This window comes from Microtus oregoni, unplaced genomic scaffold, assembly GCF_018167655.1.
Source record: "Microtus oregoni isolate MIOR12 unplaced genomic scaffold, Mior012 000042F_ref0000377, whole genome shotgun sequence".
Taxonomy (NCBI): domain Eukaryota; kingdom Metazoa; phylum Chordata; class Mammalia; order Rodentia; family Cricetidae; genus Microtus; species Microtus oregoni.
In genome coordinates this window covers 15,798,462-15,870,184 of record NW_024543209.1, presented here as the reverse complement: position 1 = coordinate 15,870,184, position 71,723 = coordinate 15,798,462, and the positions used below count along the sequence as shown (strand labels likewise).

Here is a 71,723-nt window from a genome sequence, read left to right as displayed (position 1 = left end):
TAAATGCCATATACTATAGGTCTTTGAAAGGTTTGAAGATTATTTAACTGAAATGTATCTCTATATCTCTAGAAAACCTAACTAACATGAGTATAAGCTTAACTATTATAGATGGCTATCTATTAACCTGTATTTCTTAATTATGCATTACATTTTTAAGTAGCTGTACAAACACAATACCTTAACCAAGAGCAGAAATATGCATAGAACAAAACTGACCTTAAAGATGCATAACCCCTTTAAATGTAAATAAACATTTATAAACAATCATTTAGGGAATTTGGGCATAGTTTTTTTTTTTAAACTGTTTTTTGTTTTTTGTTGGGCAAAGTAATTTGGGAGTCTACAAAAACCTTTTGTGGGGTCTTAGTCTATCAAACCACATTAGTTAGTCAGGAAAGAATCCACAGGTTCTCATCCTCTGTGGAAACAAAAGAAGAATCTCTTTTTTGAAGCAACATATCCTTAGACCCAAATTTTGAAATCAAGATACCTTAAAACTGTATCTTGACAGCCTGTACAATGAAATGTCTCTCTGTACTTTATTCATTTACAATCAAAAAGTTTAAATAAAACATAATAATAAATATAATCTGGACTCTCTTTGTATATTTTATCCTTATGTGGCTTTTTTTACTCATTTTATCTATGACTGTCTGTACTCTGTCTTTTTAAAAACTTTGTTTTATTTTTTAAACCGTTTATTTTTTATAACTATTTTTTCTTTCAAGCCTACATATGCCTAGTAAAATCATTGTTTTTGTTATTATTCATTTTAATATTCTGGTATTTATAAAACTTAATGAATATTAAAAATTAAAACACCAAAATCAGAAGTCAATAGTTCTTTAAAAGATCCCCTTGTCGGGTAGTGGTCCTGCACACCTTTAATCCCAGCACTCGGGAGGCAGATGCAGGAGGATCTCTATGAATTCGAGGCCAGCCTGGTTGACAAGAGCTAGTTCCAGGACAGCTAGGGCTGTTACACAGAGAAGCTCTGTGTTGAAAAAACAAAAACAACAAAAAATACACTTGTGAAGAGAAACAGTGACTTGTTGCACAAATAAAAGTCAATGAAAGCACTGTCCTGATGTCCTACTGCCAGACTACCGTGTCCCTGCTATTGACTCCAAACTCAGAATCCCCCAGAAGTAAGTGCTCTTCCGTGGGATAAAAAGAAAACAGTAAACATTACTACTTTTCAGGTGTTGTTAGTGGAAAACCTTAGCCATACACACTATTTCTTGGCAGATCCATCAATTTGTGACTTTATACTGCCACATTAACTATAGCTCTTATCAAACAAGCTGGGATCAAAACATTGATTTAGTATACATATTCCAAAATCATTTGGAGAAACTGCTGCTACATCACATTGTATTAGTCATGGATATCACATACAAAAATAAATTATATGATGGTAGACATGGCATATGTCCATTTGTTTAGATAAGTTTTACTTTGGAACCTTCACATGTTGAGAATACCCAATACACCTATCATATTTATTGTTTTAACTTAACCAGGGTGTCATCCAATTTGGTTGTCATTTTTCATACTCCTGAGACTGTCTGGGCTTTGTGGCTTCTGCTACTACCCAGAACCAGGAGAAGATGGCATTGTATAGCTATAGTACAAGAAAAGACGAAGACTCACAATTTGAGATCATTTTCGATCTAATATCCATTGCTGTGGTGTTATGATGGGAAAACCAACAAATGAAACCCAGTGTCACCATTGGCTCCTTCGCCCTCTCACCTCCTACTTCCAGCTAGTCTCCATACCTAGTGAATTTCCTGCCTTATCCTCTTCAGCCCCTTGTTTTCTCCCACCCCTAATGGCTATCTTGACTGAAGGCCTCATGACTCTTCTTCATTTGACTTTCTGTACTGATTTTCTCACTGATTACACTCCCTTCAGGACCAATATACTCTCTTGGTCTCAAGGTGTTTATCCTATAACCAAAGTCTTTGCAAAGTTTCTGGAACTGAGTTTGGGAGCACCGAGGACATGTCCAGGCCTCCCGTCTATCCATTTCCTTCCTCCATGCTTGGTCCTCAGACTTAGGCCCCAAAGCACAGTCTCTCTTGCTAGCAGGCTTTTGTAGAGATGTCTCTCATTTTGGAACTGTCCTTTTCTCAGGCTTCCTTACCTAGTTAGTGACTGGCACTCATGGGCTGTAACCTGGATTGGTGGCTCTTAGGCAGACAGGCCTGGGTATGAATGCCACCTTGATCATTTCCTTGGCTTCCTAGAACATAATGTTCCTATTCATTAGTAGGAGAAAATAATAGCAACCATATGACATTGTTAGGAACTAAAATGGTAACATAAAGGGTCTTGTAGTTTAAAGTACAACACTATGAAACCTTGAAGATACAGAGAGGAAAACACCATGCTGTATCATGTCTTACCCCAAAGGCCTTGCTTTACCTTAATTGTCTTGATACAAGCTTTGACTCTGAATTCGATCTTAAATGTGAGCAAACTCAGGTACTAGTTTAGGATTTCAACACATGAATTCAAAGGGACACATCAGCTCAACATAACACTCCTCAACTCTGGTTCCTGCTGGGCTCCAACCTATCCATTCTAACCCATCCATTCTTTCTCTGAAATGGACTTGGACAATCAGCAACCACTGCTCATGGCTACCAGTCTCTGAAGCCTTTGACTGCTTAGGTTCTTTCAAGCCTGGCCCACCAGTCATTAAGTGAATCCTCTCTAAAGTTCCGCAGCCTCTCTGGGTGGGTTCACTTTCCTGCCTGGATGTTGCCTTGCCAGTTTTACCCCAATACTTAGTGATACAGCTGATGCCTTCCCTATGTCCCTTGTGGTGCTAAAAGCTCTTTAGAAGTAAAAACCATGATGCTTACCTTTATATCTTTGTATCTGCTGTATGTAGGTAATCAATATTTGTGGACCAATTTCTCCACTGACTAAGGCACTGCTCTTCATGCTAGCCTGGCACTCTAAGCTCACTGACAAAACTACAGAAGATAAGCTTAGAGTCGGCAGACTCTACAGTGAGTCAGACAAGGACCCTTTAATTGCAATAAAACTAGAAGAGGGAGGGTTTCCAAGGAGGGGCCAGTGATGGAGTGAAAATTTAGGACAACAAACATTTCTATTTCTCCTTACTTTGTGTGGTCTGAAAAATTTCACTTCACACTTCATTAGTCAGCTGGTTTAGACTAGAATGTGATGATCGGTGAAGGCCTTCTAGCTCTACAATTTGATTTCTGTTCATGACTGCAAAGGCGAATTTCCTGATGTAGCTTATTGTTCCTAATCAGGTCCTAAAGCCGGGTTTTCCTTTATAAATGTAGGATAAAAGGTTTCTCTCCCAAAGGTTGAGCACTATCAACTTGTGCCTGTATAATAAGTTGCCTTTGCTGCCTAAATTTGTGGCCTCTCTAAAGTCCAAAGGTTTTTCTTAGCAGTGTACCTGTGAGAGCCCCATGGAAGGCAAATGGGTGAGGATGGGACCCCACAAAATCAGCTTTGACTTCCAAGGATGAGCACATTCTATACAGTCCTTACTCTTCCAGGTATGATGCCTGCCTCCCTTCGTTATGTTCCCCTTTGGAAAACATCATTTATTAATGAAGATCTCCAGAACACAGCATGAGGATGTGCCAATCTTACAGCTCTTACCGTCGGTCACCAAAGTTATTGAACTTGAAACCCATATGGGAGAGTATGTTGGAAAATTTCCTGCATAGAAAAAATAAACGGGGTCATGGAGGCAGTTTTAAAGCTTGGCAAACTCAAGATATATCAGCCTGTATAGAAATTAATTGTGTACATGTTCTTCTTTCGATAGACTTATCACTGGATGTGTACTAAACACGGAAGACGTTTTGTTTTCATTTTTGTGTCTCCAGATTTGGACACAAAGCCCAGAACACGGCAGGTTCTTGCTAAATATTGGTTGAATGAATATAAAAGACTCTCAGTGCTTGAGATGGGCACCGTGCCTGGGGTATTGGACACCAAGTCATTGAGTGAGCTGTGGGCAGCAGGCAGCAAAGGGATTTCGGTAAATATGATTAATTGAGGCTTTTATGCGCTAACCCACCACACTGTGGCCCTCCGAAAGGCTGTAGGAGAGTGTTATTCTTCTTTAAAGTGTTCTTTTAAGCACCATAATCTCCATTTGACAAACTCTCTCCTGGGCTCTCTCATTCTGATTCTGTGAGGGTTTCTAAAGAAAACACTCATAAGGAAGCAGACACGAATGTTGGCTTACTGTGACAGAGATCAAAATACACTTCTCTCCATCAACAAATACTGATTCCAACTTTCCCTAGCAGCCAGTACTTCCTTTCCAGAAAGCAGAAGAGCTCTCGGCATGAGTCCCAGGCCAGTGTTGCCCGTGCTGTGCAGTGATTGTGGGCCGTCATTCTCTCCCCACGTTATACAGGTGAGATTTTCGTAAATGAAAAGGAAAGTGCTTAAATGATAGTTTTGTTTCTCATTTGAAGGTAATCCCCATTTCACCAAAACATACCACAGATTTAAGGGAACCAGCTGTCCTGTATTGCTCAGGACCAAAGGGGTTCCTGGTACACTGGGATTTCAGTTTGAAAATGAGGAAAAATGTTTGACAAACCAGAACAAATAAGTAACCTCACATGTCACAAATCAAAGAGCCAAATTATTTCTTCTTTGCCCCTGATAAACCAAACATCAAGAAATGTTATTAAGTTTAAGATAATAGAGGGCAATCTTGCAAACAAAACCACTTTTATGTACACATAAATATAAATGTATAACACATATTATATATATCTTTGAAGGAATACAAAAAGAGTGGTAAGGGATTATTACTCTACTTAGCAGAACTACTAAATTTAATAGCTGATTAGATTGTTAGAGGAGGCTGTTAGTTAGTTCCCAGCTGCTTGGCCCCAAAATAATCTCACAGAAACTTTATTAATTAAATCACTGCTTGGCCCATTAGCTCTAGCTTCTTATTGGCTAACTCTTACATATTAATTTAACCCATTTCTATTAATCTGTGTATTGCCACGTGTCAGAGGCTTACTGGATAAAGTTTTGTCTGGCTCCGGTGGGGCTCCATGGTTTCTCTCTGACTCTGCCCTCTTTCTTCCCAGCATTCAGCTTAGTTTTTCCTGCCTAGCTCTGTTCCCCTATAGCTTTGCTATAGGCGCAAAGCAGTTCTCATTTATCAATGGTATTCAAGCATACAGAGGGAAATCCCACATCACTAGATGGCAGATGTCCTGTATAAAACTCTAGCTCTGTCCACCACTTCACTAAGCAGTTGCTTCTGTTGCTCTATGGTGCTCAGATACACAACTGTAGACTTTGAAATCAGCACCACTACTGGCCCTCAAGTGCCAGAGATGCTATCAATCAAGGGAAAAACTGAACTTCCTTTTGTAGCAAGAAGCAATGGCCTTCCACGGTATGAAAAAAATTCCAGCAATACCGAGAGCCTGCGACTGTTCGCTTAGCAGTTAAACACTGCAAAATGACAAGAGTTCATCTCACGTTATGCTTATTTGTAAAAGCATTGTAATGGGGAAGGTGGCAGCATACCACCTAAGTTATGTACCAGTCATCATCCTGCCACCCACTCTATACCTACATCCCTACCTGCATCTTTCCCTGTCATTGGACTGCCCTTCAACCCCTTGAAAAGTGTGATGGGGAACTGATACTTCAAAGTCACAGATTTGCGTCTGGGGAGACAGAGATCTCACATCACCTTGGAGACAGAATGTACCTTCATTTGAGAAAAATCACCATCAGAGACCCATTAGTAACATACAAGAAGAAAGAAATATTCTCTTGCATTTTGTAGTGAAGCAAAAGAGGAGTCGAGGCTATGATTAAACTAAATATAAATATTCTAGTCTGTTCAGTGACACAAGATAAGCAAGCCAAATGGGGCACTCTGCCATAGTCTTCTCAGGTCCTCACAGAGGTATAAGAAAAATCAATAATAATCTTGTGTGACTCACATAAACCTCGGGCCTCACTTGCTTCATTTTACCGCTGTGCAACAGCTTTTCATGTGCCTGTTGGTGTCTGGAGAAAGGTTATGAAGGTATAACAAAGCTATTAAAAACCCAGGGCAACTAGTACTTTATTGATGGGAAGCCCTTTTCAAGAAATCACAAATTACTGGCACTGGGTGGCCGCTGTGGGTGAGGTTGTGGCTTTTTGGCCCCATCCTTGAAGACGGGCAGTGCTCTGTAAGAAAGTAAATCTAAGTGTAGTATAGTGGATAATGGATTGTTGGCCCACCATCAACCTGAGATGTGTTCAGTGTGCAATGAGCTTATCAAACTTATAGGACATGGGCAATGACTAACTAGTCAAAACAATGATAACTATTAACAAAGGTAAAACCCAAGATAGAATGTCCAATAACAACAGTGTTATTTCATGCTAAATGGACTTCCCCATCACAGTGAGTGAAATTTCTCTTGGGACATTCCATTCTCTCAGGAAAGCCCCTCCTCCTTCTGGTCCTATCTAGGCTATGTGTATGTGTCTTTACTTCCAATTCGATTTTGGTTTCACATAGAAAAAATAATTTTTTTTTTGTGAACAAAACAAAGCTCAAGCCCTTCTTTTGGGAGGAGTTCCAAAATTACATCCAGTAGACCAGTGCAAGATAGCTAAAGCCACCAGAATCACTGCCCGGAACCACTCTGACTCAAGACGCCCCTTGCTGCTTGCACTTCTAAGCTAGCCTCTACTCTTCTGGGCATGGGGAGAAGCAGAAGTGAGTCTCAGAGAGCAGGTGCAGTAAGTGCCAACGGATGGAGGTCTATGACCAGGGACACTTAGGGGATATCCTACACTCCCCCACACTGCAGCTTTTAGGGTCAGTTTGAAGAGGGTTTGATGAAGATCTAGAGACTGTGCCTAGTGTACTGGAGAGAGGCAGAGTTAGTTGGTAAGCCTCCTGGGTGTGTCTTGAGCCCAAGTGAATTGAAGTGCTATCAGGGGGGTGGGTGGGTAGCAAAGCAAGACTCAAGTTTGATCTTACGTCGGTACTGTTCTGTCAAATACCAAGATAAAGTCAAATATTCTACAGGGGCTAAGAAGACACCAGTGGTTCAGATATTGCTAGTTGTTTGGATATAGAGTTACCAATCGTAAAAAGGTTTTGTTTATGCATTATACATTTTAAAGGAACACGTTCATTGTTGCTGAACCTTTCTTGGCAGGCATAGAGAAAGAAGGACTTGAGTCAAACCATTTTCTGCAAAGAAAATAACCACAAGCAATATCCATGATGAAAGTGAGTAGGCCAGGCAAAGTTTCTTATGCAAGGCTCAGACAACAGACTATCAAGGACTGGAACTCCAGAAAGCCCAGGGATGATCTGATACATCAGCACTGCACCAGGTGGAGCCCAGCAGTGTGGAAAGCACCCTTACAAGATTAGGACTCTCTTCCCAGTCAGTAGGCCTCCTCCTCTATCTTCTCTGCCTTTCTACCCCATTTCCCTGCCCTCCCTATCCTTACCCCTCCTCCCCTTTTCTCTGTTAGAGTCACATTGTATCTGTTTTTCAAAAGGGAAGTCAATAGGAGTTTGGTTACTCTTGGAACATAGAGTGAGCCATCACTGTATGGCTTTAGGGACATTGATACTTGCTCTAGGAAGAAAAGAAAAAGAGAGTTGAGTGCATACATACATCCTCCCAGCACTTGGGAGGCAGAGGCAGGAAAATTGTGAATCTGAAGAGAGCCTTGGCTATAGAGAAACTTGTGGGCTAGCTTGGGCTACAAAGCAAGACCATACCTCTGACAAAAAACCAATAAATAAATAAATAAATAAATAAATAAAGCATAGAAAGGAAGAAGAAAGGGAGGGTGGGGAGCGAAAGGAGGAAGACAGGTAGCTTCAGGGTTGACCGAGTGTCTGGTGTATAAATACATGAAGGATTAGTGGAATTTATGCCTGCGACAATTTAACAGCATCCTGGCTCCGCTTCTTTCCTTACCTAATAGAAATTTCCCCAGAGTGGAGGTCTGACCAAGAAAGGCCCCCTTAGGTTCATATGTTTGTATAGTTGGTCCCAAGTTGGTGGAATTGTTCAGGAAGGAGGTGTGGCCTTTTTAAAGGAGGTATGTCACTAGGGGTAGGCTTTGGGGTTTAAAAAGACCACGCCTTCCCAGTTAGCCTGCTCTGCCTTGTCCTTGAGGATGCAAGCTTTCAGCTGCTGCTCCCACGCCATGCCTTCTTGCCTGCTGCCTCACTCCCAGCCTACCTTGATCTCCATAGACGCTAACCTGGAACCATGAGCCCCAAATTAAACACTTTCTTTTATAAGCTGTGTTAGTCATGGTGCCTTATGACAGCAAAAGAAACATATCTAAGACAGAGATTTAACAACATCCTGGCTGGGCATGCTCCTTTCCTTACCTAACATAAATCTTCTTGGATTAGGAACTATTTTGTGTGCCTGGTGCCAAGTTCATCAACAACTTTTCATGGGAATGGCAGTATAACTCAGTGTAAGAATAAGTTTGAGGCCCTGGCTTCAGTCATTAACACCAAAACAAATAAATAAGTAAACAAACCACTGGCCTCTGCCTTTAAGAAATGATAGTTTTGGCAGTGGCTGGTTGTGCTAACAGTGCCAGGCATGTAGTCATGACTTGTGTGTCCACCCACTGTTAGGAAGCAGTCTTCTGTCATTTCAGGACATTGTTCTATAATCTGCTCACAATTTCATTCCTTCTAGGTCTTGCCAGTATTCCTGGACTCTACAGGTCAACAGCCTTTCTTAACGCTCAGATAAAAGCCTGGCAGCATCTCCACAGATCCCAAGCCCTGCTCACCGTTCCACCCGGTCACTGGGGAACCAGGTCTCTTGCCTCTCTCCTCTGAATCACACTACACCTACATGAAGTTCTGAGATCTGAGCTCTGTAAGCCTCTTGTTCGAAAGAAGGAAGCTGCACTGAGTAGGCTGCCTGGGAACAGGTGACATTCTGAAGGATGAGGTCATCCTCTACGGAGGCCAATTCTGTGGCTAGTCTGTCATGTAAGCTCAGAGGCCTAAGTAATCAGCTGAGCATCTTTCCTCTGGACAGAGCTACAGAAACAGAGAAAGCAATCTGTGCTTTTTCTTATGGAGTTCTGGGCTCTGCCTTGTTTCTGCATTCCACACTAGCTGGTGTCTGCCTTTCTGTTTCTTTTAGTGCTTTGGCCAAGGCATATTGCACAACTATTCACTCGAGTAGAGGTTCCTCTGAATTCTCTGAAATTATCATTAACATGCATAATGACCTGACTTGTTCTCTTGAAGTTCTGCTTGTGGACTTTTATATGTCACGACAAGTGTTATTGCAATCCACATGCAAATATGGGCTGGTGACATTTATTGTGTCATGAATACTCATCCGTGATGTTGGCAATGCTGCGGGCGGGGGAATGGAAGGAAGAAAGGTTATAAATGGAATCCTTTATTGGGGTGGAAATATACTTTGTTTCTGGCCTTTAAAACTTTTATGAGTGTGTGAAAACACAAGTGAACAAGCACATTGTATATTGGATATGAAATACACTAGGTTTGTTTACATTTTTACCTCCTTTTCATAATGAGAAGCTACAGAGAGGAAAACTCATCGAACTGCAAGAGTTGGAGACCAGATCTTAATCATGTTGTGACGTTAATCATCTTTTCCTCCTCTTCTCAAAAGTGAAATTTGAGAATTTGAGATGAATTCTGGTCATGTGAGTATTCTAGAAAGAGCCATCTCCTACTTTCATTCTAGAACCTAAGGTCATCTCCCTCCATCATAACATGATTAGGATCTGTTTTTCAACTCTTTGTAGTTTTTCATTATGAAAAGGAGGGAAAACCTAAACAAACCTAGTGTACTTCATATCCATTGTAGAATGTGCTTGTTCGCTTGTGTTCTAGAAAGAGCCAAGGCAAATGCAGGCAAGAGTACTAACTCTGTCAGGAGACAGATGTGAGGAACTGTGAGCTCATGATTTAAGCTGTGATAGTAATATTAATAATAACAGAAGCATAGGCACACAAAGAAGCATTACAAATGTATAGCAGAAGAAAAAACCCACATTTTTGCATTTGTCATTTATGTGTGTGTACCAACTGACAAGCTAATTATGCTTTGAGAAACTGGCTTTTTCCACGGGAATCAATGACCTAAGGACAGTGAGGAAGATTAAGCAATTTGCCAATCACCTTCATAAACTCATAGCCCAGTGAACCCATTTTAAAGAGGAAAACACTAAGAAAGCGCATCATCTTGCCCAAGATGTTCCTAAGGATTAGGGCTAGAAGCTGATCATGTGACTCCCCTAGGAGAGTCCATTAACCATGCTGACCCTAAGCAGCAGGAGTGATGATGTCATGGCAGGATGGTGCAGAGGGAAGAGGGCAGGCTGCCCGGGTGGCAGGAGGAAGAAGACCCGAGGGTGACAGGACAGGAACAGGCCCATAACAGGGAGCAGAAGCAGGTCACAGGCTCATCCTGCGGGCAAAGACAATACAAGTGCACACGAGGCAGGGAATGCCTTTCATTGCCCAGAACAAGGGTGTCAAAGGGGAGAAACGACAGTAGACAGAGTCAATGAGCTCTTCCCACGATTTTTTTTTAGCATTCTTTAAAAACTTTTAAAATATTTTTCACATATGTTTCTTTCTATTTGTGCATGAGAGAGCACATGCCTTGTGTGTCTATGCATGTGAACACTCACAGGTGTTGCTAGAGGCCAACTTACAGAACTTGGTTCTGTCTTTTCACCGTGTGGTTCCCAGGGTTTGAACTCGGATGATCTGGCTTGGTAGCAAGAGCCTTTACCAGCTGGGCCAACTCAACGGCATCTTTTTTTTTTTTTCTGATTTTTTTGTTTGTTTTTAGAACCTCCCCACTGGTTTCTCAGCCAAGAATTCATTAATTGATTTAACAACTGTTTAGTCTATTTTGTGCTAGTTGCTTTCCCAGGTCCTATGGCTAAGTAGTGAATAAGACAGAAACACCCTTTAAGGAGGTTGCTCTCTTATGGGATAGATCAATATTAAGAAATCAAGTATAATTTCTGATCCTAAGTGCTATGAAAAAAAATAAAATGCAGTAATGTTATAGCTACTTGGAGTATCCCTTATAAATATGGTGGCTTAATAGAAAGAAGGGTCTTTAAGATGGCCTTTATTCTGAGACCTCAAAGAAAGCTATGCAAAGACTTGGGGATTGAGATGTCAGGAGCACAGGACCCTGGGAAAGATCTAGCATAGGGAGCCTAAGAATGAGCAGGGCAGCCTCTGAGGCTGATTCCAAGTGGGCGGAGGGGCAAATGATACAGAGCCAGCAGAATCAGACCTATCGCATCAGTAGGCATGTCTTCATTCAACAAGTAGTTTCTATGAATCTATTGAGTGCAGGGCATTGTCGAGAGCACAAAATGAAAACGAGAAACCTCTAGCTCAGAGGTTCTCTCCCTTCCTAACGCTGCAACCCTTTAATACAGGTCCTCATGTTGTGGTGCCCCCAATCATAAAACGATTTTCCTCACTACCTCATAACTGTAATTTTGCGAGTTATGAATCGTAACATAAATGTCTGTGTTTTCTGATGGCTTTAAACAACCCCTGTGAAAAGGCCATTTGACCCCCAGGTTCTAGATGAAGGATTTTTGTGCTTGTAAAAGGAAATTTAAAATTTAGGATGGGTGATAGATGGTCCTCAAATAATTTTATTACACGTTAGAATGCAACCTACCCTAGACACAGGTATATGGGGTGGGGGGGCTTTCTGGGAGCAGTGATCTCAATATACTGTCCTGGTGGAGACCCTCGACCAGTTAGTGCCTCTAGTTGCCTTCCTCTCCTCCATCTGGGTTATACCTCCGCAGAGGTGAGTCACCTAGCCCACCTTTCCCAGAGCACGCGCCTTCTCGGTCTGGGTTGGGTGGGGGCAGGGCCACAGGAATCCCCACCAGCCTAAAACTGTCGGCTCAGAAAACCCAGACAGGGGAGCCCCTGAGTCCAGGCTCCGTTTAGCACCTGATTCACCCAGGGAGTCAAGGCACCGCATGCTGCCGGTAATAGGCATCAGGGAGCCCCAGGGGGAAACGCCTTTGGGGACGTGGGGACCCCCCCTACCGTAGCTACCGCCTCCACACACATCCATCCCCGTCGCCCCCCCCCCATCCCACGCGCGCGTGCGCGAACTGCGGGTTTAGGTGCGCGTGCGCGCTGGGCGTCCGGCCGCGGGGGCGAGGACCGGTCTCTCCGACCAGCAGGGCAGCCATGCGGTGTCTCCGGCGGAGCGCGCTGCGAGCGCCGCCCTGGCGCCGCCTCCCGCCGCCCCGCCCGTCCGGCCGGCCGCGCGCCGTCTCCTCCCGCGAGCGCGGAGCGGCGAGCGCGGCACGGCCATGGGGAGTGGGATGAGCCAGGTAACGTCCGGGCCCGGCCGCCCCTTCCCTCTGCGGCTTGAGCAGCCAGGCCCGGCTCTGCACCGTCTGCCCTTTGAGAGCCGGGCCCCGTGCTGGATGTGGTCTGACCCCCCCACCCCCCTCCCTTGAGACAGGGCCCCTTGACGCCTGCCACCCACAGCCTTGGCGAATCAGGCCAGATGGGCGGTTTCTGTAATTTCCTCTTCTCTTCCCCAGATTTGTGTGCGCGTGCACAGAAAAGCCGCTCTGGTGGGGAAGTTCACGGAAATCCTAGAACTGACCTGGCTTTCAGTGTCTGGAGTACTTGACCCCAGGTTGTGGGGCTTCCGTAGGGCAACCTGTTGGCTGGCTGTTGTGCGCACTGGGCCTTTTAGAAAATCTTTCCTTGACCCTGTTGCAGCGCAAACCCTCTGAGAGGGTGTCTTCACCCCCACCCTCCAGGCTGAGGATGATCTGACGGAGACAGCCCTTTGGGGTCTGTTTGTGCCAACCTCAAGATTAGGAACTTGCTGGTTTAAAGGGAAATCTTACTATGAGTGTAGGTGCCCGGGACTAAGACAAGCGCATCTGTATAAGGATTTTAAATATTCCTGGGTTTGGTGAGCTTCTGGCCTTGTGTTCTACCTCCAACCCCCACCTAGTCTCCATGTTTATGGGCACTAATGGTGTGGATTGCTTTCTCCCTTCTCTTCCCTTCCTCTTCCCCCTTTCCCTTTTGTCTCTGCTATGGGATGAGGGACACTGCAGTGGTTTAGTTTCCATGAGAATGAATGTTGAGGCAGGGATCCAAGACAGGGAACTGAATGAACATGCCCTTGGTGGAATCTTCCACGCTCCTTGACTTCCCACAGTCTCCGCGCTTTTGCGTGTTGTAGACACCGAGGTATTTTGGTGGCTAGGATTTAGTTCACTTAAAATTTCTTTTGCCAGTGATCGAATTTGAAACAAGCTCCCCCTCTTGGATATATGCTTGCATTATGTTCCCAGGATCCCGCAGCACTGAGCCTTCCGCTTTTAAAATCAGACCAGCAGAGACATCAGTCTGGGCTTGAGGGCTCTGTTTGTTTTCACACTAACCGTGGCTGTGCCTCAGCTTTCCTTTGGTATTTCTAGTTTGTTCCAGTGTTCACTGCTCCTTTCTGCATTTGGTTTCTAGTATTTTATACTATAATTGAAAGAATAGATTTAAATGTACAAACGATCTCCTAAGGAATATTAATTTCACTTTCTCAATAAAAGTGGTAATATTCATATCCACATTGTGCTGTTTACCTTCCAAAGGAATGGATTCCTTGGCTATTTTATTATCATAACTGTCTTGTGCAGAAACAATTTCCAGTGTAGAGATGGAAAATGATAAATGCACAGAGAGATTTAGATGCTCCAGTGGTCCAGCACAGACTGACTGTGTACTGTATATGGGCCAGGTGTAGTGCTTTTGGGGACAGAGGGAGGAAGCCAGTGCAAATGACAGAGAAGTCCTTCCCAGGCCTTCTCAGGGTGGGCCACCGCTTGTCCAGTAGAAATATAACATGCACCAGATATATCATTTAAAATTCTCTAATAAAATTTCTTTGAAACGTAAAGCAAATGGTGATCACCTTAAGAACATCATTATTAAACTGAGTATATTTAAAGCATTTTAACGTGTAATCTATAAGTAAAATTATTCTTCCAATACATTTTTTCCTGCCGTGCCTTAAATTCTCACTAGGTAATTGCTGCACTTGAAATGCTCAGGTCGCTGGCTAATGACCACTGCGTGACACAGATTGCCGTGTCTCTGTTCCTGGCTGTGACTGTGTAGTGGAGCGGGGAGGGGTAGCTCCCAAGGTGGAGGAATAAAGGCTCTAAAGATAATTTCCAGAGTGTGGGGAAAGTAGGTGTCAATGTAAACAATACCTTCAGCCCGGTAAAAGATCCCTGCTAGAGTAAAAATACTTAATCTGAAATAGAGAGAATTACCCAAATTACAAGGCAAGGCAGTGACGGAGTAAATTGTTGGATGCTGGTGACCAAGATCTTTTTCTTCCGTGTATTGCTGTCTGACTTTAGACAGGGTTCCCTTGTTTCCCTAGCTGGGGAGAGAAGAAAAGAACAGTTTGTTTACAGAATCAGGAGAAGGTGCTAACAGTGGAGATGTGATTCTAAGAACATAAGTAAAATGATGATGCCTTGGAATTTGAGTGTTGCTTAGAGGGTGTTTACGTGAGGTTCTTGGGGCAGAGTTCTTCATCACATACAAATTGGTCTTCTTTGGCAAAGAATTACGGACTAAACAGTGCACACTCCACTCTGACCCTTTGGGCTAGCAGTTTTTACCCTCTGCCCTCACAGTAGATCTTTGTCTCGGTTTCCTCGCTGTTACTCAGAGGATGCAAGGGACATGGCCCGTGTCTTCTGTCCAGTTACAGATGGGAGAAAAGAGCAACAGAGGGCAGGCAGTGGGGCCATTCTTTTTGAGTTCATCTCATGTGCCTGTACTTTACACGCTCTAAGGAAGCTGCTTGCCTCTTGGTGCAGATTGGGAACGGAGATTTGGAGAGTCTAGATAAGACAATACATTGTGATGCAAGAGGTGGTGGGACTGGATTTGGATCCTGGTTCCCATGGATTAGAGGAGAAGAGAGTTCTCTTTCCTTTGACCAAGGCTGCCAGTAAATCCTAAAATCTCTTTAAAAAAAAGGTCAGAAAAGAAGACTGCCATAGATTAAGATTCATTGCAAAACAATGTCACTCTCTTCCTTCATGTTTGACTTTGATAAAGGAGGTGTTAAAGGCAAGCAGCTCCAGCTGCCTTTTTTTCTGACTTTTTTACTAAGTCCCCATAGATGTTCTGAGCCAGCCAGGCTTGCAGTCTGTGCTGCCTGGGACTTTTAGCAGTGCTTTGTTGCCGTGGAGTAACTTGCTTGTTCTTCAGCAGCTGGGTGACATGGTGCTGCTCATTCCGTGCCTGTCTTTCACATGAGGCACACAAAGCATAAGGAACCAGGGGCAGGAGAGATGACTCACTACACAGGCATGAGGATCCAGGTTTGATTCTCAGCACTTGTCCAAAAGCCAGGCATGGTAGCACGTGCTTAGAACCCCAGCCCTGGGAAGGGGGAAACAGCAGGATCTCTGGGGCTTGATGCTCAGCCCACCTCGCTAAGTTGTGCTCACAAATACACATACATGTTCACAGAAGGAACTGGCCGAGTTACTCACCTGATGAGTGGCAGAGCCTGCACTCAGAACTGGTTGGTCAGGCTCACAGCCACAGAGCAGAGGGCCTCATGGCATGACTGAGGGACCAGCTTACTAAATGTTTCTGGTAATAGTGGGACTAACTAAGCACACTGTTGTATGTACATGTCTTTTTTCCGTGAAGTCTCTGAAAGGCAGTTGACTCAGTTTTCTCAAGGGTTTGGACCAACATGTTTTTAAGAGGCAGGATCTATAAATAGACCTCTGTCCTCACTGTCTCTTCTTAGTTTTAAATACTGCAGTACATCATTAAAAACAAAATAAAACCAAAATGCTGCTCTCTTTATTAAGTTTGATACCACAGAGAGCGGCCCCACATGTTTCTGTGTTCTCCTTTAGCTTGATCAGCCTAAGATAACGACAGGTGGGCAGAAGCTGTGCCATTGTAGGTCAGGAAGTGAAGACCCCCAGGCTCTGGCATCTTGTCCTCTAGGACCTGCCAGTATTGTTTAGCTCCTTAGCTTTCACCGGACTGATCTGGTGGCCTCTTCCTCCTCCTGCGCCTTGCCTGGTGAGCGAGGATATTGTCTTGACATTTCGTGGGAAGCCTGCTATGGCTTCTGTTGGTATTTTGCACGAGAAGTCCTCTTGGCAGGAATGTCAAAAAGCCTGACTTTCTCTTCCTGGATTCATAAATACTTTGAAAGCCCTTCAGTGGTTAGCACAACCCAGTCTCCATTTCCTCTAAAACGGGTAGAACAATGCCTCTCCAGTCACAATTCACATTCTTGGGAGAAGCAAAAGAGAATTTTAGGTGACGTTTTTACAAACTGTAAACGCGAGCCCTGTAGTTAGTGTTCTTGGGTTTGTCTGCTGCTGAGCACAGGGATGTATCAGACTTGGATATGACTAATGTCTTCTCCGTGAGAAGATAGGAGTGAAGAAAGATTGCCGTTCCAAGGAGATATGTGTCCCCAAGTAGAGCAGGGTCGCTCACCCACCACCTAGTTTACACTGGACTTGGTATTTGTGTGCTCTGCAAGAATCACAGTGACCTAAATGGCTTGTCAGGCCTCTACCAGTGGGTGGCATTTGCATCTTCCACTACACTGGGACAGCCCCCAAATCTTGATGTATCTCCCGGGGTCAAACTTGTTCCCAGTTGTCAACCTCAGGCCTAGTGTTCTTTGTGTTAGGTCCCCTGAGGCTCATTTGACCTGGGACTGGAAGTTATCAGGAGTGGACCTAACTCTGCAGGAAGTACTGTTTCAGTATGGGAAGGGACCAGAAGTCTCACATCTCTGTCCTGCTAAACACTGTTTCCACTGTCACCAGGTACCTTGGCTGTTGTTCATGCATCCACCATTTAAATTGTACAATACACACCTGCTGCTGCCAAGCCCCAGTGCTAGTCCCTGTAGTAGGGTAAAAATTACTGAACCCAGAAGACGCTCCCCTTGGTATTGGTTCTGTCATAGAGGAGTCCAGTTTAGAAGGTTAACATATCTGGGGCCGGTGGTTGGGCATGGCACCCTAACAGTATGCCTTTCTTCTTCCCCTGAAGCTTGTCTTCACTCATTTTCTCCCAGTCTGTTGTACTGGGCATTGATCTTGGGTCCTCACATATACTAGGCAGGTGCTCTACCACTGAGCTGCATCTCCAACCCTTTTTGATTTATTTTGACTCAGGACCTTGCTATGCCCAGGCTGGCCTTGAACTTGTGATCCTCCTGCTCTAGCCTCCCAGGTAGCTGGAATCATAGGCATGTACTAACATGCCTGCTCTTTTCTGCTTTACATTACATTTTCATTTCACGTTTCACAGAACAGATGCTTAAGGTAGTGTTGTAAGAATACATAGGGCACACTTAGTTATGGTTTTTTTTATTGCTGCATAAATCTATGACCAAAGGACATTGAGAAGTCTGTGATATTTCACTCTTCATGGAATTCACCAGAGTTTTTTAGATGTCCTTGGATTTGAAACCCAGAAGTCCTTTTGACCCTGGAAGAATCCAGAAGCCATACCTACTCGAAATACAGCTTTTGAGCCAGCTGCTTGATCAGAAGTTTCTCTCTTACATCTTTTGGATGGGGTTTTCAGATTCTGTGGCATCCTAAAATACCAAGAAATGTTTAAAAATAAATTCCAAGCATTTCCTGCTTCAGAAGCAGAATTCATTTGGATAGAAGTATGTTTTGAGGCAAAGTATTTGAGACTTTTGCACCTCTCTGAGGCTAGTGTTAGAGCGGAATAATGTGTGGGCATGAAGGAGATTGACCAAGAGAAACTTGGAACCCCTGGGGTCATGTGATCCCAAAGTGCTTCTGCCATTTAGGGTTCTGCTTTTGTGACATTGTATGTTGTCTGGTGACGGACAAGCATTTTTCTGACCAGGGGCTTCCAGAGAGTCCATTCCTCTGGGGTTGGTATTGTTGCCTCATGCGATCCGGTGCTACCTGGTGGAAAGGGCTGTGCTCCGCATTGGTTTGAACATGGTTTGTGCCCACACAAACGTTTGTTGAATCCCGAGTCTCAGTGCAGAGAGGTGGAAGGTCCTTTAGGAGGCATCTGAGACCCAAGGCAGCACTCTCCTCAGGGAACTGATGTTTTCTTCCCAGGAATGGGCTAGCTGTTGTAATTCGGTCTCTCTTCCGCATGCCCCAGATTGCCTTCCCACCTCAAGCTCCAGAAGCTGAGCAAAGTGCCGGGGCCATGCTCTGGCGTCCAGAACACTGAGGCAAATAAACACCGTCCCTCTGTAAACTACTCAGTCTTCAGTGTTCTGCTGGAGCAGTGGACCTAGAGCAGACACCTGCCTGATTCTTCAACATCAGTCCCGAAAGTAACGGAATAAAAGTCCGAGTACTGAGTACTATGGTAGAGAAAATAGACAAGACAGACGGGGAGGGTGTGGTAAGGGGTTTGTGACCAGAAGAGACCTCTCTGTAAGGAATCCCTGGGCAAATGGTAGGGAAGGCGGCCCATCCTAGACGTAGTGATGACTCTAAGGGCAGAGATGATCAGGACCAATTCTCTACTTATTCTTCTGGGGAAGTCAAACATCCCCAAGTCACATGACTTTTTTCTGACCTATCTTTGCTGCCGACTAGGTAATGTCTGTTCTTACTCCCTGTTTGTGTTCACCATGGTTTCTTGTGTTGTCCCAAAGAACGCTGCTCTGCAGGCTCCTCTTCAAACCATCCTTTTGCTGGAAATTCATTCCAGCTGATTGACTTCCTTGTCTCTTTCTACGTGCCCAAAGGTTACCAACCATAACAGTCTCAGCCAAGTAGGTGAGTCTGCCATATTGAGTGTCATGTTTAAATTACAAAGCTGTCTGCATGAGAAGTTTTCCCAAGTACTTCTAATCTATCCGAAACCAGCCTTCCTTGATTTTGTTTTATCATTCTGTGTGGAAGAGAGCCAGAATCCAACTACAGAAATGGGTGGGTACAGCCCACGGAAGTCTAGCTCACTGTCCTGTCTAGAAAATAAAGTCAAAAGATGGCTGACACAATTCTGTTCTTTCCTTACAGTTTTCAAAATGCCTGTAAATCCCCATCTTCCATTATTTTCAATGAGCAGCTTCTTTATCCACACTTTCTGATGCCCTGTTCTAGCCGCTCTCTGGGCTCCCGAGCTTCTTCTTTATCCACACTTTCTGATGCCCTGTTCTAGCCGCTCTCTGGGCTCCCGGGCTTCTTCTTTATCCACACTTTCTGATGCCCTGTTCTAGCCGCTCTCTGGGCTCCAGAGCTTCTTCTTTATCCACACTTTCTGATGCCCTGTTCTAGCCACTCTCTGGGCTCTCGAGCTTCTTCCATGCTGGCCAAGCCCTGCAGATGCTGCTGTCACTGGAAGCTACCCAGGCAAGGGAAAGCCTTTGAGCACTGGCTAAGCCTGCTTTAGGCTTTGCCAACTATGACCTTTATGCCCCCTCTTTCTTTGATTTGCTTCTTTCTACCCTATTGATGTTTATTTGCTTGTTTATCATTAAAGAAGTACTTCTTTATCTACCTATGACAGAAACAATCAGATTTAGGAAAAATGTAGTCAGCCCTTGGTATCTGTGGTTCCACATCCATAGATTAAATCAACCTTGGATTTTTTTTTAGATCCTCTATTTTTATTGTTTATTGTTTAAGGTTGATAGTTTTCCTTTCAATATTTTAAAAGTTAAATTATAATTACATCAGTTTCCCCCTTCATTTCTTCCCTCCCTCCAACTCCTCTTATTCCACCCCCCCCCCTTATACTGTGTCAAAATCATGGCCTCTTTTTCTTTAGTTTTTATTGTTATGTGAGTCTGTATGCATTTGTGTATGTGCACACATACACCTAAATATGTAAGTACAACCTGCTCAGTCCACCTAATATTATACACACACACATATATAGACACATATAAATGAATGATTTCATGGAAATTGAACAAAAAATTTCAAAATTCCAAATTTGTATTTGTACCAGCCTCTTTATGGCCTGTTTAACTCCACATAGCTTCCAGCAAGAAATGTAAATCTTGTAGCCTGACAGAAAGACCTATCAGGATCAAGCTCCTCTGTGTCCTAATCCATATTGATGGATACCCTCCCAGTCTCATCCACGTCCCAGAAGGTGACTGTGGTGTTCCGTTAATACAGCTTCAAGGGCATGAACGCTGGGTCCACTAATGAATCATAGCCTACCGTTTTAAAGATCCTTGCTATTTTCATAGCATTCATTCCAGTACTGTGTAGTAGGCCTGTGATGGTTGCTTCTTTCCTGAGGATGTATAGCTTTCTTTTCAGTGTTGATTGTAAACGTCTCCACTTCTGTATGGTTGAATTATGATAGTCCACAGCTATTTGTTGGTCCAGTATCACAGGATGTGTAACAAAAAGCACATTCTTTAGTATTTGGTGTCATATTCTAATAAAGACCAGAGACCCTGAGGAATGGGCCATGAAGGTGGAAAGGCTCCAGGTAGCCAAAAGCTGCCAGGGACTCTCAGCTTGGTCCAGCTCCAGGGTGAACACGCATTATTATATTGTTTTACGACAGGAATGCTATGGTACCTGTTCTGCCCTGCTTCATAAAAATAGGGACCTTGAGAGGCTGACACTGAGGAGGCAGGGGACAGGAGGACTGTGTGGCTATAGCATTTGCATGTGTGCAGAACCAGCAAGCCAAGGGTAATTGGAAATTGCAGCAAGGAGGTCACTGGACATACTTTTATTTTCCGGAGCATTTTTGTAATTGGAGTTCACTGTCTTTGCAAAAGACTGACGAGGATTTGCTGGGTACTTTGAAAGTCATTGGGTGTTTGTGAAAAGTACCTTCTCTATGTAGCATCTCAGCCCTTTGAAGCCTTCATGGGGGCATGGGAAGTTTTCCAGTGCCACAGAGAAGCCGGCCTGCTACGGCATTACTGAATGGGCTCACAGAACACTGTGGCACTGTTAGTGGCACTTGGCAGTGAGCACTGTGTACAAAGATCTTGAGCATTGAGCGCGTGTTTGCCAAGGCAGTGAGGGAGGTGCAACGGGGAGAAGGTAGTGCTGTTTCTGAGTCATCCCAGCCCTAAGCTCAGAGAGCCAAAGGGAGCTGAAGTTACAGTCTGTTCTCAGGGAGGTGTGGGAACTGGGTTTGGTAGGTGAGGGGCCTCAGGTCTGGCTGGGAAACTTTGTGAGAGCCTCACCTTTTTAGGCAGCAACACTGTCCGCTTGGCATCCTGTGACACTCATGTCTGTGTCTCTTCCAGATCCTGCCTGGCCTGTTCATTGGCAACTTCAAAGGTGAGTGATTGCTTTGTGTTTTATTGTTGTTTTGTTTTATGGTGGCAAATACACATATATCACAGAGAATAGCACTGCAGCCATCTCCATGTACAGGTCAGAAAGCTCTGAGTTTTTCACATGGTCATGTAGCGACCACAACCATTTATTTCCAGAACTTTCCCTTTTCCCAGATTGATGGAGGAAGGTCATTGGCTAATAAAGGCACTGCCCTGGCCCATTTTATTGGTTAGAGGATAGGTGGGAGGAGTAAACAGAACAGAACGCTGGGAGGAAGAGGAAGTGAGGTCAGCCGCCACAGCTCTCCTCTCAGGAGCAGACACCAGAGAGAGACGCCATGCCCCGCTCCCGGCATGAAGCTCCGACCCAGGATGGACTAGGCTAGAATCTTCCCGGTAAGACCGGTTCTCACAGATTATTAGAGATGGGTTGATCGGGATGTGAGAATTAGCCTGTAAGTGCTAGAGCTAAAGGGCCAAGCAGTGCTTAAAAGAATACAGTGTCTGTGTAATTATTTTGGGGCATAAGCTAGCCGAGCAGGCGGCCGGGGTGCTGGGAACACAGCTCCACCGCCCTTATTACTTCACCAGATTGAAAATCTGAACCCCCTAGCCCTTCAGAGCTCAGTGGGTTGGGCATATGTTACTCTGGTTTGAGACACCTGACACTTGCCTGGTGATACCTTTCTGAAGGCGCCCAGGAAGATCTGATTTCAGACTTACATGCTTGTAAAGTTAGTGAGCTACTGTGCACGCGTGCACAGCCAGCCCACTGCCACCGTGGCTGTGGTTGTGAGTTTCCGTTTAGAATGCCCAGTGATTTGAGGTCAGTAAGTCCCAAAGGTCCACTGTCATCATGCAGCAAAGCTGATGAAGGATTTCATGCATGCTCATGCCTGTGCTGAGCTTCGTGAGAGAGAGTGATCCAGAGTAGGGCAACTGCGCTGGCGTCTTCTGAGGCAGCAGTGGAAAGGAGGTGCGGCAGGAGCAGCAAGCACCGGCCAAGCCTTGCTTCCTTCTCTTTAGGGACCTGCAGCCCACTGGGTCATGCGTGGTAGAGTGGTCCTCTTTATACAAGTCTTACCACCAAACCACGATTTAAGTGGTTATTTGTTCTAAAATGTATTTCATGGCTAATGAGACGTTTTAAGTTGATTATGGTCATAGTCGCACAACTCTGAATGTATTAAGAACCGCTGGCGTGTGTGTGATCTACGGTGTGGGGGTCATGCTCTACCGTAGCCAAAGGCTGAGGCGCTGCTGGGTATTACACCACGATAAAACAAAATAACAGTTTAAAGTAGTTCATTAAGTACACTGTCCCTCAGTAGGGGCTGGCTTTAGGACCCTCACAGAAACCAAAAACTAAAGTCAAGTCCTTTATTTAAAGTAATACAGCACCCTCCTAGAACCCCAGTTGTTGAGATGGGGACTAACCAGCCACAGGCCAGTCAGGATCCTCAAGGCCCTGGCTGATAGGAAGAAATCCATGCCCTACCTGATGCAGTTCTGCTGAAGGAGAGTCCTCAAGACCCTGGCTGGTGGGAAAACATCCATGGGCCCCATTATGGTAAGCAGCTATGTAGTGGAGAAAGAGAAGAGGGGGGGGGGGATGGTTCATGTGCTGTGGGAAGAGGCAGAAAGGAAGAAATGAAGATGGTGAGGGGTAAGCTGATGTTGGAGGTCATGGTGAAGGCCATGAGGAGTAGGCTGATGGGGAGGTCTGCTTGCCACCCAGGGCCATGGTGATATCCAGACCAGGCTGCTACCAAGGGCCATATCCAAAGCAACCAGGGTCAGTGCTGACGTTCATGGCTCCTGTTGTCATCAAGAGCCATGCTTATTCCAAGGGTCTGTGCTGCAACCTGGGGCTGTGTTAGGGTCCAGGGACCACACTGCTTCTGGGGCTATGACAATCTAGATGGCCTTTGCTGCTGCCTGGGGCCATGGTGGCAATCAGACCCAGGCTGCTTGTAAGGACTGTGCCTATATGTCTGTGATCCTACTGCAGGCAAGGTCTGTGTTGAACACTGTAGTCCATGTTGCCACCAAAGGCCACATGAATGTTGGGGTCTAAGCCCCAACATGTGGCCTTGTTTGTGTCCGGGGCCACGTTGGAGTGGCTGGGGCTACCACTGGGAACTAGGATGTGAACCAGGATGTACTGCTGCCTGGAACATGTCAGGGTATGTTGTTCAGCTTCAGCTGGGGTCTGTGTTGAAGTCTGTGACCCAGGTAGCCACTAGAGCTCACACGGAGGCCCAGGATCTTAGCCACAGCCTGTGGTTTTGTTGGACTGGGGATCATGGTGCAGCCAGGGACCATACAGATCTGGGTGGCCTGTTGTGCTGCCATCAGGGACCATGGCATCATCCAGGCCCAGGCCATTAGCCGGACAACTGTTGGATCATTGTAATTAAATCTGTTTCTTAAAAAAAGAAAGCTAAATTAAAAGAAGAATAAAACCCCCAATGTCTCATCTGTATGAAAGCCATCTCTACCTAACACAGGACAGATGCTGTGTGAGACTTGTACTCTGTTGTTTAGGGAACAATGACAAGAACAAATGTCTGTCTATGTTCAGTCCAAATGCAAGTTTTTCAGAATCTTTGATCCAATTTTGGTTGAACCTGTGGATACATTTCTTGTGACTACAGGGAAGCAGATTTGTACGAGGCCAAGCAATGATTGCAAAAATGTAAATCTTGTTGAAGTGGGAGATGCTCATGTTAAGTGGAACAGCCAGGCTCAGAAGGACAAGTGTATCCTCTCAGGTGGAAGTAGAGGAAAGTGGAGCGGGATTAGTGAAAGGACAGGAGATGAAGCACAGGACATGAGTGGAGAGTGGACTGGAATTTGAAGCCCAGGGTGGTTGAATCAATGAGGAGAATCTTTAGATTAAAAACAAATATTTTAATATTATATTTAAAGACTTTTCCTGACATTGACAAATATTTAGAAGATTGTTGCTTGGTTTTTGCTCTGTCCCAGGGCTTGTTGGGAATGTAAATGACCTAGTTTGACTGTAGACCTGGAACTAGTCTTTCCAGTGTGACGCCTAGAGAGATCGTGCATGACAAACCCTTAGATGCACACGCAGGGCACTCGAGAGAGGAGACATTCCCTCTTTTTTCCACATCTTAGTAAGTGTGTTTACTGCTTACCCCACATATTCATTTCTAGCTGTACATATTTGTACAAACTGTGTTTCTAGTGTACTTAAATTTGGTGCCTGAATTTTCCCCTTGCCCAAAGTATTTTCCCATGTCACCCGATATTCTTGAGGAACAGTTTCATCGAGTACTTGCTTTCTGGTTCTTTTTCTCTTGTATCCCTTTGAAGAGCTTGGCGAAGGCCCAAGACTCAGAAGAGTGGGCCTTCTTCTCCTTGCTGAACTGTTTTGTAGATTACACAAGATTTCTAACTCAGAATATACCCCCAAATTAGTCTTTCTCCTATAGTTGGAAGCATGAGAAAGTGTCCCAGTTCCTTATGAAGATGACATAATAGCCAGTTGGTAACTCTGTGTAGAATTTCTGGAAAACCTTCTGGAGTTTTGTTTATTTGCTTTATAGATAGAGATATTGTAAACCATAGTGGATGTGATGTGGATAGAGATATTGTAAACCATAGTCCTATCTCAAACTTTACCACTGTCAGGGTAAGAACTGTTCAGTGTGCTCCTCTGTCTCCTACAACAAGTGTGTCCTTGGATTTTACTTTCAACTTAAGTAATGATTACAAGGTGACTTTTTCAAATATGTTTATTATATGTATCTCATGTAAAAACATACTAGTGCATTATATTATAACATCTTGCATTTCCTCCTTTTAACAGGCTCCCGATTACAATGGTTTTTTTTTTTTAATTTGAGTTCTACACTTGAGCTCTGAAGTTGTATTAGTCAGAAATAATTTACGGCAAAATACATAAAAGCAGTAGTCCTAAATTTACCAATCTACAGTATTCTGGATATGGTCAGTGATGAAGGATCAAGAAAAAAAATCTGTAAATCATATGCTGTTTTCTGCCTGTGATGAACTCACAGAAACTATTAAAATGTTCTTCTTTTATTTTTGATGGCAGATGCAAGAGATGCAGACCAATTGAGCAGGAACAAAGTGACGCACATTCTTTCTGTGCACGACAGTGCCAGGCCCATGATGGAGGTAAGAATTTGTGTTTGTGTGTCTCTGTGTGTCTGTATGTGTGTGTGTGCCTTAGTGTCTCTGTGTGTGTGTGTGTGTCAGTGTGTATATGCTCTGTAGAAGTGTATATGACATTAGTGAAAGCAGCCATATTTTGACGCCAGTATGCACCTGTGGTCACTGGCTGGATTACTTTGTACTCAAGTTGAATTTATTCCTGTGTCCACTTTGGACATCGTGTGGCCTGATGGAGAAGGCATCCTTATTATGCCCCTGCTGTATTGCTTGCTTGCCTTCTTTTCCAAATGCCAGAAACTAAACTGATGTTCCATTCCCTTTGACTATGGTGGGTATTTAAAACATAATATATGGTGGTTTATACATATGCTCCCAGCACTCAGGAAAGAAGATGGCTTTGAGTTCAAGGCCAAGGCTATACAGTGAATTCTAGCCTGGCTTAGGCTGTAGAGTAAGACACTATGTCAAAAAATAAAATAAAATTCAGGTTGAGGGTGTCTTGGTGGTAGTGTAGCTGAGCACTTACGAAGATGTAGGCTCCATCACTGGAACTGCAGGAAAAAACGCTAAGTCAGTAAGACCTATTGCTGATTTCAAAATTATTTGTCTTAGGAGGATGCTAAGGAATTCAAGTTGCTCATTTCCTGGTGTTTTCCACAAGAGTTCTAATACCATCTGTGTTCAGGAGGAAAGGACAAAGGAAGGCAAAGCATCCCTGTGATTTTTCCCAGGCGTGTTCTGAACAGGCACAGTCAGTGGAGAGCTGTCGTTTTAGATTCATTAGTAAACAGGGTGTGTCTTCTTGTACACTAATTCCAAAAACATCTTCAATTTTACCCTGACAGACGGTTTGAGCTGTTGCTCAGGACCAAATCTATTTCTGTTTCTACTGTGGCACAGCCCAGGTTAACCTCCTTTTAGAAAACAATGCCTGTGTGGTTGTGATACATGGTTTCTTCTATTTTAGGGTGGGGTGTTGGGAAGGGAGGGGTACTTGTTCTGAAAGAAAGAATCCTGGTTTTAGCTGTTTTTATTGAAAGTCATATCATGCAAGAATAGGTAGTGTTTATTTATGTATTTTCCTCGGCCTTTGGAGCGTCCAGGTTTTAGCTAGAGCAAACCAATCTAACCTAGGTAGATGAAAATGGAGGCTGAGGAGTGGCTCCTAAGTGTGACTGCAGCAGCCGCCTCCTCCACTCCATCTTCCTGGTGGGAAGCTCACACTTCCCTCTGCCGTTCCCCGGGGTGTTTGCTGGGCCCTGCCTTAGCTTCAGTGGGAATGACAACCCTTTTTTTCCCCAAGTCCGGCAGTTACTTTGAAAACAATTATTCCATTTTTAAATCTGTTAATGATAGTTTGTGTTTAAAATATAAACAAGTTAAACTGCAAAGTGGTCATGGCTGACTTCCTCTTAAATCACAAGATGAGGCTTGAGGTTTCCTTTATTTTAATAAATTGCACAGCCGTCCTTCCCACCCTCAGCCACTAGGTCTGCCTTCTATTGTCTACTCATTTTAATGGAACACATTGTCATATGAACAATGCTCCTAATCTTCTAACTTCTTTCTACATACAAGGTCTCGAAGTGTTAGAAGCCCAGCCTTTCTGTCAAAACCCCCTTCTACACACAGAAACTCTGGCTGTGCTGGAAAGTAAAACAGGTGGGGTTGTAACCCAGGTATAAAGAAGGCACGGTATGCATGAAACGTCAGAGCTCTGGGCAGACCATGGGCCTCCATTCTTAACACACTGCATGTCCATTGGATTCTGTGTATTTTGTCTATAGGGACAGATTTTGCCTCTACAAAGAGAGGAGGGAAATGAAGAGAGGGAAGTCAGTGTGCTCCTTTGTTAGTGTTTATTGTTTCCCCAAAGCATCATCATCTTACACCCACAGTTTACCATCTATGCTTTCAGGATCTCCAGAATATTCTGTCATAGCCGCTGGATACTATCACTACCTCAGCTTGCTAACAAGAGCTCCTGTGGTAGTTCACGTTTACTAAAGGTTACACCTCCCTTGTACAGCATAACATGGTTTAACATTGTGCATGTTATTGCGGTCTTTGTTTATGTCATGGGTGACCCCTTCATCAGTTCTATTAAAGCTGTTTGATAGCCTCTGTAGCTGCATGTGTGGAAGCTATGTGGCGTGATGTATACACTAAGTTACTGAAATTCCAAAGGTTAGGGTACTCGTTTAGTCATCTTCTCTCTGAAATTCCAAGGTCAGCTCCAGAATTTATGGCCTAACCAATCTGGAGAAGAGGCTGGGAAGTTATTGGGCTGTGGTCTTCCACAACTCTTGGTTCTGATGGCCCTGATCCTTGAAGGTGGGATTGTGTACAAGGCTACAGAAGTGCACTGAGCAGATCCTCTGCTTAGCAGGGAGCTGTACCTGAGGGTAGAGGATGGGGTAAGAAAAGAAAGAGCCAAAACTGCATTTTCTGAGAACTTCAAAACCAGACATGTGTATGAGATGTCTCTAGCTTACTCTGGACAGCCTTTCTCTGGAGTGGATAGGTAATAAGGAGATGGCTGCTTCCCCAAATCAAGAAATTTTAGTCCCATAATATCCAGGCAGGACTTCCAGAAGCATGGCTACCTTAGAGCCATATATGGGGCTCTACAGTGCAGATACTTCTTGGGTCATCTCAATAAATACCTCAAGGCTTTTCAAGTATTAAAGTTATTATCAGCAAGGACTTTAGAGTCTTCAGACCAGCTTATTGCAAGAGAAGCCATGTGAGAGCATGTGGGCCCATCACTGAACATGCTTCAAGCATTGATGAGGGGATCTGAGAATTCTCTGAGGGTGAACTTCTATGGGAATGGAGTATAATGCTTTGGGGAAACAAGCTAAGGAAATTTAGTACGCCATAGACTCCTGTGAAAGTCCTGGCGACGTTGAGAAGATAAACATTCACAAGCTGCAATGTAGACACATATTTTCATTGTCTCTGAGCAAGGATCTTGTGTGTATACCTGTTGATGGGACACGTGACCTGCTCCAGTCTTGTGTAACTGTATTATCAGAGTGACCAAAGAGTACTCGAGCATCCGCCTCACTGAGGCCGGAGAGACCTGCCAGCTGAGACTGCCTTTGTACAGCTTGAGCCTCTCCACACTAGAATCTGCTGTAGGTAGAAGGGGAGGCTCTGCAGGTCTAGTACATATTGGACATTCATCCTCTCTGAAGGTAGCAGTCTTCTTCCTGTCACAGCTCGTGGCTAGTACAGTGTCCTATACTGCATCCACCACAGGTCAGATGAAAACCTGCTTACTCATTCTACATTACAAATCTTATTTTTCAACCAAATAAAGAGCTCATGCTTTGTTAGATTTTAGCTTGACTGCGTACAACTTGCCATTATTTGATTAGTTTTGGAGAACGTTCCCAAAAGTATCTAACACTCATACCAAAGTGCCTAGAGGGAAAGATGGGAAACCACTGATCTCAGGCCTCCAAAGTGACTGAGCCATTGTCTTTGGTCAGTGGAAGAAGTGTTCCCAATGAGTCAAGGTTTCTGTGGCCTCTGGTGCATGGAATAAGATAGTCCAGGAAAAGAGGTCTGGGACTCCAGTTATGGCCCTCAGAGAGTTTCTGAGATGATCTTCCAGAATGACGACACTTTGCTTGCTTGCTTATTGAAACTCAAGAACAACCGCAGTGCAGGCAAGCTACCGGTCTCAGGAACTGCCTGGAGGAGGAGAGTGGAAGAGAGAGGGAAAAAGCCATGCTGCCACTCTGGAATGGAAATCAGACAAATGTACAGTTTTAGAGAAGGGAGCCTAGTGTCAGGGAACACTTTGAACACACAGAAGGAAGGCAAGGAGAACTTGGCCTTCTTAAGTCATTCAAGAAGATGCACAGAGCTGCACAGCTATGGCCCTGTAAGCTGCTGTACTATGGACACAGGTTCTGGAAAGGGAACGTATCTCATCAGAGGACTGATTCTTCTGTCTGTTTTTAAGGTGAATCTGCCTTTCTAAGAATGGTCCCATGGACAGGAAACTGGCCAGGACCAACTGGACTGTTAGGTCTCTACCCAGGCCAGAGATTCTGTTTGCTTTAACAAAAGTTTTCCCTTAATGGGCCTTCATTGCTGCTTTAACACCTCCGCATCTCCTGTCTCTGAAGAGGTAACTCTAAAACCATTTAGGAACCAGGTCAGGCTCATAACAGAATGAAAACCCTCAAAAACCTCACAAAGGGCCCGAGGAGATGGCTCGCTCAGCAAAGTGCTCGCTTTGCAAGCATGAAGACTTGAATTTGGATCCCCCAGTATCTGCCTAAAAAACATCAGGTCCAGCAGTGTATGCACTGGAAAGGCAGAGACAAAAGGATACCTGGAACTTGTTATCAGCCAATTTAGCTGAACCCATGGACTCCAGGTTCCAGGCAACCCTGTCTCAGAAATAAGGTGAAGGGTTATTAAGACATCTAACTTTGATCTCTGGACTCTACTTACACACACGTACATGCACAAACCTGGACGAACATTTCACACACAAATTAAAAATAGAGCAGCACATAGAGTAACTCCAGCTCCCTCTGGGCTTCTAAAGAGCTTAATTCCCTTTCTGTTCCTACGGCCCCTACCCCTGTGTATTGCTGGAAATCATGCTAGGCAGGTGCTGTAACACTGAGCCACACCCTAGCCCAGCCCTGCCTTTTGTGTGACAGTTCCCAGCAGAACTGGGTTTCCACCAATGCTCTTTCCTGACTCCTTGTTGTAAATGTAAACAGCCCTAAGGCATCAAGGCCCCATGCCTACTTTAGATAGTTTGGTGAGAAGTTAGTCTTTCTGTCTTAGGCCAGAGATTTTTTTTCCCAGCATGTTCCCCGTGGCAGTCCTTTGCTGCCATGGCCAATGTTTTTAATGGCAGTGTTTAGAGATATTTCCACTTTAGGGAAGGGGTGTACCAATTGAGCTCTCACTAGCAGTGTGCAAATGTGCCTGCTTCCCAGTACCAGCACACTTTTATTTTTTAAGCATGAATTAATTGTCCAAACTAATGGATTTCATTATGATATTTCCATGCCTGATTGTAATATACTTTGATAATATTTACTACCCTCTTTTACCCTCCTTTGCATTTAGCAAAATTTCTGTTTTATTTTATTTTTTGGTCAAAGTCTTATTCCTTTCCAAGACAGCTCTTCCCCGTGGAGGCTGGGAGTCAATGGCATATTTGCTACTTTAGCATCTGGTGTGTGCAAGGACAGGGACAGACACTGAAGACACTGAAAGTGTGCTCACCACCCCCATTTGCCTGGGCAGAACCTTTATTCCATAGGCAAGATTATATTCTGATTATTTTATAAGTATTCACAGTTATTGCAGCCTAGTGAAAGAAGAGCTGTGACTCATGGTAGGTTCAAGTCAAGCAGGAACAGCAGACCTGAAGACCTGAGGGTGAGTTCTGTTTTCCACCCATAAATCTGGAGTTGTTTTACTGAGCATGCATTGAATGGCCGTAAGCAATGACTAGGAATTTATTTAATCTTCTTATGGTGTTATGGCCAGAAAAAACTGGTAGAGAGAACCAGAATGTAAGCCCCTCTGCGTGGCCCAGACACTTCACTGTGATTTTGTGAACCTTCAAGACTTCCAAGCCTAGAAAATAGACTTACTTTTTATGATATAACTTATCGGGGTGACTCCACCTGTCAGCAAAGGGGCCCTGGCCAGGGTTAGACTCTGAGGTCTTCTCATTATAAAGGCAAGGGTCTTTCTCCTGGACATAATCATTTAGGACTATGATTTGGTGTCAATCACTGAAGTACATGTTACTAATGCATTTATAGAGAGAAACGATCAACACATAGATTAATTTCAAATAAAAACCCTCTAGATCTGTAGTTACAGTATTTAGGGTATAAAAATTCTTCATCTGATTCTATGCTTGGGCTGTGGCTGGGAACTGTTTGCATTTATTAAGTGTTTCCTTGATGGATTGCAGGGATAGTAAGTGCTTGAAAGTTGATACAATGCTTGCAAAAGGACTTGAGTTTTATCTCCTGAACTGATGTTAAAACCAGGCATGGTGGTTTCTGTGTGTCATTCCAACACTGGGGAGGCAGACAGATCCCTGGAGCGCACTGGGCGGCTAGCCTAGTCTTATTGGCAAGCTCCAGGCTAAAGAGACACCTTGTTTTAAAAAATGGTAGACATCACCTGAAGAACAGCACCTGAGATCGTTCTTCTACCTCCACTTACATGCTCACACATGTGCAACAGCATATACACAAATACATGCAAACACGCACACACACACACACGCACATACACACACACACACACACACACACACACACACACACACACGAATGGAAGTGTTTCCTTATTTGAGAGACTAGCATTAGCTTGGTGTTTTCAGAACCTAAAGATTGCTTCAGCATTGAGGAGAGGTTAACAATGGTAATTTTTTTTCCAATTAGAAGCTCAATAATGTTCGAGGGTGCTGAGGAAGTAATATTGAGCAATGAAAGGTTTCTCCCTTCCCCTGAGAAAAGAAACAGCAACCTGTCTTTCTGATGTAAAAATTCAGAGTTTGTTTCATTTTTCGTTCTATGTATTTGCCAGCACCTGCAGGAAACAACTACTTTTCACTATTAATAGAAATGTTTTACCAGTGTTCTCGTTCCTTCACACAACTTCTTCATATCAAAGAATTTAATTTTGCATTGATGAACTCGATAGAGGAACAAAATTTATATATTTGTGTGTTACATGTTTAGCAGGTAGATTTTATTAGCTGGAATTTGGTTTGAATGTTTTTGTTTTTAAGCTTGAGTTTTGTATTTTGAACCCTTTTAGTATATATGTTAGGTAGTAACCATCATGTTTTCATAGATAGGCATTTGTGCATTCATTCATTCATTCTGCAATCGGTTCTCACTGTGAATCCCAGTCTGGTTTACATTCCCTATTCTGTCTCAGTCTCCTAAGAAGTTTTGTTGGCTTCTGAAATATGAAGCAAGGCAGAACCAATGTTAAATGTTGTTTAAAGTTTAAGGGAAAATGCTCCTATTCATCCCTTCTTGCCAGTGTGGTTCAGAATGATAACGCATGAATGTAGGGAATACTGATGCAGTCCAGCCCCTTTCTCCAGCTTCGGTAATCACTGCTGCATATGCTTATCTCCCTGGACAAGAGAATGAGACCACACGGTACTCCTCTGTCTTCATCTTGTCTTCTTTCCTTCAAAATCCCATCCTAAGCTTCTTTCCATTTCTGTAGTGTCTACACTTTGTGTTCTTAGTTGGGACATGAAATTTGTCCATCTGTGACAACATTTGTTTGATGCTCAAAGTCTTTTTGGTCCACGTAACAGTCTTGAACCAGCAGGTAGGCGGCTGCCTTTGGTTCCAGTGGTGTGCAGCTTAATCTGCACGCAGGGATGTAGATGCTGGTCAAAGAACTGTGTCTATTTTAAGCCCCATCCAAAGTGAGAAACCATGTGTTTGGTCACATGTGGCTCATTGGTGTAGGAAAGCAGGCCTGTGTCAACAGTGATTTCCTCATGTCCGGAGTTTGTGGTGCCAGAGGCTCTGATTAGTGTGTTACAGCCTCCCTCCCACAGGCTGATGTCGCAGTTCCTGCCTTGCCAGAAAGTAGTGGTGTACACGGTATTTGGTTTTGTGGTGCTGCCCAGGTCTCTTTTGCAGAATCACTAACCTATAATCCCCTCAGAAGGGTCAGTGACTTTCTCATGACCTTTGGTTGGCAATGGAAGATTGAATCTATAAAAAAGATCACGCATCTTCATAATAGTCAGTCCATAGAAACTTTGCCATGTTCAAGGTAGGCACATGGAGTTGAAGGTATGGTCTCAGACTTCATGGAGCCTACAGTAAAATCATAGAAACTGAGGAAGAAATTTGTGTTCTGGGTAAGAAGGGTAGCTACCCAGGCACACACCCAGGTGTTACCTCCTCCTCAGCCTCTCTTGTCTAGTGACCACTGCACTCCTCTGTGTGTTAGGCCACAGAGACCTAGCGGGCAGAGTGCATGTTCAGGCTTATCCCAAGTTGTGGAAACTGTTAAGTCGCATTTCTCCTAGGAGAATGGACTCCCAAAGCTGTTCATTTAAAATGCACAGAGGTGTGCAGATGTTTGGGTGCAGAAGTCCATGGACACTCTCGGTAATGGTGTAGCAGTGGAGCCGGTATCAGCCAATGCGTATGCAAAACTACTTGAAGCAATTCCAAAAGAGGGATGTCTGTGCATTTAAAGAAAGATCTCATTAAGAAACAGAAACGATAGTAGCAAATATCTACAGTATGATCTCATCTATGTAAATTTCAAAATCAGCATTTATTTCTATTACATATATAAAGTTGTAAATACAGAGGCGAGGTTCTGAGAGGATGGTACCAGACTCCTAAGAATGGGGTATTGTTTTATTATGTTCTCTTATTCCTTACTTTACTTGTTCCAATAAAAGCAATGGTCCTCAACCTTTCTAATGCTGTGACCCTTTGATACAGTTTCTCATGTTGCAATGACTCCCAACCATAAAATTATTTCATTGCTACTTCATACCTGAAGTTCTGCTACGGTTCTGAGTTGTATGTAAATTCTAATATGCAGGTGGTTTTAGGCAGCCTGTGGTGGGAAGGAAAGGTTGCTGAGCCAATGCTCTCAGTGCCTGTGGCAACAGCAGGTAGATGCTTATGCATATCAATAAGACTCAGCTTGACAAGATACTGCATTTTTTTAATCACTGTGTGCCGTGGACACATGTGTGATATGTGGCATCAAACGTCCTTTGTGGTCTGTGGTCAGCAGATGCAAAGAAAGTGCATCACCCACTTCAAGTTGTCTTAATCTTCAAAGGCAGAAGCTAGCCCAGGACATGTCTGTCATGATAGAAGCTTTATTTTGAACATCAAAACAGTGTTTCTACTGGGTTGACTGGATATGAGTGCATTTATGCATTGCTTTTGGGGTTCACAGATTGGCCTTGCGCTGCAGCTTAAAACACTGGACCAGGGTTCCTGCTTTAGATGGCCACTGTCTCCACTAACCTGCGTGGTTTTGTTTCCTATTAGCATTGCACATCCACCAGTCTCCCCAGCTGGTAGTGAAGCCCAGTGCGTTTGGAAACAAGCTGCTGTTTGCCCTGGGATTATGTTCTGATTGATGGTTGTTTCTCGCAACAGCTGGTTCTCACTTCTCTAGGAGAATTTCGAGTGTCATCTAAAAATCAGTGGTACCTATTCTGCTCAGAGATTGCAGGGCCTTTCGTGTGTTCAAGCAAATTTGTTTGAAGTTAACCCCAGACTTAAATAGATATGACTCAAATAGAAATAATTACTGTAAGGATCGAAAACTGTCTAGTAATTGCTCTTTCTTAAATCCAGCTGTCTGAGTTTCTTATGTGGGGGCAGCCAAGTACAGAAGAGATTTACTCCTATCTGCCTGTTTCTGCTAGCAGCTGGTTTGCAAACGGAGCACTAGTATAAGGCTGCATGGGACAGAAGAAAGGCTGGAGCCCCAATACCAGATTGATTCTTGGGGGGAAATGATGTTTTTTAACCTCCAGAATGAAGGAGCTCCATGTTTGTCTCCTGACAGTAGAGCCAGACGTTTTACAAGCACCTTGTCCCTCTTCTTCAAACTTCTCTGTAGTACTCTTGTTCACGAGCCTACCTTGTATAGGGAGCACAAAGAGAAACAAGGGCTTCCATACTGATGCAGGCATACATGTCTTCATAGTGCTGCAGAGTTGCACGTATCTGCCAGATATAAGGGGTCACAAGACACCCAGAAGGATATGGCAGTTGACAAGATTATACCAACCAATTATGTTTGCTTCTGAAAGATAACCAGTTTGCTAGGTGGTGATGGAGAGGATGGTTGAGTTTAGGTATGTTTCCTAGTAAAGAATACTGCGTGTGGTGATATGGGCATGCAGAGGCAGGGTGTGTCCTGGCCCGCAAAAGCCCAACAGAACACATTATAAGGGTGGCCAGGCTAGAAAAGCAACCTCACAGACGATCAGTTGTTCTTCAGGCGTAAGAGTCATGTGGGAAATAAAGGCTTGCCCAAGATCTGTGCACCAAGTCAAGTGACTAGGGCAGACTGCTTTTCCAGTAGTATAGATGCAGAAATAGAATGGAAGGAAGGATTTTCATGTCCTGGAGACCCTTGGAAGCTCTTGCCTTATTCCTAGTTAGAAATAAGGGCTTGACCTGGAATGCTGGGGAGTCATATTTGTTTTCTAGAAATAACAGATCAGATTGGATCTGGGATTCTCCCACAAAATGATACAGCAATGTTGAAAATGAAAGAATAGGGAAAGATTCTGAAGCAAAATGATGCAAAAGAAGGAGGGACTAACAGCAGTCTTATTAGACATACACATGATATGTATATAAAAGCCAAGAGGTCAACCACATAAAGAACAGAAGGAATAATCCATCAGAAAGTTGTAACCTTTAGACACCTCATAAACAACTTTGAAAACTAGAAAGCCATTTCTCAGATAGAGTGGGAAGGAATTATCTAGTGTTTAGTTATGGGGTGGGGCAAGGGAGGTGTCAGAGTAGCTTACATAATAGCTTCGTGGGGCAGGCACTTGGACCATGGGTGGATATGCACCCACCCTAGAGCTCTGAATGACGTGTCTCTGCTGTATTCCAAAGTTTGTTGGAAATGCAGGTCCATTCATTGCTCCGGAGAAAGTGTTGGTTGAACACAAATATTTGAACCTCTTTTCTGTAAAATATACAGCCACTTCATTGGTTTTGAATAAAACCATAGAAGAAAATACCAAGCTAGGAAGACCAGAAAATCGTTTGTTCCATTATTGTGTTGGAAACAGCAGAGGATGTCATCAGCCCCAGATCCACACTGTGAGGTAGCTCTGTGTGTGCCATTCCTGTTAAGTCCTTGTACATTCTAGTTGATCTCCGTTCTTCTGGTTATAATCTTTGGGATTCTCTGAGGTGCATCACAGGGTAGTCTGACCCTGGACTAGGTGTAGGGTTTACATTTTGTTTTACCTAAGAGTCTCTAGTTCCTTTGTTATGGACCCTCAGCTTGGGAGACCCTTATTCATGTGGCTATTACAGGTGACCAAAATAAGAAGTTATGTTACATATAAAGCAAATGGGACAGGGTTTAATGGGCATGTGATGCCTAAAGGTGTTTAAAGACTGGCTCAGTTTGGTGAAAGTAACCAGATAGCATCTAGAGAGGGAAAGTCTGTCTCTGGATCAGGATGGTACAGTGTATGACTGGCACACACGAGACACCCTGAGCACTGTGATGAGCAGACCAGTGTCTATCCCAAGGGGCTCTATGTACTGCAGGCTCTTTAGGAAGAGGCCTCAGAATGTACAATCAGAAATTCGAATGGCAAGTGGAAACTGTTCAGTGGTAAGAGCTAAATCGGGGCTCAGGGTTACTATGAACACCATTATTGTTCTTCACCATAGGAAAGATGATTGTTAAAATGGATCCAGGTTTACTTAAGATTAGTTTAAGCAAATTTGCTGTTTTTGGGTTCTCTTAATTCATTGCTGGATAGTGACACAGGTGGATCAGTTTCTGCCCACACCTGCAAGGGAAGTGATGCAATCTTATTTAAACTTCTGCGTGTGAAGCAATAATAGTGTAGCTGGTTCCTCAGTGCAGGCCGGACAAACAAGCTGTGTCCAGAATGCATTTGAAGTGTGCTCCCTCCCTGTAGCCCGAGTCCCTGGGATGTTCTGGGGACTTGTGTGTGTTGGGGAGGATGGCATCTGCCCCTGGATGGGCATTGAGACATCGCTTGCCCCTTTCAGTTGCTACCATAACCGCAACAGTTATCAATTTCTAGCCTTGGTTACAGACCAGGAGGAGTATTGGCCACCTTTGACCTCTTTGATGGGAAAGAAAACAATGCAAGGTCAAAGTTATAGAAAGTCAAACTGCCATGGTTCACAGTGCTGGACTAACTATGTTCCCAATATCTTCAAACCTCTCTCTTTTCTTAGTTCTTTTCCTCCTTCTATCTCTCCCTTCATTCATTTTTTTTTCACTTTTTCTTTTGTCTTACTAAGGATTTAACCTAGGACTTCTGCAAACTAGGCAAGTACTCCCCCACTAAATTACATCTCCAAAACCGTTTTCAGGCAGTGTCTCATTAAGTAGCCGAGACTGGCTACGCTTTGAATTTATTCTAGCCCAATTAGACCTTGAACTTGTGAGCCTGCCTCGGCCCTGCAAGTAGCTGGGGTTACAGGACTGCACCACCAGGTCTGGCGTGGAACTTCTCCTTCTTCCTGCAGACTTTCTTGCAGTTAAAGTGAGATGAGCCACAGCACCCTTGGCTCCTTTGCCGAGATCCTCGGTCCGTGCTGGAACAAGGAGGCTGTGAGAACCAGCTGCCTCCCTTGTCACTTGGTGATTTTGGGGTGAGGTAGCTTGGGTGAACAGAACCAAGCCAGCACATCGAGAGTCCCACTCTTAGGAACTTGCTAGCATGTTGTAGCAAATACAACCTCATTTCCCTAAGTTAGAACTCCTTTTCCAAGGAGCCGGCTCTGTGGTCCCAGGGAAAGGCAATTACTTATTAAGGATGGTGAACTTCAGCTGCACCTGGTGTGAAGGCTACCCTCAAGAAGAATGCCTCTGGCTAACCCAGGAGGAGCAGGTGTTCTGAACATCTCCTTTGTTTGCTGCTCCTTTAAACTAAGATTCCCTGCCTTTTCTTATGAAAACTGTTCTTCCGACTTCTGCATGAGCAATGATGTTACAATCAGTGTCTCTAACTGGTCATTCTGAGACCCTGGTGACCCTCTGACTCCTTGGTGCTCTCTGTCCTGGGGCTTCCCCAAAGTGAGCTCTGCTCAAGGTGGCCTGGGGCTTCCATCTGTGTCCAGTGCTATAGTACACAGCTGTCGAAATAAAAATAGCGTATCAGATCACTCAGAGTGGAAGGGGGAGGGGTGTGATAAAGCACTGCCCATCACAGGGAGGCCTGAGGACACTGGTGCCTACACTAAGAGTGCAGGTGCCCTTCCAGCTGCACCTACCACGTTGTAAACGCCAGGCAGTACCATGGCAACCCTGGCAGCATTCACAGTTGACCACATTGCAGAAGGATGCTGCTCTTCATATGGAGGAGAAATGACAGATGCCAGCCTCTCCTTACTTCTCTCTAACTGCTCAGCTCCTATATCCTTTCTACTCTGAAAGCTCCTTGCCCTGATCATGTTGTTCAAACACTTGCTAAATTTGACCTCTACTTTTGGGAGCCGGAACCCCACAATCAAGGAATTGACCAGCCCTTACAAACAACACCCAGTTCTGAGTCAATCTTTACCTCCTTCTAAAACATCCAAAGTGTGGCCCAGAGAAGGAACAGTGAGCCGGACTAGGGTGTCATGGATGCTGTTTAAAAGAGGCTTTTACAGCATTGTACATATCCACACCTGAACCCCGAGGTGGTGGCACATCTGTAAGCCAGACCGTCGCTCTGGCTTTCTCGGGTGAGGCACTTTAAGAGAAGAGGCACGCACTGATAAGGTTCCACACTGTGCCCTGTGCCCTCTGGAACACATGGGCTTAAGGGGCCGGCATGTCCCACTGAGAGAGTGAGGCTGGCTGGGCAGACAACTCTCCTGGGGACACAGATGTTGGTCCACTTCCTAGTCTGTGTGGTACTGTTTGCTGATAGCTGAGCAGATAGGCAGGACCACCATCAAGTGAGAGCCACTGATCACACACCTGGTGTCAGCCATTTTTTGAGCACCTATTTTATATTAGCATCGTACTTAGGGTCATTCACATTTTGAACTTAGTTCCTCGTTTTATAACCCCCCCCCCCACTCAATAGCAGAGTAAAGAAGAGAATGAAGTGCAGCTATTGTCTCTGAAGAATGCAGTTCTAAAACAGCAGTATGCTGAGTCAAATACCATGAAATTGGGAAAGAAAGTGAGCCTGGAAGATGAGTTTCATGTCCTCTGAATGGTGTATAAAAAGGGTCTGCCTAGACCAGGGCTCAGTGCCCTTTTGTCTGTCAAGGCCAGGAGAATAAGGATTTGGGGTTTAGAGGTTCTGTTAAAGCTTCTCCACTCTTCTGTAAGCATGGAACCAGGGATGGTGTATAAGCAACAAGTTTGACTGTGCTAGGCAAACACAGGCCTTAGTTTGCCCTTCTTGCCTTTACTGTCAGTGCCTAAGAGGTCTCTGTTACAATGGCATGCATGATTCCTGAGGCTAGCTGGCATAAAGCTTGAGCTGTGTTATCCCAGTTTAATGGCTTCTGAGAATGTGCAAATGGTTTTGCCTTATACTTAATACTCACCTGTTGGAATTTTCCATTCATTTTGAAATTAAAATATAATTACATCATTTTCTCCATCCTTTTTTCTTGCCCCAAGCCTTTTTCTTATATCCTCCCTTTAAAATTTATGGCCTCTATTTCTTTAATGGTTATGTTTTATATATATATATATCCATAATTTCAGGGCTGACCACTTGGTGTTGGATAACCAATTTTGGGTCTCTTCCCTGGAGAAACCTTTTTCTCCTGCTCTCAGTATTCCTTAGTTGCCTGTAATTCTTTGTCTAGAGTTGATGCCCCATGAGATTTCCCCATTCCATGTTCTCAAGTCTATTGCTGTCATCCTTGTTCATATCTTCTCTAGGCAGCCATTGCAACAAATGACAACCATTACAGAAAACCACAGTCCATCAAAATAGAGAGAATAAGCGACTGTGTGGTCCCCAGCCCCTGCTGATATATCTGCAGCACATCCCTACCTGAAGCTCAGGCATCACAGCAGAGAAGGGGTGGGGAGGTTATAAGAGTCAGAGAAACAGGGTATTTCTGTGTGACTTTTTCATAGAAATGTCAGAGAAACTAGATCCATGACAACTCATTCTAATGGCTGCCAAAATTTTTCGTTCTTGATGAGTATGTTTACCATGTGTCCCGCTGAGACCATTAGTAGCATCAGGCAGTGAAAGCTGGAGTTCAGGCATTCTAAGAGAAGGCACCAGTGTGGCTGCATGGAACCATTGATTCTAGAGCCAGCTCCAACTTTCATAGCCAACTTAAGGGCTGTGCCTTTAGGATGTACAGTTTTGAAATTCTAAAGATGCATCCCTTTCGAAGAATCTTTTTCTTCACTCAAAAGCATTTGCTACTGCTTTTCAAGGAGCAAGAGCCGAGAGACTGAGAAAATGGCTACCACTGTAAGAATCTGGAATAAAGCAGCCCAAGCCTGGTGTGCTGGGCTAAGGCACCTACATTCTAGGGTCTTGGAAACACTTGGAACCCAGAGCTGAAGTCTCTGTAAGCCGACATGGTGAGAGAAGCCTGCAAAGAGGCGCTGTGCTATGTTGAAGTTCTGCTGAGGAAAGGCCATTGGGAGGAGCCAGAGGGAGAAGGAATCACAGAGACTGGAAACCAGAGCTCGGGAGGAGTGTGGGACTCACATGCAGGCCAAGCTGGGGATGGTGACAGACTGGGGCTGTGGCCACACTCCAGGACTTAAATTTTGATCTTCTTTACTTTTCAGATTCAGATGTGCTACTGAGTATGTTTTAGGCAAACATGGTCAGATAAATATGTATCTTTTACAGAAATAATGTTTTCTTACTGATGTTCTCTAGTTTCTGAGTAGCAGCTTCTCCACAATCACTTTCTGATGTGATTGGATGGCACTTCCTCTTCACGAGGTACACTGCAGGATGCCTGGGTTTGGAGCACATATAAAACTGGCCCCAGATTTTCTGAATCACAGCTGTACACCAGTAACCCTCACACTGAAGCAAACCCCGAAGAGGTGGGGAGGTGGGGCAGCCCGGATTTCCCTCATTGCCTTCCTATAATCCATCCCGTGTGGGCCAGAGGAAACCCCTTGTACTGAGGCCACTGTGGTCTGTCTTTGAAATACCTTAAACAAAAATAAACGTCAGAATCCTCTTCTGTCGCTCTGACAAGTCAAATGTATGTCGTTTTTTGACTAACCTGAAAGAAGCAGCAGGTGTAGAGACTTCTTATTTGCATCTTGGCTCACAAAATCAAGCCCAAGGCTAAATCTTACCTCTCTGCTCTGACCGTCCCACTCCCCCAACCCCACCAAGGACCACAGTGTTCTTGGAAGTTGTTATTTGTGGTATAGTGCCTAAATTTAGCCTCCAGGAAGAATCAGTGGCAAATGAGTACTTTCAGAAAATGTCTTTTCAGTTCAGAATCTAGACTTAAGGCTTGCATTGTGGAGTATCACTACAAGGCTGTGTTTATCTTCAGAGGGGATTTAGTAATTCCATTGACATTTTTGCCACGATACTAGAAATTTAAAAAGAAAGTGACGAAGAATATAGACCTTACTGTCTATTGTTTACTTTCTATACTGACTTCTGATTCCTTCTCAGATCCCACTTAGAGTGTTTCTAGATTATTCTTCCTGGGGAAGTAACTTTGACTTATACTTTTCTGTTTGACACAGTGTAGTTTTTTTCAGCTGTTGTGGACTGTGGGTAAATCCTTAGATTGAAGAAAGACATCAATCAAAACTCATCGACCAGGCATTGAATTTGGTTTACACACACCATAGAGGTGCCAGTCTCCAGTGCCTCTCTGGAATAGACGCTCTTGCCGAGGGTGTGTGGTGGGGGGGGGGGCATATGAAGGGGACTAAAGTGGTCTCCCCTGGAATGAGCATGTAAGTTTCAAGTCAGCAGTTGTCATCTCTGGGTCTGTGGTCTCCAAGAATTCCGTTTTTCACAGTTTTTCTTACCTTGCGGTTTAGATGAAATGCAGAAGTACTCAGATCCACAGAGGCAGAGGAAAGACTGGATATCAGCAGGGTTAATGGATAGGAAGGAAAAGGAATTGGTGTGTGATGGGAACCCAGATATGCATGATGTTGATGATTTGCAGCCATGAAGATGTTCACTTGGGAAATATCAGTATGTTACCTGGTACAGTGACTCCATCTGTGGTCATGGATATTTAAAAGATGAGACAAGGAATTCCCTTAAGTCCACAAGTTCAAGGCCAGCTTGGGTAACATAGTCTCCAAACAAACACTAACAAACAAACCAAACCTGTAACTACAGTTACTCAGGAGACAAGGCAGAAGGATAAAGTTCAAAACCAATTTTGACAACTTAGTAGGACCCTGTCTCAAAATAGAAAATAAAAGGAGGGCTAGGAATAGTGATTTAGTAGTGTGGCATTTGCCTTGCCTCGATCTCCAGCTCTGCCAAAATAAAAAAAGTAAAATAAATTTAAGGTGGTAAGTTTGCATTCTGTATGCTTATTTTACCATACTAGAGATGAGTGTGGTGCTGATACTTGTGTAGTATGGGTGTTGGGTGTTTCCAGGTTTTTTACTTCTAATCCAAAGGATTGAAAGTGAGTGCGTACACAGATTTGCAAAAGTAGCAAGGCAATTTTTCAGAGAACAGTAGAAAAGATCAGAATACATTGCAAGAGAGCAGGGGTACAGATAGTCAAAGATCCCCGAATATTATTCAGGGCTTTCTTTATGGACTCAAGAAGAACTTTGGCTGGTTCTCTGTTGAATGATAGATTATTTTTCTACTGTGCATGTCCCCATATGCATCTCATTTTAAATATATGCATGCCCAATTTTGCATAGGTGTAAGCTGCTAAGTAGAGGATTCTCCCTCAAAGTTTACTTGAGCGCACTGTGTATATTCTTCATATTAGATACACTGGGGATATACTTGAATAGAAACTATCTAAATTTGTTTGTCTTAGGGGTAGAAAAAAAACAATTTTTGCTACTGTTCAGAAGGGGGGTGTACATGTAGCCCAGTGCAGGTAGGGATCCAAAGTTGCTATGTGCTTTATTCAGAGAGGGCGATATGTACATATATACAGGTAAGGGATCTAGGCTAGCTAGTGCATTACTAGAGTGTGGAGGTGTGTATAATCTGAACCAGGTAGGCTCTCAGATTACTAAACTATTTCATCGACTTCCTCAGTTCTGTGAGTTATTTCCACCAGTGAAACACACCTTTGCTACACGATTTTGGAGTTTTGATTGTTTCTGTTTTGAGGCAGGGTCTCATGTAGCTCAGGCTAGCCTCAGACCAGATAGATAGCTGAAAATGGCCTTGAACTCTAGTCCTTCTGCTTCTGCCTCCAAGAACTGAGGTCAAAAACATGTACCATGGCACCGAGCTGGCTTTGTGGGTTTCGTAGCAGTGCATAAAGTTGTGGTCTGGCTTCTGATCAAGTGAGGTCCATTTTCCTTTTAATTTTATTTTTTCTTTCTAGGAGTGAAGAATTGGTCATTGGGGACAGTGGTGAAATTAGTTCTTGCTGGGGTTGCAGGCTTATTCTATCCTTGTTTCATTAGGACTTGAGTGTTTCGAACTGAAAGATCTGCTTAGCTGGCCTCCTGGAACTCTGGATGGGCCTGTTTATCAAAGAAGAGATGCCATATTTGTAGGAGGAAGCCCCTTGATCCACCCATCCTGTCTCTGGTACTAAATTCTAATAATAACATCATTTTTTTTAGACAGCTAAAATAACTTTTCCATTCTGTGGAGTTCTAGCCCCTTCTAGAAATTACTCTCTTGCGTCTGTTTTTAATATTTCTACAAGGATTTAGTTGTGTTATTTTATTTAAAACAGGTACATAGCATTTGTGCATATTTTGCCACATGTATATAATGTGCAATAACCATATAAACAGCTTATGTCACCTCCATCCTCTCTGCTGTTGCCATGTTTGTTCCTGCCAATCTCTGGAGTCATTCCTCCGACATCCCCTTTCCCGTTGCCAGTCTTCTCCACGTTCCTCCACCCTACTGCCTGCCTGGGTTCTAATATCCACTAGGCCTCTCGAATGAGAAGAGCAGCTTTAGCTCCTGTGTAAAGATGATCCTATGTGCTGACTGTAATGCCCTCAGGGCCCGGCCATTGGCTGTAGATGTGAGATGGGGCTCTGTTTCTAAGTGCTTCATCTTAGCGCCCCTGTGAGAAAGAGCATGGCCCTGCTCAGCTGCATCTTCTGAAAACAGGTCACTGGATTCTCAGCAGACTCTACCGTCTGGGTGTCTGGTAGTTTTTGAAATCACATTTGAAACAAGGAAGAGCTTGGCCTCTTTCCTGGTTTTGTGATCAGAAGCTTGGCCCTGCTTCTCAGGTCTATCATTTTAAGTGTGATTTTTAGTTTCGGTCCAAAGAAAGACAAAAACCCTACCTTTGAGTGGTTATTATACTTGCTGAAACAGAAAACTGAAAATCTGTGGAACTTTTGAGAATATGACAGTTCTGGCTTATTCAGATCAAGCCTCTGGTATGCTTTCTGAACTTTCTTCTTCCCCAGTGATGTCTGTTGATGTAATTTCTCTCTGAACTTTCTTCTTCCCCAGTGATGTCTGTTGATGTAATTTCTCTCTGAACTTTCTTCTTGACCCAGTATTGTCTATTGACGTAATTTCAAAACCCAAATACAAGAATTCCAGCAGGAGCTTCTCAGGGCAGATCCCTTGTAACTCGTTTACTTCTGTCCTGTGTTTTTCTGATGTTTGCACCATGTGGTCCCTGGAGTGGTGAATATCCAACACGCTCAGTCGTTCTCTGTGGGCACAGAGCTTTTGCACCTTCCCTTGTCTCTTGATTATGATGCTTCATCCATATTGCTGCTGCTGCCACCCAGAAGGCCACGCTAGGCTAATAAATAGCTCTTCCAACGTTCCTATAGGAACTGTGACCCTTGAAGCTCAGGTAGATCAGTACAACATGAAACTAACTGCTCTGTGGTTTGAACAGCTGTGACTTGATATTTAATAGCTCCATAAGTGCTAACTGGCTTCCCACCAGCCCACTATTCCAAAACACCATAGAAAGGGCTCAGCGTTTTAGTTTTCCTTATTCTGTAAGCATCTTATTTCAAGGAACAGAAAAGCAATTTTATTACGATGTCTTCCAAAACATTAGAGGGAACAAACGGCATACTACTGGAAACACTGTTGCTATTTTTACTACTTGTAGATTTTTCAGGTTGTTGGAGTTTTCTAAGTTCTTTTTTAACCTCCTTTTTGATATTCTTTCCATAATGTCAGTAAATGCATCCTGCCCTCCATCCGTCTCTCTGTGAAGCTCTCCGGAGTACAATCCTCCGTATAGATCAGAGAGGAAGCATCTAGTCCACACATCGGTCCAAGGGTGATTTTAAGTCAGCCCAGCTTTCTGGTGGCACAGGGGTCTCAGCACTGCTTTCTGAATTAGTAACTAACTGTTAAAAGCTGTGCACATGTGCAGGCATCTGACGCCTGTTTTAGGTAGCTGTAGTTCTGCCTTTTGTGGCCTCAAAGATATCTGTGCTTTGTTAATGACTAAGTCACGATAAATATATGCTCTTGGGGGCAAACAGCTAAGCCTTTTTGACAGTTTTGACTCCTTCCATGACTAGATTTGCATATTTTTTATTGTAGGTCATAGTGAGGTGGCTTGTGTTCTTTGTGAGTGTCACTCGAGCGTATGTAGACAACGTGCCCTTTGCATGGCCTGAAACCCAGCTCTCCCCCTTTCCTGCTGGTTCTTACCAGCACACACTCACCCTGCACTCCTCTCACGCCGCCATCTTTTCAGATCTGATTAGCATTTAGCCTCAGCATGCAAACTTGGAGTGAATGCCTACCATGGGCATCAGTCCAGGAAGTTAACGTTCTTGTGCTTATATGTGCAGTCTATGATGCTACACTGTCTTGTCTTTGCTTTGCTTTAACAGCACAGGGTACTCAAATGTAATTGAGAGCCACATGTTCATCTTAGCAAGATGCATGAATGGGAAGCTGCTACCTGCCTGCCTCAGCTATGAGAGCAAGGAGCCTAGAATGACATGTTACTCCTTAGCCTGTGACTCACACAGAGAGAATGCCTTCCACCTGCTTCCTATGGCTGGTCGATTTTCCTGAATACTGGGCAGGTTCTACTTTGTGGGTCCATGCTTATTTCCTTCTGTGCATCAGGCAGCACAGACATGAATCTGGCCCTCCCTATTCAGCACAACCTAAAGGAAGCACAATGACTCCCATTTACCCTGGTGACAGTGTTCCGGGTGTATGCACTCTTAGTATGCCAAGCGCTGTTTGGCCTAACCTCTGTCCATTCTCTTCGTTGTCTCTATTTTTGTTTATCTTCTTAGTATGTAGACTGGGATGACTTTTGACTCTATTAGAATGTGGTGGCTAGCCATCAACATTGAGAGAGGTAGACATTTTTTTGTGCTGTGCTGGAGGGTCCACTTAGTCCTTTGCCTGGCTGGAGTAGCTAAGTTGAGGTGTCAGTAGTGCACCAGAGAACCCTGTCCTCTGGACGTCTGGACTGCCCTGCGGATGGAGGGAGTATGTGGGAAGAAGGGTTCCACAGCGTTTGGACCTGACCACCTAACTGCCTGCTTTCACTCAAGAGCGAGAGAGAGAGAGAGAGAGAGAGAGAGAGAGAGAGAGAGAGACTCCCTATCTCAGTGGAAGAGAGGACAGAAAGAACCTTTTTGGCAGAATTACTTCCTTTCTTTTCAAATTATGCTTTTAATATGTCATAAGGTTTGGAAGAGCTTTAAATGTTTAAAATAACTGGTCAGTGTTCCCAGCATAACACAGCCTCAAGAGCCTAGGAAACCTGAAGAGAAGGGGCCGGTGGGCTGCAGGTGTAGTCATACAAGAAAGGGCCCACCGCCTCCCTCCCTATCCTGCCGGTGGGCTTCCACTCTTGGCAAAGTACATTTGCTCTGGGATGAAAACAGAGGTAAAACTCATCTCCAAGACTCAATCCTGTACAAAAAGATACAATAACTGCTGTATATAATACTTCTCTTTCAAATCCTGATTAAATAATTTGATTCTTTTTTTTCAAAGTTTGAAAAGCTGCACAGAAATGGTGAGGGAAAATTAATCTTTATTTTTGAGGGTTTTTTTCCTGATGATTCCCCCCCCTCGCAATAATGGCAGATGGGAAGGAAGGGGGTTGTATCTTTCAGGCTTTTTATTTGCTGACAGCATGTCATACTCTGAGCCAGTGTCAGCAGAAAGGGGCAGATTAAGAGGCAGTTGGAGGCTTCTGTTTTCCTCATAAGAGCTGGAGAAATGAGTTCTATGCTAAAGTCCCAGAACCAGCTCAGCTTTCTCATTATACAACTTTCCCCATATTCTGCCTCCGCCTGTACCCGCGAAGCCTGAGCTGCTGTACTCTGTCCCTGCCTTCTGTAAGCCTGCCCGACCTAGAGGGCCTGGTCCCAGGGTGGGTACTGTACTGTCTAGTTACAGCTCCAGCGCACCTCCCGGGGGGGCAGATGAGCACTAAAAGTTACAGAAAGACTTCAAGCAAATCTACAAAGCAGGTTGCCTTGTCACCTCCTCTCCCAGGGAGCTTGGCTACCTCTGTATCATTATTGTACATCAGGCCGACCTCTCGTACTAGCTAGTTCTTCTCTAAGTCCAGGACTTAGTGACAAGATTCTGTGACATTTGCCAGATATGAGAGAAAACTCATGAATGGTTCGTCTGTCCTTTACCACACTCCATTGCCAAGGTTGATAAGATCTGTGTGCCCTGTGCTGATTGACACTGAAGACTTTAGAACTACTATGTCCGTCTTTTCTGTAGAAAAGTAAAGCATTTGTTCTTTTATAAAACTCCAGCTCAGCATGATTTTAAATCATTACCTTTGGTAATTTTTCCCCTCAAATTAGGGGGATATAAATATAGTAGTTTATTATACAAGCCTTTGGTGTTCTGTAAAGCAAGCGACTTTGTTTTCAGGTTTCAAAGGCCCAGTAGTGGAATTGTAGTTCTTATAACACTAAAATGACATAGAAGGCTATGGCAGGACATCACAGTTCTCAGCCCTTCTTAAGGCATAGGCTAAGAGTGCCTCCTCTGGGGATATTCGGGATCCAAAGGAAACGTCACAGTGAGTTGTGAACATCAGCACTGAAGTGCTCAACTCCTGTTTTCAGTCCTTCAAATGTTGTCTAAATTTGTTATATGTGTTGCTTGCAAACCAAAGCATGAATATTGAGATACCCATGGAAAAGAATCAGGAACCTGAATTAAAGAGTTTTTCCTCGGTTCCTTCGCAACAAAAGATGATTAAAAACTTCTCCTTTTTATTTTTTTTGTCTTTGACCTAAGTAAATGGTTCCTTTTAAGTCTTTATTCCCCCTTTGTATCATCTTTTTTAGTTTTATTTATATACATGTATATATATTTTTTATCCTTCTACAGGGAGTTAAATACCTGTGCATTCCAGCAGCGGACTCACCATCTCAAAACCTGTAAGTTTTTTTCTGTGTTATTTGAAGAAACTAAGAACAAGTGTAGTGTGTGTTCCAGCAGTTCTTGGGCCAACTGAAAAGCAAATTTGGGATTCTGAAGGAAATAAGTAAACACTTGAGAGCATCTGTGGAGTTGCTGCTGACCTTGCATAGCTACTATCCTGAGGTGGAGGACGTGAGTCTGCAGAAAACCTAACTAGCTCAGCCACTGCAAACTGCGGGTGGAGGCACCTTGTTATTTTCCAGTGCTACTGTGAAACATGAAGGCTGGGTGTCCCCAGGAATGCTCTTTTTAAGAAGACTTGAAATCTAGGGAGATGGGCCAGGCAGTAAAGTGCCTGCTGGGCGAGCCTGAGGACCCAAGTTCAGGACCCCAGCACCATGTAAAAACTAACACAGGTGCATATCTATAACCTCAGTGCTAGGGACTTAGAGATAAACTGATCTTCAGAGCTCATTGCTCAGCTAGTCCAGCCAAATTATGGAGCCCCAGATTCAGGGAGAGACTTTGTCTCCAAAAAAATGAGGTGGGGGAGAAAACACTGGTCATCTGCCTCTAGTCTCCACATGCATGTACTCATGTGCATGCACAGCGCACACACACACACACACACACACACACACACACACACACACACAGAGAGAGAGAGAGAGAGAGAGAGAGAGAGAGAGAGAGAGAGAGAGAGAGAACACCTGGAGTGTAGAGAAGATGCCTTAGTAAAATATTTGCCATGCAAGCGTGAGGACCTGAGATCTAATCTCCAGAGCCTACATAAAATGGAAGGTGTTGGCAAATCTCTGGAAACACATAAGCAAGATTGTCTGCCCTCATGGTGAAATCCTGGGCCAAATGAGACTCCGTCTCAAATCAGAAGTGGAAGTACTTGAAGGTACCCAGTGCCCAAGTAAAGAAACAGGCAGCATTAAATTGATTCTAATATTTTATTAATCCAATATTCTAAAATGTGGTGATTATATGTAAAAATATACATGCTAACTATAAAAATTCCCAAGATATGTCTCACCCCTGCCCTCACACTGTCACAGCGGTCTGATGTGCATCCTCTACCCTGAGAGCTCTTCTCTGTCGATCTGTGCTCACATGCAGTTACATCCTTTCCCCTGCAGAACGGTCTAGACCTCAACCTGGCTGATCAGAATGCCCTGCTCTTTCTCGTTTGCCAGTCCATTATGTTGTCATAACTGTATAAACCTTTGACATCATTTTAGTCCTGTTTATCTTTTTTCACTCCAAAATATATGCCTATGCTTTATTATTTGTGTGTACGTGTGGTTTAACATATGGGCGTGAGTGTGAGCATCTTTGTGCCATGCTATACACTTGGGAGATCAAAGGACAACTTCCAGGAGTCAGTTTTCTTCTTCCATTCTGGGACTCCAGGGATCTAGTCCAGGGTTCAGGCTTGTGCAGAAACATGTTGAGCCACCAGCCTGTCTCACAGGGTCTTCTTTGTCATTTTAACCATTTAAGAGGGATTCACAATTGTAGCTCACCTCAATCACAGCATCCATATTGAGCAGTAGTGCAGCCTCAGTAGGATGGGATGGAGCACTGGAGATCCAGTTACAAATGCAGCAAGCACCCTTGGTCCCAACTGAGGCCTAGTGTGGATAGGTGATAGTTCCTCAGGCCTGCATTTGACCCTTGCAGGCTGAGATGCTAGGAACTTCATTACTTTACTCATCCCACTGAACCTGGCTTTTGGCTATACTTGGCCTGGATATTGGGGGCCAGCATGACAGCTCTCCTGGAACTATATGTTACTGTTTCATCAAAAGTGCCCCAGATTCAAATAGTATTGTTAAGTCTGAAAGACCACAGGGTTCATCTTCCATTGTAAACGAGTGCTGGTGTATACAGATCTTCTTTGTCAGTGAGGCAGACGGCATACTTGTATTTTCTATCTCGACTGACAGGCTTCTTTAAAAGTTGCTGGAATATCAGCCATCCTTAAGTCTTCACTGCCAGAGAACAGAGAAATCATGGATCAGGCTGTAACTTTATAAGACCTCCCTGTTGCAGGAAGGGCAGGGTAGGTCTACAGTTCAGTGGGGAGTTGGACAGGGGACAGCGGAAATAGGGTTAGACCAGGAAAGCACTGCGTAAATGGGAAGTTGGTCCAAGCTTGTTCTGCCCAGGCCAGGGGTTGTTTCTACCCCGACTCTTGATATTTCACAGAGAGATGAGACTTTAAAAGTGAGAAAGAGAGAGGCAAGATTTTACTAGGAAAACAAAGTAGTAGCCTACCCTGGAAGGAGAAGCAGCAACTTTAGAGAACTTCCTTGGTTACCAGTCGTGTCAAGAAACAGAAGTGGTTGGAAGGGCATGGTCCCTGCGGAAGGAAGTAAGGCGCTGCCTTTCTCCGAAGACCACAGCAATCTTCTGCCCTTGTTTTGGTAACTATTTTTGGAATGATTGCTTTGTTCTCATCTCTAACTACGATTCAGCCATGCAATTGAATGTGTCAGTACCTGATTGGCAGGAATCAAGCTGGAAGCTATCCTGGGTATGTGCTGCCAGGACACATGGTCCTGGTCTTTGAGCAGCTATAAGATTTTAGCTTTTCTAGGAGCTAAGTGCCATCTTCAACTTCCATAACGGTGATCTAACACAAGTACCAGCAGTCCTGCCTTGTAGACCAGTGAACAAGGCAAAGCAGTCCATTTAACTAGTCTGCACTTATGTTCTCGAACCTGAAAACATCCATCGCTAGGATTCGGAGAGGCAGTTATGCCCATGAGCATATCTGTGTCTTCCTGGCACTTTGAAAAGTGTGGGTCTATCTCTACTATGCTGAGTGTCTTCAGAGTTACAGGAATGATTGTAGAAATAAGCTTTGGTGGACTTAGGTTTTGTTTATCTGTTGCCAGTGAAGGTGTTTGAGTGTTTTCATATCTTTTCTGTTGTGCTATAGCAGAACATCTGAGATTGGGTAATTAATACAGAAAACAAGTAAGTTTCATCCCACAGTTCAGGAAGCTTGAAGTCCAAGATTAGGTGGCCATATCTGTTGAGAGACTTGTGCTGCTTCCTAACACTATGATGGAAAGACAGAAAGAGTGAGTGTGTGTGTGTAGAAGAGATGAAAGGAGGGCCAGGTGCTTGAGACATTCCTGGAGGCTCTCTGCTCAAGACCTAGGCACTTATACCTGGCCTGTCTCCCAGTATTGCCAGATTTAGGAATTAAGGTTCCAATAAACACATTAGAAGAAGCGGCATTCAGACCATAACAGTGAGTGTGACTCCGTGGTAGAGTCAAATGGTTCACCTTAAGTTGGCAGTTGGAATGCTTTCCTCTGTATGTTCTAACTTGTTTAGGGTTTCCTGTGTTACTCACTAAATACCAGGAGTTCACAGTGAACCTTCACTTCCTGTGTCTCTGACTAATGTGGATGGCCACGAGATCAGTCTCCTTTTTAATTTAAATAGATCTAAAGATTTATTTTAATTTTATGTATATGAGTATTTTGCCTGTTTGTATGTCTGTGTACCAGGTACACCCAGGCAATACCCACAGAGACTAAAAAATGGTTTTGAATCCCCTGGAACTAGAGTTGTTAGCTTCCACGTAGGCACTGGGAATTGAACCCAAGTCTTTCAGAAGATCAGCCAATGATCTTACCACTGAGCAATCTCTCCAAACCAGGATAAATATTCTTAATGTTGGGGGCAAAAAATAAATAAATAAGCCAAGAGAAAAACTTGAGTAGTTTGTAAAACTTGGGATTGGTAACCCAGACAGCTATCACCAGACAATCTTCCATCTGACCACATTAACTTCTTGTGCCTGTTCCCTCTCTTCAATGTCAGAACAAATCCTGGAAGTCTGCACTGCTTAGTGTTTTAAACTTAGATACTGGTTTAAAAATGATTTTCAACTTTGAATGAAATGCTTTATTACCTAAATCTTGGACTGGGGACATACTCAGTGCTAGAATGCTTACCCTATCTGGTAAGAAAAAGACTAAATATTTCTTTTTCTGCAAAGTCCCGAACAGCAGGAATTCTGGCTGCTTTGCTTAGTAAGAAGTGTGTGACCTTTGACACTTCAGTCACCTGATAGCCACTTGCTGTGAACTTCAGAAAAGTTGGTTTTCTGTCTTGGCCTTAATCCTAGAGAATCTCCCCCGTCTGACCTTCCATGAACTTAAAATACAGAAACCTGGTTTGAGATAACATTAACACAAAATTTTAGCTCAGTTCCCCCAGCCACCTATTCTGCCCAAGTCAGGAAATATAAAAGTTCAAGTTCTCCGTGTCCCAATAACCCCACGACCCTAGTGTGGTATGTTTTGCATGATGCTGTCATAAGAGATATGCTGGAGTGGGTGTTTGCACATTGCCATGCATGTGTGTCAAGTGGTCAGTGCTGGCGCTTAGTACATGAAGGTTTGCAAACCCATTTGCCTTTGTTTTCTCTAAAGCAAGCCATTTTAACCTTCTCGCTTAATAATCTGCTCATCTCCTTGGAGATCTAGAGTATTGAGATGATTATGAAATTGTATATTTTATTAATTCTTTAGTACTTATAAAAATGAGATTGTATTCTCTCTGTATTCAAAGTAAGGAATGCTAATGTGTTTAGAAAATAGGTGCTTAAATATGTATTCACTTGCATTTGCTTATTCTGTTTTTATTACACAGTAAGTTGGTGTTTATAGTCAGGCAGCACTAAGTTGATAATTCTTTCCTTTTCTGTGAAGTCTGAGGGAGCTCTGTCATAGGCTCTGGAGTCTATAGCATTGCTTCGTTAACAGTAGTCGCTGGTGTTCTGTGGCTTCAGAACCAAGTGGGTGTCGGTATTTCTTGAGATTTTGTGGAGAGGTGAGCATGAGTACTACACAGAGCTCTGTAGGGGAAATCAGGGAATATTCTGGTCTTAGTTCACCACCCTGTCATTTTGTCTGTGTTGTCTATGTGTAGCTGGCATTGTCTGTATTCCCGTTTTTCTTTCATTTGCCGTTTTTCTATTGTTTCTGAGCAGCTTTTCAAGATCAGAGGTAGATGAGCCCTTGCACCACTGTAGCTGTGCGTCCAGATGGTTCTTGAGGTCTTTGCATCACTCACTCAGTGATGTGCTCCTGCTCCTGGGGTAAATGGAGATCTCTGGAAAAGATACAATCAGAGTCCTCTGGTCTCAGACTGTCCTTGTTATTCTTGAATTAAACTCTTCTCTTGTCAAATGATTCCATCTTAAAGGGTAGAGAGATGTGTTTGTTTTTAAGCTATCTTTTTAAATGGATGTATCTAGCAAAAGGAAAAGTATGGTATACATATCCTCCAATTCTTGTGTAATGGTGGCAGTTCCTGAGCATAAAGTTTGGGAGTCACTGTTACAAGTGTGAGTTGTCTGTGTTTAATGCAGGGGGATTGCCTTCAGAGATCTAGCTGAGAGATGGGCATGGGATCCTGGGGTGTCTGAACCAATTTGACCCCAGGAAGAATATCCTATCAAAGAGTGCTCAACCACTTTGCTTTAAAAAAAAGGGGGGGGGACTGAAAAGTTCTTGCCTTTGATGGGATTTTCTCCTCACACATTTGGATTCACGGGATGAGGAGAAACATTGTATATGTCTGTGGCCTTTGCTGTCAGCACAACCTCATTTGATACCACCAGCTTTGAAGTAAGACCCACCACCATTCTAGGTGGCCAGGTCACTGGCCTCCAACTCCAGTAAGCAAAGGGTGTTGTAGGGGGCTACTTGTTAGTCCCAGCCACCCAAAACCAAAATAATCACACAAAAACTGTATTATTTAAATCACTGCTTGGCCGATTAGCTCTAGCTTCTTATTGACTTAACTCTTACATATTAATTTAACCCATTTCTTATTAATCTGTGTATTGCCATGTGGCTGTGGCTTCCCGGGTAAAGTTTTGGCATCTGGTTTCTGGTGGAGCTTCAAGGCTTCTCTCTGACTCTGCCCTTCTTTCTCCCAGCATTCAGTTTAGTTTTCCCCACCTAGCTATGTTTTGCCTTGCTATAGGTCCAAAGCAGTTTCTTTATTCATTGATGGTAATCACAGCATACAGAGGAAAATCCCACATCAAAAGGGCTGAACCTAAGGATTGTCAAATCACCTATGGATCATGGCATCTAAGATCATGGGTCTTAGAGCAGCAGGAAGTCTCCACATGAGAGTGTCGTGTGGTGGCTTGCTCTTTCTATCATCTTTTATTGATCTAGTCACTCATAGCCTCTGAAATGGAGAGAGAGTGTTTGAGGTACTGGTCAGTGAGAAGTAAGACCTGGACCCCCTGGTTAATCCACATAAAGAGTTCCTCTCCTCCCTGAGGTGTTCTCTTAGGCTGTTGGCACTGCTGGATGAGTATACACCTGTAGACACACTTTTTTCTGCAGACAGGCCTGTGGCAGTCTTTGTATGGAAGTGAAGGCTAACTGCCAGCCAAGTGAGGAGCAAAGAGGGAACTGGGTTCACGTAAACAGCATGTGGTGGGATGGTGCTGCAGATGTGTGCTTCTGCTTCACACTGCAGACTGTGGGTATTTCCCACTGTGGAGGAGGGCGTTTAGTGACCAGAGCTTGGATTTATGTCATTTTTCCCTGGAAATAACCCCCCCCACACACACACACACATCTCTGTCTGCATCACCCAGTTTTAAACCAGAGCAGCACTGGGCCAGCCCACCTCCTGGTCTTTCTTGTAAAAGGCATTTCTAGGAATGTCTGCCTGGCTTGGCCCAGTGCCTGATTTTGTATCTGAGTCAAGTCTCAGGGTGGAGTGTTCCATCATCTCTGTGGCATCATTGTGCTCTCAGACTGAGACAGCTGGTGTCCCCATTACAGATGCTTGCCCAGCAGCTCCATAGGCTGTGCCCCCAGCACAGTAGTGGCCATTAACAACATCCTGTATGCTGTCCTTGATTTAGCACCTGTCACATGCAGACATGCAAACCAAAGGAAGGAAATGCTATTTGGGGGGAATAAGTGAGGCCACCTCCCCAGGCCTTGCAAGGCTCCTTAACACACTGTTGTGAGCTTGGTGCAGGTTTGAGTATTGTTCAGTCCACTGTGGCAAGGTTAACTCTTGAATCCGGGTTCTACGTCACAGTATATAGGAAGCCTGATTTCATAATGCATGAGTCTATGACATACAGGTGTGAGAAACAGATTTAAAAAGTTGCCGCCAGTGTGGCCTCAGTAGAAGAATTGACCTGCCCTCTGAGCCTGTAGAACAATCCCTCCCTGAAGACTCCAAGTCCTGTGTGCATTCAGAGGAGTTCTCCTGGCTTTGCCCCACTGTGCTCACGGCAGAGTGTTCTGTGGCTTCTTCCTCCATCTGGGTGGCACTCATTCGTTGCTTTCTGGTTTGCTTTTGTGGCTCTCTCTGGTACTCTTTTCCTCTTTCGTGCTTATAGACCAGTGATTCCCTACCAAGAGGCAGGACCTGTAGCTAGGAGAGAACTCGTGCACACTCCTGACAACCACAGTGTGAGCAGCCTGGTGGACAAAGGAATGTGCATCTGGTCTGCAGGGACTCTAGAGTCAGCATAGCCTGTCAAGTCTGAGGTCTGGAGTCCAGCCCCTATCTACTGCAAGGAGAATGGACATCTCTGTATAAGCCACAAGGCACGTTGCAGCCTAGTAGCTTGGGTCTATGCCTTGGTTGGAATTTTATTGCCTTAATAAAAGACCAGAACCAAAAACAACTTGGGGAGGAAAGGGTTTGTGTCATCTTACAGCTTGTTCATCATCCTTGGAAGTCAGGGCAGGAACTGATGTCGAGATCGTAGAGGAACAAAGCTTACTGGTTTGTTCCTCATGGCTCGCTCAGCCTGCTTTTGTATAACACACAGGACAACCTGCCCAGGGGTGGCACTGCCCACAGTGAGCTATGCCTTCCCACGTCAGTCATCAAGTCAGGAAACTACACTATAGGTTTGCCCACAGGCCAATCTGGTGAGGACATTTTCTCAGTTGAGGTTCCCTTTGCCAAAGACTCTAGCCTGTGTCAAGTTGGCATAAAGCTAGCCATAAAGGACACTTCTGGCCTAGGTGAGGTGGCTTGGACTTTTTTAATTCTTGAGTTAGTTTCTGATATGAGAGGGTGCATTTGGCTGTAAGTAGACTGTCTGTAATGGTGTCTCAGGGAGAGATGATGTGGAGAAGCCTGAGTGGTACTCCCAAGGATGGCAGCAAAACTCTGTCGTCCTGTGAGAACCTGGCTTCCCTTGCTGCACTTTACCCCGAGTTCTGCGCTTCTGCTACAGCTCTTAATGTGATGTGACTTTTGTAGCTTTCTGCTTGGAGGCTAGACGTGGCATTTTCGTCAGAAAGAGCGACCTTTGTAGAAATCCTCTCCCATAGCCGTCCTTCCCTTCCCTCCTCCCTCTTTCTTTCCTTCTTTCTTTCTTTCTCTCTCTCTCTCTCTCTCTCTCTTTCTTCCTTCCTTCCTTTCTCTTTCTTTCTTCCTTCCTTCCTTCCTTTCTGCCTTCCTTCCTTCCTTCCTGTCTTCCTTCCTTTCTTTTTTTCTTTCTTTTTTTTTCTTTCTCTGTGGCCACAGCTGACAGAAGCAGAATATTCTCAGAACCTGAGCACTGTGCTGCCCAAAACCGAATCAGTGTACTTAGCCTGTTCTGCTATGGTGTCAGAGCAGTGTCAGGGACATCCTGGTTTGACCTGTCACTTGGGAGGCTCTGCCCTCCTGCTTCAGTCCTCCAACCCATGCACCATGCCTGGAGACACCCTCCCTGCCAGCTGTTAGATTGTTCCTGTACCTTCCCTTCCCACCAGATACTGCACTGGGCTTCTGATTACTAGTGTTTCCAGGTATACAGTTTTAGCAAGGACACATTTGTGCCTACTTTTGGCCACTTGGGAACAAGACTGCAGTTCTCTGAACCCTGTGTTTACATCTAGAAGTCTTTTCCCTGGTAAATTATCAGAAACTGGTATGCTATGCTATGCTACACCATGTCATGCCATGCCATGCTAGAGACTTCTGTAGCAGTCTGGTGTCCTTAGGTTGGTCATTCTACTCCCTGGCCCCCATAGGCTTGTAGTGATAACATAATACAAAATGCATTTAGTCCAACTTCAAAACACATCGCCATGTTCTGTAACAGTCTCAAACTTGTTTAAAGTTTAAAGTCTCTTCTGAGACTCATGCAGTCTTTTAACTGTAGCCCCCTGTAAAATCAAAATCAAAACAGATCACATATTTTCAATATACATTCCTGTTCCAAAATGGAAGGAAGGGAGGATAGTAAAGAAATACTGGACCAAAGCAAGACTGAAAACCAGATGGGCAAACTCCAAACTCTGCATCTCCTTGTCTGATGTCAAAGCACCCTTCTGATCTCCAACTCCTGTCAGCTTTGTTGACAACACAAACTCTTCTTTTTCTTGGTTTATTTCTGAAATTACCTGGTGTGAGTGAGAAGGAAACATAGAACACACAACAAACCCACTTAGGAGTTTATTAGAGGGGGCATGCACAGGCCTGGGGAAGTCAGTGTACAGAGAGAGAGAAGAAGATGGCGCACCCAGCTTTTAAAAGCTGCGAGCACATGCGCACAGAGGGTTGATGTGGCTACGTCATATGCAGAAGTTGGGCTCATGCATGCGGGCAAGGGCTTAGCTGAGTCATACATGGAGGATGTAATACACCTGCGTGTGGGTCACACAGAGCCCTTTAACATCCCCAGGGGCCATTAGACACTTCTGCCTGAGGGCTTGTCTGCCTATGCATGGCGTCTAGATCCTGGAAGTATCAACCTTATTGTGGCTAAAATCATTACAATTTCCACTTCCTGTTAGCAGCTCTCCATGGCAAGTATCCATTGACTCTGGCATCTCCAACATTTTTTGGGTTTCCAAGGCTTCGTCTTCACAGCTTCACACAATGACCTTTCTGGATCTCCATGCAGAGATACCCTTGCCTCCTTAGTTTTGGAGGGCGATTCTATAACCCCTTTCTTCTGTTCTTGACTCTAAAGCCAGAACCGCTTTGACAAGCTGCCAAGTTCGGCAGCTTCCTGGGGCTGGAACATGGTCTCCTTATTCAATAACATCTTCACCAGCATTCTGTTTTCCATAGTTTCCTTTACTGCCTAAGTTTGCTGTTCTGGAACTTGCTCTATAGAGCTGTTCCGGGCTGGCATTGAACTCATAGATCTGAGGCCTGTCTCCTGAGTACTGGTCTTAAAGGCATGTGCTACCATGCCCAGACCTATGCTCTTCTTTAATTCCTTTCCGCACGCTGGAAGCTTAGCTGGATTGGATCTTGCCGTGAGGTCTCCGCTCCCTTTATTCTATTCATTCTTTCTTTTCATTTGTTTATCTCTTTGAACACAGGATTTAACTCCATTCTACTTCCTGGTGCTACTTTTCTCCTCAAACTGTACATTTTATATTTTTCTTTGCTCAGCTTGTTCCTTTTCATTATAGATCTTCATAAGAGTGAGTGCTAGTAACTCTACAACAGAGTCTATGCTAGGCTGTTTTGAGATTTCCTCTGCCAATGGAATTAATCTGAAACTCTTAATTTAGCCTCAAGCAGACTTTACAGACAATGGCAAAAAGCAGCCACATTCTTATCCAAAACATCATAAGAACTGGTCTCTAGGCCACAAACTAAAATTCTAATCCTCTGAAACCTCTTGAGCCAGGCCCCTCAGCACCACTGTCTTCCATGCTCTTTTGGGTATGGCCCATTAAGCCCCACTTAAAGGATATAACGGTGTTTCTAATCTAGACTCCCGAAGTCCACATTCTTCTATCCACATACTTCCTAACAAAAACATGGTCTGGCCTATCATAGCAATTCCCCAGCCCCTGGTATTTGCTTCTGTCTTAGCTGTGACGAGACCCAACACAAGAACTCTTATAAAGGAAAACATTTCATTGGGGCTGGCTTACAGTTTCATAGATTTAGTCCATTACCATCTTGGTGAGAAGCATGGTGGCATGCAGGCAGACTGGGTGCTGGAGAAGGAGGTAAGAGTTCTAATCTTAATCTGTAGGCAACAGGAAGTAAACACTCACACTGGGTGTGACGAGCATGTATGAGCCCTCAAAGCCGGTTTCCACACTGACACACTGACACTTCTTCCAACAAGGCCATACCTACTCCAACAAGGGCACACCTTCTGGTAGTGCCATCCTCTATTGGCCAGGCACTTAACACACGAGTCTATGGGGCTGTTCCTGTTCAAACCAGCACACTACCTCTTGCCAACATAACCCCACAGAGTTCTTCTGTAGCAGTAGCTGGGCATCATTTGCCCTGTCCTTCTGCAGGGAGAATTATTCCTTACCAGCTGTCTTTCAGCCTTTCCTAATCCCTGGTAAATGGCCAGTACTCAGTGCTTATAGAGAAACAAATGGGGCACATGGGCAGCTTTGGGGGTTTCAGAGCTTTAGAAACCACCTGAAGGTAGAATACACCTGGTAAAAGGTTCTGAGCCTACCCATCGCAACCTTTGCTTGGCCCATGTAAGGGGCCAGTCGGCTGCCAGGGAACTTGACCGTGATCTCCTAAATAGTTGTATGCTGAGCGAATGCACAGAAAAGAAGGGACCCAACATCTAAGGATCAGAAGAAAGACCCGTGACATTCACCATCATTGCAAACTGCAGAGTTTGCAAAGCTCACTGATATTTTACCATGTCACCTCCGTGCTTTCTAAGTCATGCTTCTAAGGCCACACACAGCGGCAGAATGGGTTGAAACTAAACTCTCCTTTTGCCATAGGTCCAGTGATGAGAATGGCGGGGGGGGGGGGGGGAGTTCTCTAGGGAGAGCATTACAGCCAGTGTCTCCAGGATCTCCAGGGTGTCAGAAATAAGCCGGCTTCTAAGACTTGGGAAGTCCACATAACAGGGATACTTCCCTTATTTGAGCTCTGAGGCTATACAGTGTTCACAGCCAGTATGAGAGGCAGATGAAATAAGAAGTTAAACAAGAACTCCGTGTGTCTGTCAGCAGCAACCACGTGATTCAGGGATGACTTGAAGATAAAATCTGGAAAATTCTGATGATTGGAGGCCTTTAAGCCTCACTGTGCCTATGACCAACTAAGGCTTAAGTAGCCCTGGTCCCAGTATGGTCCGGCTCTAGATGGGGCAAACTCTAAGACAGTCGCTCTCATCTGTGGGTCATGACCCCTTTGGGGTCTAAAGACCCTTTCACAGGGGTAACCTAAGATCATCAGAAAACATAGGTATTTACATCATGATTGATAACAGTTAGCAAAATTACAGTTATGGAGTAGCAATGAAAATAATTTTATAGATGGAGGTCACCACAACATGAGGAACTATAAAAGGGTCTGTATTAAGAAGGTTGAGAGCCACTGCTCTAAGACATTTTAGGAAATCCCAAATGTTCCTTTTCATCAGATGATAAATAGTAAATGTCACTTTTCACTTTTTTTTTTGTGCATAGGACAAGACATTTTAAAGAAAGTATCAAGTTCATTCACGAGTGCCGACTCCAGGGTGAGGGCTGTCTTGTGCACTGGTAGGTGTGCTGTCTCTTGATAATGTTGTCATAAGTTTGCTTTCTAGTTGGCGTCTTTTAATCTCGGATGCCTTTATAATGCTGTAATAAAATACTATGACCCACACAACTTACAAGGTAAAGCGTTTAATGGGGGGCTCATGGTTGCAGAAAGTTAGAGTTCATAATCGTCATGGCGAGGAGCATGGCAGCAGGCAGGAAGGCACGGTGCTGGAGCAACAAAGGGAGGCTTACGACTTGATCCACAAGCATGAGGCAGAGAGCTAACTGGAATAGCCTGGGCTTCCGCACCCAGACAGAGTCATCCCCAGTGACACCTCCTCCAACAAGGCATGCTTCCCAATCCTTCTGAAACTGTTCCACCAGGTGGGTACCAAGAATTTAAATATATGAGCCTATGAGGGCCTTTTTGATTCAGGCTATCACACTTCCTCTGTGTGGTTAACCAGTCCATGTCCTCACAGCACGCGGTAGATTCTGGATCTCAGATGCATACTGTCCTGCTGCCCTGCTCTGCCAGGGCGACACGGACTGGGTTCGCTTTAGTTTTGGCTTCAGTCACTGCTAGGATTTCTAGGGGTTGTTGTCAAAGTCAGCAGGCACAAAACACTGTCATTACCAGCTTGACATTTTATTAGAACAGCATCTTATGTCTCAGCTCGTCTGTTCGACTCACACCAGACCCCATGGTGGCCATTCCGCAGCCCTGCTTCCTCCTGCAGACTCTGGTAGTAGCTGTGGCTGTGAGAGCCACATAATAACACCAGAATATTTCCTTTCCACTTTCAGGATGGGGCTTCTGTTGTGTGTGTTTGTCTCTAGAGCTTTAAAGTGATCCAAGCAGACTGAGAATTGACGGGGCCCTACCTTCAGTCTGCTGTACTTTGTATCATAAATGGAACCTCAGCGCTCCATATCCATTGCTTCAAATCCATGATTGCAACCATGAGTCAGGAATATCCAGGAAAAGTATGTCTATACCAAGTCTGTACACACTTTTCTCGTCCTTATTTCCTAAACAATTTAGGATAACAGCAGCAGCTGCTGAGCCGGCATTTGCATTGCTGTGTGCTGCTGTGTCACCTAGAGATGCATGAAAGTGTTGGGGAGGAAATACACAGATGGCACCCAGTACCTTGAACATCATGAGTTCTGGTATCCACAGTGAGTCCTGAGACTAGTGACCCGTGGTCAGAAAGATCGCCTGTGCATACATACAAACACACACAGGGACAAGAAAGGCAAGCCGGCATAATTAGCAAGTGTAGTGTTTGTACACTACTCTGATTCTCACTGGGTAGGCCCTGGGTGATTATTACCTTTGGAGTGATAATAGCTTGCAACATTCTGGAGCCTTCGCTCTGTCATAGTTAAAGTGGAGATTGATCATATCTCCTGTGTCTTGAATGATGTGATACTAATTAACTGGAAGTGTAAGTCTCTGAGTGAAAGCACTCCCGCCCCCACTGGCGGCACAAGCAGTGTGCAAAGGTGGCTCAGAGAAGCCCATCCAAAAGCTGTGAGCCAGTAGTCCACCAACAAAAGCAGAAAAGGACACGAGATGGTTCTGTAGCTTTAAGAATAGTGTTTTTCAGATTAACACAGATTTATGTTTTGACATTAAATAATGTGTAGTACCTTTTTTGCTGTAGTGTTTTAAAAAGCAGGTAGTATAGCCAATACAAGTGATATTTGTTTCAACCTTCCATTCCATTGACGTTGAAGTACCTTGGGAGTGCAACTAGAGGCACTTGATAGAGATTCTGAAGCCCCAGTCCCGGGGTCTCTCTAGGCTTCTGGTGAATTCATATCAAGCCTAAGAGGATATATTTGTTTAAAATTCCCTTGCAGTTCCTAATAAAAAGCTCTGGTGATGAGACAGTACTTAAGAGGAAAGTTTATTATTGTCACTAGAATATTCTAGTCCTGATATTCTAAGAATTCCTGTTTAATGTATTTATGTATATCTGAAATTTTTCTGAAGACAAGAATATTCTCCAAGCTTCCCTATGTTCATTCATTGATAGAGCACTCTGAGGAGGCACAATCTTATATGACTTAATTTTCATGTGCATTTAAAATTAACCCCTTGATGGTATGAACCACCCAACAAACACCCTCTGAGTTCAGTCTGCCCACCATAGTGTTCTGCCTGGTTAGAGCAAAACAAATCTAGACGCTAAGGTTTGGAAAGGGTTTCTGTAGTCCATGTTGAAGATGGGTACCCAAACCCTGAGCATGCTAGGCAAGTGATCTACCATTGAGCTGCATTCTCAGCCCTTTCATGAACCTTAAAAGTCATAGATTTGCCCTTTATATATATGGTAGCTAAGCAAGCCATGAAGCCTTCAGGTTCTGAGTGGAATTGTTGCAGAGGGTTGGAAGCTCTAAGCCCCTCACCATGCTGCAGTTACATTAGTGCCCAAGGAAATAGAAAATATCCAGGCTGTATCCTATAGAAAAACTGTGGAAAATGAGGCCAAGATGCCTATAGAATGGTTAAGATCCAGTGGAACTGGAGTAGAGCAAAGTTCTTGGTATATTTCTGAGTAATTCTCTGGTAAGCCCTTGCCTGCTTCTGTGAAAGCCTCAGACTTTCTACAATGAGGTCCTTTGTTTGGATGGACTGAGGGGTGGGGTGGATCTGCAGTTCTTAACCTGTCTCGGTTCTACAGCTTGGCTGGAGTCTCCAGGAGTGTGACACTGGTGACCGCGTACATCATGACTGTCACTGACTTTGGTTGGGAAGATGCCTTGCACACCGTTCGAGCTGGGAGGTCCTGTGCCAATCCCAACCTGGGCTTCCAAAGGCAGCTGCAGGAGTTTGAGAAGTATGAAGTGAACCAGGTGAGTGTTCCTTGAGGAATTTTTCAGATGTAGTCAGCCACACTGGGCCACGCCTCACCCTTTGAGAATTGTGACCCTGTAACTGAAAGGCCCACAGATGTCATCAGGCCAAGGTTTCCCTGCATCCCTGGGCGGGGGGGTGGGGTCCTGCATGCTCTGTGCTCCTGCATGGCAGCTTTGCCGCTTTGCTGTACCAGGTTCTCCATATCTGCTTGTTTCTCTCCCTCTGGGTGTAGTTAGCATTTCCAGGTTTGGCCTACTTTCTTCTTATTTTTTCTTTTTCATATCTCAGCCTTTGAGCTATTAGAGTTATAACCAACCAGATGAGAGTGGAAGGGGGTGTTTCCCATACTAATTATGGTAACTCAAGCGTCAGGTTCTCAGCTGGCATAGATGGGGGTCACCTCTCTGTGCAGTGATTCTGAACTGCAAACCTTAACTCATGCTATTTTCTCCCTGAATTCTTTGCATCAGTCCTTGTCACAGACAGATAGCACAAGAACACATTTTCCTTGCATGCATTTTAGATTTCTTAGCAGCAGACAGTAACTGCTCAAAGTCTGCTAAATAGATGGATAGTTCAGTAGATTTTCAAGTCTTGAGCTCAGACTGTTGAAGGAACAGCTCTTTCTCTTGCTTGCCATTGGCTGTCAACCGCAAAGCTATGATTATCTGATGCCCTTTTATTTCCGTGCTTATATATGGAAACTTCACCATTGCTTACGATGTGAAAGTCACTGCATGTGTGTGTGTGTGTGTGTCTGTATGTGACATTTGGGATTTGTTTGCAACTCTTCCAGTATCGCCAGTGGCTGAAAGACGAATATGGAGAGAACCCTTTGCGAGATGCAGAAGAAGCCAAAAGTATTCTGGGTAAATATAAAGAGCAAGGGCGCATGGAGCCCCGGCCTAGCACCAGGCGGTGGAGCAGCTTCTCAGCCCTGTCTCCTCTGACCTACAGTAACTACACGACAGAGACCTAACAGAGAGATGTGGTGTTTTCCTTCCTGCTACGGGTCTTCTTGGTTGCCTTTAGGTTGGTGTGCCTGGTTACTGGCTTCTGCCTCTGAAGACTACAAAAGGAGGTCACAGCGAGGCGGGCCACTCAGGGCTCCTTCCCCAGCAACCCTACCCTGCCCTGCTCAAGGCCTTTTCACTCTGCCCATCTTAACCCAATCTTGGCCTCACCTGAGCTTGCTGTGCCTAGGATGTCGCTGGGCTGCTGTTATTTTATTGTATGCGTGCGAGAGTGTGTGTGCATGCATGCGTGTAAGGGTGTGCCTGTGTGCCTGCAAATGCGTGCATTGTGAAAGGGGATACTTGTCAAGGTGTCTCGGCCTGTGAGAACTGAGTCTTCGTGGTGCTGAATGGTAGAAATCCCTGCCAGCAGAATTGGGATGGCCACATGGAAGTCATTTGAACTTGGCCTCTGAAAAACTGCTCACCATGTACCTGTGATGAGTGAGAACTCAGGGCATGAGCTGGAAACAGTGGTGTTCCGGAACCTGAGATGGTGCAGAGGAAGAAGGTGACGTGATCCCTGCAAAAATTATGTCTGGAGGGACAGGGTAGGGGACTTTAGAGACTTGCCTTGGGCATGCTGGGCATATCAGGCCCTAGCTCCCTGTGGCTTCCCGCCACCCTCTACCTGCCAGCCAGTCATATCCCTGAGTTTCACTTAGTGCCTGCTCTGTCTGGGAGCAGTGTCCATGGAGTTGATGGTGACAAGGAAGACCTTAGCCACAGTAACCCTGCACCAGAGGTCTGGCCTGCCCCTGTTTGCTTTCACACACTCCAGCCTCTGGTTGGCCTCATGTGCAGGGACCCATCTCAGGTTTACATGGACTTGCAGCAATTGGGAAGGAAGAACAGTTGTTAACACCATATTGGTTTAAAAATGCCCGAGCGTTTCCTGAGCTCATTGGTATAGGCTGTGGACGTGATCTTTGACCTCAGCTACCTCACTAGATTTATTTCTCTCCTCCTTTCTGTTTTAAGGCTTGGGTTGCTTTGGTATACCTGTCAATTCTGCTTCATAGTTGAAAATGTTAGTTACGTTGCTTTTGTTTTTTAAACCAAAGAGAAAGACATTTATGTCATTGAGCTATTTAAAATTTTCAATTTGGACTTCCATGAGGTTTTCTAGTGGGTCAAACCCCAGATTCTGGCCATGAGAACTCCTCAGCTTGAAGTTTGTGGCAGCAGGCACCCCAAGAAGCTATGCATGGTCTTGACTGTTATGCCAGCTCATATTCCTTAAGCAGGCAGAGCCGTAGGAATGAATGAATACACTCAACCTCTCCCTACAAAGATGCTGCCACCTGGTTTCTGAATTCCATCACCAAATGAGCCCCCAATTAAGAAGAACAATCTTTCTGTGTGTGTAGAGCAATGTCAAATTTTTGAGCCCTTTAGGGCCCAGAAAAAGTAAGGTAGCCAACTCTCAGTGCGTGTGTGTGTGTGTGTGTGTGTGTGTATGTAGTGAGATGAGGTACCCGTGAACTAACTTGGCATCTTCAAGTAAAATAACGTGTTTTAGAAAGGAGTATGACTGCTGGGTAGGAAAGCAGAGGGGAGAGCTGCCAGAGCGCAAGGGTGGATGTGAGGCCCTGGCACTGGAGAGAGAAGGACAAGCAGAACAGTAGGGCGGTAAAGTGAAGCCCAAACGTGTGCACACATGTGAACAGCTACACGTATTCAGTAGGTTCTCAACTATCTTAACTTTTGTTGCCAGTAACATTCTTTCTTCACAGCCGCCCCGGGAATTCTGAAGTACTGGGCCTTTCTCAGAAGACTGTAATGTACCTGAAGTTTCTGAAATATTGCAAAGTTCAGGCTGGTGCTGCCAAAAAGAAAAGTGACGTAGAGTTTATTTTTAAGTGTCCAGTAGTAATTTGTAAACTTGTTTGTATTTTCATTTTAAATTGAAAGCATGTATAATCATGTTGGAATACATTAAGAACTATGGAGACTCTGTGGCAAGAGAAAATATTTGCCTTAACTCCACTACTGTGGTTGTTCCTTTGCCCGACGGATGCTCGCCCAACAGCCTCAAGAGCTCTATCACACTGCTTCATTCTGTTTCGTGAAGTAACTGCTTCTCATGAACGCTGCCCAGGGAGGAAAGCTGGCACCTGGGAAGTGTAGTGCAAACTGTGCCCTCCTGTTAAGTTCTCCAGCTCAAGACACGTCCCAGTGTGTTATGTCATCCATGGCTGTTGTTCTCCATGGTAGAATTAATTACCAAAAGCTGCTCACGTTCATCAATAAAGGGCACGTCAACCAAGTCTAATGTCATGTGCCGTGTATTCTTCTGTGACATGTGAAGGTCACGTATGTTTGTGGAGGGTCACAGTGCACCTTGTCTTAGCACAGAAGACATGTTTCCCTCCAGAAGGCAGGCAGCATACATTAGGAGGGGCACATAACACACTGTCTGATTACTGAAAGATAAATAAAAATGTCTTGGAATTGTTGGGGCTGGAAGTGTCGCGCAGAGTGAAGCCCTTACCTTCTGTCTTTTATCCCTGGCACCAAAAAGAAAACCTCATCATTTGTGGGTGTAAAGAAATTCAGATGCAGAAGTGAAACTTGCCCTGCAAAATGAAGATTGAGTACTTGGTCTCTCTGGTTAGTGCATGTACCACAGGGATGCATTGTCCAGGCAGTCCACAAACTCATTCCAAATTCATTTTCAGCTCTTACTATGAAGGGTCACAAAACTCACCCAACAATTTAAGGCCAGCTCCTGAACTTTTCTTGTCTAAATTTGGTGAGGGTTATCTTAAAGGAAAGGCAGGTGATACCGGGAGCCTTGGGCATATCTCCCAAACCAGCTGTGAGACTGTGGGGACACTGAGACAGCAGAAGCCAGGTCCCATCACAGTCCCGGGAGAACTGTCATGCCTACATAGGGGAAAGAAAACATAGCAGGAAAACAGGTTCGTGGGCCACAGACCCAGTCTGCCTGAGCCAATAGCACCTGTAGCCTGATGTCCCTTCCTGGCTGTCCCTTGCCATGTAACCACATCTGATGCTAATACCAACTCCTCCACTTTCTAACTTAGAAAAGGAAGTATTTCACTCCCTGAAGGCTCAAACCTGAAACCTGCAGCTACCCTCATGGTGAGCTCCTGGGTTGCAGTCATACTGTTTTTATCTGGAAGCTCCCTGCCCTAAGATGGCATTGATGTGGTTAGACAAGAAGCCCAAGCACTTTCTCTTCGTGACCAAACTGAGTACTTGAAGGTAGAACAAGATCCTGAAGATGAGAACCTGGGATCTGCACACACACATGGGACTTCTGCTTGTAAGATTGGGTGGGTTATGGTCCAGTGCAGTCCTCGGGCTGGTTTTCTGAAGCACAGATGTATTGCAGCCTGTCTCTCAACATCACTGTCCACAGAGGGAAACAGGATCCACCTCATTCCTTCTCTGACCTGATGCATCTGTCTTCACCACAGCTGGGCTCCAGAACAGTAAACTGAGGTAGTGATGGCCAAACAGTAGGGTAGTGTAGTTGGACCTTTTCATTAGGACCGCCACACCCCAATATTGACATGGAGACTTATTAATTATAAAAACTGTGCCAATAACTTAGGCTTGTTACTAAAATTAACCTTGTTACAACTTAAATTAACTCATTGTTTTAATCAATCTACCTTTTGTCTTGTGGCTTTATTACCTTGGTACTGTCCATCTGGCTGGTGACTCCCACCTTCTTCCCAGTGTCCTGTGTGCCTAAAAATCCTGCCTAGCTATTGGCCATTCATCATTTTATTAAGCCAATCAGAATGACACATTTTTAGAATGTACAAAAAGATTATTTCACAACAGGATAGAACCAGTACAAGTGCCCTTGTTGCCATACAAGAGTAGAAACACTATTCCCACTTAAGGGGACAAGGGGGCTAAGGGAAGGCATCTTGAAAATGCTGCAGCCTCATTTGAGACCTCACATCTAAGTCAGTGTCAGTGTGATGTGAAGGTGTGAGAGCTCGGTATTGGGAGCCACATGTGAGCCATCCCCAGAGACTAGAAAGCAGCAGAGCACAGGCTGTAGTGAGGAACTGTAATGCTGGTATAGGCTCGACCCTTACCTGAAATGCTAGCATCTGGAACTGGTTTGGATTTGGGATGGTTCACTGATTAGAACATTTTCATGAGCATCAGGAAGTGACTGTCTTAGGCACAGGGCCCTCCAGAAATCTAAAATACATTTGCTTCATATGAACTTGAGTATGTAGACATGACCTACAGAGTCTTTGGTAATTTTTTTTATACATTATTGCCAGCACATCTGCATTTTGACTGTTGCTGTTTGCTTGAGATATCAAGCCTGGGATTTCCCGTTTGTGGAAAATACCAATGCTCAACCAAGTTGGATGTAGGAACATTGTGGGTTTCACGTTTTTATAAAGTTACATGCAGCCAAACTGTAGTGGCAGCCAGTTGTCAGTTGCAGAGGTCCCATGACTCCAGCGCTTCTCACTGGCTTCTTCTGACCTTCTGTGACTTAATCCTGAACTGAGAGCGTCGCAAGGAGCTAAGGGCTATAGATTAGTTCCCTGACGCTGCAGGAACTCATTGAATGGAGCCGGAGAAGCAGGTCTGTGGCCTGTGTGCACGAGGAAGGCTCTTCAGTGTCCGCACAGCAAAAAAGGTGTTTGCCCCACAGAAATGAAATTGGAAATAGTTTCTTCTGAGCCAGATTAGAGCATCCATGGCTCCAGAACAGGTTCAGGTTGTCCTGAATGACAGTTACATTAATGCTGTTTTGTAGTTTAAAAAGTTGAAAGTCAAATTAGTGCATATACCAAACCCATTAGCAGTGACATCAGATGTGCAGGTCTCAGGAAAGCGGGCGATCACTGCTGTAGGTCTCAGATGGTATCCAGTGATATTCTTAGCTTTGAGTATGATGGACACTATGGGTCTGTTAAGTCAATTTAACCCAGATGTTTCCCCTGATCGAATGATGTCAGATATAGAGGTGGGCAATAAATAACTACCGTGGGACTAAAGAGAGCCCAAGATGACTTTGGCTCTGGATCTCCACCATTCCGTGTCTCTGCCGTCCGTCACTCAGTCTAAGAGACTTTCACTTCACGCTCGGGTGTTGTTGAGAATGGGAGGCCCATGCGGAGGCAGCTGTGACCACCATCCAGGTGAGAGAAGCTAGGTCAAGCAAGCAAGGAGGCTGGAGTTGAGGGAGACTAGGTGAGGCAGGAACTGAGTGGCTGTGCGGGGGGGCAGGGGGAGTTTGAGCTTAGGGACCTGTCTGCTCTCTGGGAGCATGCTCTCAACACTGGTACTTTAGTATTGTCTCCTGCACAGCATGGCAGTGTGCTTCTGCCGTGATCAGGTTAGCTGTAGGGGAAAGCTAAGGAAGAAACTGATAGATCTCCAAGGAGGCTTGTCCCTGTGTGCAAACAGCTTGTACACCCACCCGGAACACAGTCCCCGGAGCCAGACTCATCCACCTTGATGTACAAGTCAGCCTCCAATTTCCACATTTTGGGGAAGGAAATACTTTCTAAAAGATTGATTTTTGTCTTCTGGCCAGTCTCTCTCTCTCTCTCTCTCTCTCTCTCTCTCTCTCTCTCTCTCTCTCTCTCTCATTGTCAGAACTCCTGGGAGATCAACTTGGTCACTGGGCTTCTATGCTGATTACATTTGTCAGCTTCACAGAAGATGAAGTCACCCGGAAAGAAAGTACCTCATTCGAGAAAATTCCTCCATCAGATTATCATGGAAGGAATTCTGTGGGACATTTTCTTGATTAATGTGGGAGGGCCCAGATCACTATGGGTGATTCAAACCCTGGACACACGGTCCTAGGAATATAAGAAAGTAGCACCTTTAATCCCAGCAATCAGAAGGCAGAGCCAAGCAGATCTTCATGAGTTCGAAGCCAGTCTGGTCTTCAAGAGCTAGTTCCAGGACAGCTAGGACTGTTAAACAGAGAAACCCTGTCTCAACAAAAAAGGAAAAACAAAAATAGTAAACTGAACAGGTCATGGAGAGCAAGCCAGCAAGCAAGCAACATCCCCCGTTGCCTCTGCTGCAATTTGCCTCCTGATGCCACCTTGAGTTCCTGTCCAGACTTCTTGGGGGTGGTGGACAACAAACCATAGATGACATAATCCCTTTCCTCCCCAAGTTGCTTCTGATCGTGGTGTTTGTCACAGCCATGGGAAACAAAGTAGGGCAGGCCTGTGCAGGGAGGTCATGGAGTCGCCTTGCCCTGACCCGGCTGCATAGCCTGGTGAGAGTGCTGCTGCAGCCAGTACTGTACGTTTGCCTGCAGAAGGGAAGACCTGCATGGTTCCCGGAGGCTCCATCTCCCCCTGCTAGGCAAGTCTGCTTGTTCCAGCAAGACACCTCTGCTGGGCTGCAGGCAGATCCCCACGTCCATACCACTTCCCCTACCAAAGCTGCTGACAGTCTGTCCTGTTTCTCAGAGTCCCAACCATAAGCTTTGGCACTTGCACTTGTCCCAGAGGAAAAGCTCCTACTAGTGACTTTTTAGTTTACTGAGCAATG

General features: G+C 44.5%; 1 protein-coding gene across 2 annotated transcripts; it reads left to right on the top strand.

Annotated features, from left to right (window-relative positions):
- Positions 1-12,282: 12,282 nt before the first annotated feature.
- Dusp22 (dual specificity phosphatase 22) lies at positions 12,283-67,625 on the top strand. Of its 2 annotated transcripts, XM_041632757.1 has the most exons (8): positions 12,283-12,420; positions 21,354-21,387; positions 25,474-25,556; positions 48,778-48,827; positions 61,257-61,331; positions 64,007-64,178; positions 64,979-65,051; positions 66,932-67,625. In XM_041632757.1, the coding sequence occupies exons 1-8, from the start codon at positions 12,400-12,402 to the stop codon at positions 66,976-66,978; spliced, it is 555 nt and encodes a 184-aa protein (XP_041488691.1). In that variant the 5' UTR covers positions 12,283-12,399; the 3' UTR covers positions 66,979-67,625. The 2 variants fall into 2 exon arrangements, with proteins under 2 accessions (XP_041488691.1, XP_041488690.1); XM_041632756.1 differs by lacking the exon at positions 66,932-67,625 and having other exon boundaries at positions 64,979-66,921.
- The last annotated feature ends 4,098 nt before the right edge of the window (positions 67,626-71,723 follow it).

Coding starts and splice junctions, on each gene's coding strand:
- Dusp22 (XM_041632756.1), top strand. CDS start 12,400: ATGGGGAGTGGGATGAGCCAG. Junction 25,557..48,777: donor GTGCCAGGCCCATGATGGAG/GTAAGAATTTGT, acceptor ATCCTTCTACAG/GGAGTTAAATACCTGTGCAT. Junction 64,179..64,978: donor AGAAGTATGAAGTGAACCAG/GTGAGTGTTCCT, acceptor CAACTCTTCCAG/TATCGCCAGTGGCTGAAAGA.